The sequence below is a fragment of the Mastomys coucha genome, unplaced genomic scaffold (genome assembly GCF_008632895.1).
Source record: "Mastomys coucha isolate ucsf_1 unplaced genomic scaffold, UCSF_Mcou_1 pScaffold17, whole genome shotgun sequence".
NCBI classification, from domain to species: domain Eukaryota; kingdom Metazoa; phylum Chordata; class Mammalia; order Rodentia; family Muridae; genus Mastomys; species Mastomys coucha.
The window spans coordinates 33,283,571-33,355,659 of NW_022196899.1; the positions used below are offsets into that span (position 1 = coordinate 33,283,571).

Here is a 72,089-nt window from a genome sequence, read left to right on the forward strand (position 1 = left end):
ATGCTTACCCAATTACACAAATTGACTTTTTCATAGCCATATGCTCATATACTCACACATATCATACACTCAGTCTCTTACACACTGACTGAGAGCACTCACACACACTCACATGTACACACATTTTCACACCCACTAATAATTCACATACACATAATCACATACTCTTACACACTCATACTTTTATACCCTCATACACTTACTTCACAGACTTCACACTCCAATGCACACATTCAAATTCACATATACACATACACCTTCTCACAATTCTTTCTCACACTCACATACTCTAGTACACATAGTAACACATACACTCTGACTCAAAATTCATACACTCATACAGATATAGTTACCTATACAGTGTCTCTTCCCATGTAGTACCATGCACGGGATATTAACACACAGAATGGGTTAGGTAGTATTCCCTCTAATTCTGTTTCTTGAAAGTGACTATATACATGTGTTCTTTTTTTTCCCTCTATTGTGACATAAACATCTATTCCTTCATACAGGAAGAAACAATTCCAATTCATGTCTAGTTTGGTGAACCCATGCATTTTTGGGGATTCTGTACAGACATGTGGGCTGCCCAAAAATGCAGTTGTGTCCTGAGCTCACTCTTCTGATCCTGGCAGTATCTGTTCTGCTGAGAGCTCATCACAGGCCCTGGGAGTTTCCAGCCTGGGTTAGGACTCATCAAGGCTGCTGCCCTGATCAGCACGCATGCAGCTCTACCATGGAGTCTCCACTCCTAAGCAACTACCAAGGCCTGGGAGCACAACCTTGGGCAGGGTCTTAGACCATATAACAGGTACAGGACTTCTGCATCTTGTAAGTTTTGTTTGGATTCTGTGTTTTATGAGTCTCCCCTCTCCTTCCAGAGGGAGTGCTTCCGTCTGAGGAAATATCATCACAGCAATAGAACTAGGAAAATATCTTTCCCAAAAGTTTCTCAGAATTCATCAATGGAAACATCTGGCTACCATACACTCTGTTTAGGAGATTTTTATATACTGATTGTCTTAAGTGAGGCTAAAGTGTTTAGAGGGTCCATTCCTTCTTGGCTAATGATTCCTTGACTTGACTAGATGTCTTGGATAGGTTATACATTAAAACAAAATAAAAAGAAAACAAAAACAAACAAATAAACTAACAAAACCCTGGCCCAGTCTATCTAAGTTGCTTATTTTGGAGACATGGTTATTTTTTACAATGTTTCTTTAGTTCCAGCTAGTGTTTATGAGATTGGTAATTATCTCTTTGTCTCTGGTGTTCACTGCCCATACCCCACCCCCTTCTTTCTTGAGTGGCTTAGATAGTAATATGCAAACTTTTATTGATTTTTCTCCCAAAGGTAAAAGTCTTAATTCCATTTATTTTCACTGATTTTCCTGTTTTTAGTTTCATTAGTTTCTTCTCAATTTTTAAAATATTTTTTTTCCGGTTGCTACACAGTGGGAAAGCCCGGTTAAAATACAGGTATCACCATGCTAAGGGGTGGGACCCTGGGCAAATAAATAGTAAGTATTAGTATTTGCCCCTGCCTCAGACTGGGGACAGAAATTGACCTGCTCCCTCATAGGCCTGCAATGGTTCTCACCACCATGGATTGTGCCTGTGAGAGAGAGAGAGAGAGAGAGAGAGAGAGAGAGAGAGAGAGAGAGAAAGAGAGATAGAGAGAGAGAGACAGAGACAGAGACACAGAGAGACAGAGACAGAGACACAGAGACACAGAGAGACAGAGACAGAGAGAGAGAGAGAGAGAGAGAGAGAAGAAAAATTCTTCTTTAAGTTTTCTTGTCAGAGATTTTGTTGAAGCAACAAATTAAGTAATTAATACATTGACAAAAAAAGTCTAAAAAGGAACTGTTTTCTTACTTTTTGTTTTAAAACTATATTGGACACAGGAGATTTAAAAAAAGACAGGAAATTAAGAAGGGGGAATGGTGGAGGGCTGGAAGGAGCTGGAGAGAATGTCGGCTAAAATGATCAAAATATATTGTATATGTCTATGACCTCAATGAATAAAAGTTAACTAAATTGCATAATTCAAAAAGGAAAATAACATATTCGGTGTTGTTGTCTTAGTATTCACTCTGCAGACATAGCTAGCGTCATGCAAAGCTAAATGTACATGCAGAGTGTTTGACCCCAGCTGAGTCTAAGGCTTCTGTTACTTCTTTTCCTGTGACTACAGCTTCAGTTGCCCCTGCTCACTCTTCCAGATGCAAGCTCATAGTCATCATGTCACACTGTTGGCTAGTAGATTAAGAGTAACAACACATCAAGACTTTGAATCTGCCTTCATTGCTTCTTTTCCATGTTGTGTGACACTGTTCCTGGGGAAAGGTTAGGAAACTCACGTCAGATAAGGAACAGAAGTCAGATATCAGTAAGGTCCAGTGTGGTGGGCCAATGAGGTTTATTGAGGTTTTTATGGGAAGGTGGGTAAGGAGTTACTTTTAGGATCAGAAATGAACAAAAGACAACTTCACCACAAAGCCCAAGCCAAGATGTCAAATATATATGGAAGTCTCATTTTAAGTGTTTTCTGTCCTTTTACACTCCTTTTAGGAGCCTTTAGTTTAGATACATGGGACACTTTTAGCTGTTTTTTTGAGGCTTAGCATTTTGAGTCCCTTGTACATTCTAGACACCAAACCCACTGTCAAGTGTGTAGCTATTATTTATTTTAATCAACATTCTGTAGGCTGCCTCTAGATTCAACTAACACTTTTCTTTGCTCTACAAAGAGTTTTAATTTCATGAGTTGCTTGATACTGTGGACCTAGTTAGAAGCCCATTGGGGAGATCCTAGGCCCCAGTGAGAAACTTCCAGTTCCTATTTTGCCAACAGCCATGATATCAAACTGTATTTTAAATATTTACATTTGTACATATAGATTCTGCTGCTCTCGACTGGGGTCAGAGAAGCTTTTTTTAAAATGTGTACTGGTTGATGCAGAGACTCATTACTGTGTAAAATATTGACCATAAATAACCCTGAGAAGCCAGTATGTTATCTGAACAACTTCCTTCCTTCCAAGGTTCAGGAACAAAAGAAAAGGCAGAAAGAACATTGTTCACAAATGGGGAGGGCTGTTGTGAAAAGCTAGTTTCTGTACTCAACAGGACTATTGCTTATAGCAACAAAGAGGAAATGTGGTTGCCTGTAGTAGAACTGGACAAGACCAAGCCATTCAATTTCCAAGAGAGACAAAGAGGAGGGACTCTCAAGGCCCCAGTCCTGTCTGAAGAGCTATGAATGTGTGATTACTGAGGGAGGGAGAATGACTTTTTTGATTACCGAGGGAGAGAGAATGGGGACCTGGCAGCTAGATTGCTCACGTACCAGCAGATGACCACAAAACCATAAGCATATGAGCAGCTCTAATTAAACTCAGGGATTCATCAATGACAAAAAGAGTGGGCAAAGTTGGGACATAGTCAAGAGAGGTGGTGCTAAAGGGAATAGGAGGTAAATAGTGCTGCATGGATGTGATCAATTCATGTTATATAAATGTACTAAACTTTCAAAGAATAAAAATGTTATTAAAAATGTTAGTTCAGACCAGTTATAAGTGGTCTGAACTAGACCACAGGAATATTTCCTGGAGCCTATATCCAGAGCTCACTTTCCTGAACTACCCTTTCTTATTGTTCTCATGTTTCCCTACAAATTCCTCAGAAAATCTACATCATGGGGTATTCCTTGTTATCACACACTAGTGATGCTCTGAAGCCATCAGTGTAGAAGACTCATGTGGGAACAGAACTCTACTCTGCTGTGTTTAGATCTCTGTTGTAGCTGATTGCCTCTTGTGTTGGGAGCCCAAGTCTTTGACCTATGACAGAAGTATCACCTAGCCTTGTCTTCTATCCCCTTATATGAATGGAGTATTGGTGGGGCTGCAATTGACTAAATGACTTGTCGATGTTATATGTTTTTGGCAAATTCGTCTCCTTTGAAGTCTGGGCTTCTCATAGAGGAAAGAATAGATTGTATAATACAACACCAAGTGCTCTGGATATATTTATTTAAGCTTACTTAAATATCTCTAACTCTATGTCAGAAACATGCCAACATATCCTTTAGGACTTCATATTGAAATTTTTTTTCTTAATTTTTTTTATAATTTAAATTCATTTTATATATCAAACATATTAATAATATTGAGTATTTTGAGAATCAAATAATATATAAAAATTTGTTCAACTTTTTTTTTCAAGACAAGGTTTCACTGTGTAGCCCTGGCTGTCCTAGAACTTACTTTGCAGACCAGGCTGGCCTCGAACTCAAAAATCTACCTGTGTCTGCCTCCCAAGTGCTGGGATTAAAGGCATGCACCACCACTGCCTGGTTTGTTCAACTTTTATATTCATATGATTTCATACCTTTAAAATATCATTAATGAACCTTTAATACTATCCATGACCGAGGATCCTATATCTAATGTTGAATACTAAATTGTTTCAAAACATACAAAATATTCTCTGGGAATTAAGCGTAGTAAAAAGAGCATAAAATATTACAAATGAAACACCATGAAACATATTCAAAAGCCCTTATATGATACCACCTGACATAGTGAAAGTATACTTAAAATGCATTATATATCTGTGTATATTGTCTAACAATAAGTTTACTTAAAAAGATTATCAGTGTTTCTAGGAGAGAAATGATTTTATCAGCAAGTATATTTTTAAAATTTCAAAATAGCAAAAATTCTTGAAGTTAAACATTAAGAAAATACTAATTTCAAGCACAGTGAGAAAAGTTATCAATGATATTTCCATGATGTTTTTAGAACATGATTTTAATATTTTAAGCTGTTAATATTCAACAAACAGAATAATTATTTTAAGATATATTTTGTCGTTATGTCTCCTTTTTCATTTATGATTTTATTAATTTGGATACTGTCTCTGTACCCTTTGGTGAGTCTAGCTAAGGGTTTATCAACCTTGTTGATTTTCTCAAAGAACCAGCTCCTGGTTTTGTTGATTCTTTGTATAGTTCTCTTTGTTTCTATTTGGTTGATTTCAGCCCTGAGTTTGATTATTTCCTGCTGTCTACTCCTCTTGGGTGAATTTGCTTCATTTTGTTCTAGAGCTTTCAGGTGTGATGTGAAGCTGCTAGTGTATGCTCTCTCCAGTTTCTTCTTGGAGGCACTCAGAGCTATGAGTTTTCCTCTTAGGACAGCTTTCATTGTGTCTCATAAGTTTTGGTATGATGTGTCTTCATTTTTGTTAAATTCTAAAAAGCCTTTAATTATTTTCTTTATTTCTTCCTTGATCAAGTTATCATTGAGTAGGATGTTGTTCAGCTTCCATTGTTTTTGCTGACATTTCAGATCAGCCTTACTCTGTGGTGATCTGATAGAGTACATGGGATGGTTTCAGTCTTCTTGTATCTGCTGAGGACTGTTTTCTGACTGATTATATGGTCACTTTTGGAGAAGGTACCATGAGGTGCTGAGAAGAAGCCTTTGGATGAAATGTCCTATAAATATCTGTTGGATGCATTTGGTTCATAACTTCTGTTAGTTTCAGTGTGTCACTGTTTAGTTTCTGTTTCCATAATATGTCCACTGCTAAGAGTCGGGTATTGAAGTCTCCCACTACTTTTGTGTGAGGTGCGATATGAGCTTTGAGCTTTAGTTTCTTTTATGAAAGTGGGTGCCCTTGCATTTGGAGCATAGATGTTCAGAACTGAGAGCTCATCTTGGCAGATTATTTTCTTTGATCAGTATGAAGTGTCATTCCTTATCCTTTTTGATAACTTTTAGTTGAAAGTTGATTTTATTTGATATTATAATGGCTACTCCAGGTTGTTTCTTGGGACCATTTGCTTGGAAAATTGTTTTGCAACCTTTTACTCTTAGATGGTGTCTGTCTTTGTCACTGAGGTACATTTCCTACATGTAGCAAAATGCTGGGTCATGTTTACATATTAGTTTGTTAGTTTATGCCTTTTTATTGGGGGACTGAGTCCATTGATGTTAAGACATATTAAGGAAAAATCATTGTTACTTCCTGTTATTTTTGTTGGAATTAGAGATGGAATTATGTTTGTGTAGTTATCTTCTTTGGGTGTGTTGAAAGATAACTTTCTTGCTTTTATCTAGGGTATAGTTTCCCTCCTTGTGTTGGAGTTTTCCATCTATTATCCTTTGTTGGGCTGGATTTATGGAAAGATATTGTGTAAATTTTGTTTTGTCATGGAATATCTTGTTTTCTCCATCTATGGTGATTGAGAGTTTTACTGGGTATAGTAGCCTGGGCTGGCATTTGTGTTCTCTTAGGGTCTGTATGACATCTGCCCAGGATCTTCTAGCTTTCATAGTCTCTGGAGAAAAGTCTGGTGTAATTCTGATAGGCCTGCCTTTATATGTTAGTTGACCTTTTTCCCTTACTGCTTTTAATATTCTTTCCTTGTTTTGTGCATTTGGTGTTTTGATTAGTATGTAATGGGAGGAATTTCTTTTCTGGTCCAGTCTGTTTGGAGGTCTGTAGGCTTCTTGTATGTTCATGGGCATCTCTTTCTTTAGGTTAGGGAAGTTTTCTTCTATAATTTTGTTGAAGATATTTACTGGCTCTTTAAGTCAGGAATCTTCATTCTTTTCTATACCTATTATCCTTAGGTTTCATCTTCTCATTGTGTCCTGGATTTCCTGGATGTTTTGTGTTAGAAGCCTTTTGCTTTTTGCATTTTCTTTGACTGTTGTGTCAATGTTTTCTATGGTATCTTCTGCCTGTGATATTCTCCCTTCTATCTCTTGTATTCTGTTGGTGATGCTTGCATTTATGACTCCAGATCTCTTTCCTAGGTTTTTCAAGTCCAGGGTTGTCTTCCTTTGTGATTTCTTTATTATTTTTCTTTCCATTTTTAGATCTTGCATGATTTTCTTCATTTCCTTCACATTTTTATTGTGTTTTCCTATAATTCTTTAAGGGATTTTTGTGTTTCCTCTTTAAGGGCTTCTAGCCATTTACTTATGTTCTCCTGTATTTTTTTAAGGGACTTATTTATGTCCTTCTAAAATTCTTCTATCATTATCACGAGAAGTGATTTTAGGTCTGAATCTTGCTTTTCCAGTGTGATGGTGTAACCAGGACTTGCTATGTTGGGAGAATTGGGTTCTGATGATGCCAAGTAACCCTGGTTTCTGTTGCTTCTGTTCTTATGGTTGCCTCCTGCCATCTGATTACCTCTTGTGCTACCTGCCCTTGCTATATCTCACTAGAGCCTGTCCTTCCTGTGATCCTTGTTGTGTCAGAACTCCTCAGAGTTTAGCTGTCTCTGTGATCCTGTGATCCTGGGTGTGTTAGAGTGCCTGGGAATGGAGCTTTTTCTGTGTATTGTGGAACTGACTGTAGAGTTAGTACCCAAGGTCTTCTCCGAGCACTATAATCCTGGGCTTGTTAGAGCTCCTGAGAGTAGAATTTTCTCTAGGTTTTGGGGGACTGGCTGCAGAGTTCACACCTAGCATCTGCTCAGGGCACTGGCCAAGATGGGAAGGATTTGGTGCCACTGGTCAGGTAGAGTTCCTGGATGCCTGGGCACCACTGGTCCCAGTTATTCCTTGGTGTTGGGGCAGATGTTGTGTCCTCCTTACCTATGATCCTATCGAAAAATTTTAATGTAATATTTTTATTGATTCTTGGGGTATTTCATATCATACATTCCATCATTTTTCCCAGTCCTTCCATACCCCCTTGTGACTAATCCTGACCCAACTAAACAAGATCTCACTTGTGTTAACTGTATAGTCACTAAAGAGTAGCCAAACTCTCAGTGGCTTGTCCCTTAAATAGAACTATAGCCTTTCTCTCCTGCACCCCCATTAGAAGCAATCAGTTGTAGAGAGCTATACTTTGGTATCCTTATCATACTTTTTATGAGCTCTCTTTAATGGATTAGTCTGTTTAGGTTGTTACTTTTGGGGATGGAGGTAGGATTAAGGTAGGGGTTGTCATTGAAGCATTACATGTCCCTCTTTTTCAACTCTGCACCTCTAGTCATCGATATCACTGCTCAAGTAGCTTCTTTGCACTTTAATTTCAGCAGGAACATGGATAATGGGCTTCTAAGCTTGAAAAAGGTTCATTGACTCAGACATGGCCCTCAGAGGTAGCCCAAACTGCAGCTGTCAATATGCCCTTTGGTACCAGCAAGGCCCCCAGACATCAGCATGGTTTCAGGCTGCAGCACAGGCCACCGGCACTCACATGGCATCATATGGTAACATCAGTTTCTGACCTCCACCATGTCCTAAGCCATACAAGGACCACTGACTCACACATGACCATGAGCAGCATCACAAAAGATAGTGGTCCTTTGAGGAGGTCCAATCCAGGAAGTGAATTATTCCTCATCTCAGTCCTTCATCATTGCCCAGAACCTGCATGATTCCTTACCCAGACAGCATAATCTGCTTCTACATAAGCTCCAGGATGCTGCATATTACTCTTCGGACCCCAATGGGCAATGACTGTGGACCTCAGCCGTCTCTTATACTTGTCATCACCTTCATATCACCAGCTCTGCCTCTCTCCCCAGCCCATGCACTGCTCCACTCTTCCATCTTTCCCACATCTCCACCACACATTCATTTTTCAAAGTGGTGTCAGAGCATGGTGCAGTGCCATTTCCACACAGTGAGAATTTAATATAGGCTTCAAGAGATAAAATGGTGTTGCTGGGGAGACAGCTCAGTGGCTAAGAGCACTGGCTGCTTGTCCAGAGGTCCTGAGCTATTCCCAGCAACCACATAGTGGCTCACAACTATCTGAACTATCTGTAGTGGGATTTGATGCCCTCTTCTGGTGTGTCTGAAGAAAGCTACAGTGTATTCATTCATATATATAAAATAAATAAATAATTCTTTTTAAAAAACTGTCTCTGCACAAGAGAGATAAAATGACAGAATGGGGGGATGCCTAATATTTTCTCTCATTGCTGGGATTTTAACTCACAGGATAGCCCACGCTGAGTGCCCTGCATCTTGTTTGTTATATCTCAGAAATTCTTACTGTTGTCCACTCCTGAGAGGGTTCCTGCCTTTTGCAAGCCTTAATGCTTTGTATAAGCTATGACTCTTTAGGGTTCAGAAAACCAGTTTTCCTTGAAACCTATATTCTGTTAGAAGATCTTATTTTTTCATTCTGTTCAACCTTCTTTCATTTTGTGAGAACACAGATGGTCCCCATGTTTTTAGCCATAAGCATGAAGAATAGAAATTTCCAGATACATTTGTTCTTCTCATAAACTGTCCTCAAATTCAACCCTAATGCACCCCTTTGCTCTCCTACTCACCTGCCTAATTTCCCATAAGCTTATGACAGCTTTTCAGTTACTCCCAAATGGATGCTAAGAATGTCATGCAGAAAAGCTTGGAGAACAACAAGGAAACTTATAGGAATATCCTTTATCTCACAGGGCTGAGGAGATCAAAGATGTAGGTAACAGTTGTATCCACATACCTACTGCAACAGGAGCATATTTAATGTGCCACTGATACGAGCTCATTAAATGGACAGAGACACAGGAGATGAAGCAAGTTCCCCAGCTAACTACTCTTGAAATGACAATGCTGGTGCTCAATTCCAACTAAAACATTACCTAGCCAGGTTGGTTATGTGGCCAGGCTCTGCAGGATATGCTCCTATGGTCTTCAGTATAATAGTTTTCTATGTAAATAAGAAGACGGAGAGCAGAGATGAGACAGTGATATTTCATACAGACAGTTTCTAAGGCTGAACCCACAGGAGGCATGGGAATAGTGACTGTGCTGGTTATTGAGACCTTTAAGAATTCAGCAGAATATTTTGTTTGATATTGTTCATATTGAATTTTCCTAAACACAAATCAATAAAGACTAGCTTTTGATGATTAGTCTCTAAACTCTGAAATTAAAGCCAGCAACTGTGCTGCCCACCTTTAAAGTGCTATTGTGATTTTATATCTTCTTCCAGCAGAAGGTATGCCAAGGATAAGCTTTGTCTTGGAGAGGGGTTCTGAGAGAAGGGGTATCTGGTAGCAGGGAAACAAACATCATGGGTCCAAGCTGATGGCCTAAGTTCTGCACGAGACAGCTTTATAGATTGCCCTTTCTCTCTCCCTCTCTCTTTCTCTCTCTCTCTCTCTCTCTCTCTCTCTCTCTCTCTCTCTCTCTCTCTCTCTCTCTGTCTCTCCCTTTGTGTGTGTGTGTGTGTGTGTGTGTTCTGCCCAAGATGGCTGTTCAATCTGTTATCTGTGTTCTGCTCTGCTTGAGACAGCTTTTTCTTATAATTCCACAAATAAATAAATACATAAATAAATAAATAAATAAATAAATAAATAAATAAATATCTCTGAATAGCTCATCTCTTGCAGATCAAAAGCCCTCTTTTTTATTTATATATCAATTCACTCATTACCCCAGGATTCCTTTTGATGATCTCATGAATCACCATCCCATGATTCCAGCTCCTTGATTCTTAGAAAGAGATATTAAGTACAGGCACAGACAATGAGACTTTTACCTCTGGCTTGAGTGATAGACTGATAGACCGCCTTGATAAGTACCATACTGTAGGACCCAGGCGAGATCTGCATTTGTGACAGCAAGCACCTGCGTCATTGAGGTTGTTATTAGCATTTGGCATGGAATACCCATCATTTACCTGAGATATTTTAAGTCTGGTCTGATTTCTCTTTGAAACCCTCACTACTGCAGTAAGACTGACAGTACAGAGTTGGAGTTTTGTCATCAGCCTATGAACCTCTCTTTAATTATTCCCTACCAGATTAGGCTTACATGTCACAGTCTGGAGTTTCCAAAATACATGATTTCACATGGAAGGTCTATTTTTGTTGTTCCTTTTAAATAAATCCATAAAACAGAGCTTATTGAATGTTAGAAAAAAATGATCAATGGAGTAACAGTTAATTTACCCTAGTAAATATACATAACATGATCACAAACAGAAACTGACCCTCTCCATATTTTGTATTGCTGTAATACCTAATTTGGTGGCTAAGGAAATTCTCACATTGCATTATATATTTAACCGCAGTAAGACTGCTACACCATTGAGAATTATTTTAATTCTGGATTCCAGTCCATACTACCTGATAAGTGGTATCATCTTTAGAAGGAAACGTAGCCATGAAAGTATCTCTAGGAATCCTACACACAGTCAAGTATAACAGAGCATTCAATATGGCTTGTCACTGCAGAACCTAGCGGCTCCCTGCATGTAAAGTGTGTTCTGGAACTTGGCAGATACTGACAAGTAATGTCCCATTTGAAATTAAAAAAAGGGCAGAAAATGATTATTAGAATGCCTGAAGGAAAGGTGAGCCCAGATGATTTAATGTGCCACACCAGAAACTACCTTACATGGCATCCATGACTCACAGCCTAACAGAAGGCACCACACTACTGAAATGTTCCTTACCACTCAGTTATATAAGGTGCATGTACTATTTCTTAAATTAAGAAGCTACAAGGTAACAAATTTCACTTGTATAGAATACTGCTGATCCAAATACAGCTGTGTAAAAACTATTATTTGTTCATCTTTTGCAAAATTATATGCACTTTGCCTTTACTAAAACTCTGGTAATTAACAGTGTCCATGTTGATGTCATCATTTATAGGTGACACTTCAGAATCCAAAATTTCCAGTTACATTAATTTCTTTTTTTTTTTTTATTTTACATGTTCCAATTTGCTCTTGCAAAACAACTAAGCACCATAAAATAAAAATGCTTCCATTTTGTAGGGTGTCCTTACATTGGGTACTTTATTTAATCTGGGGATATTTTGTCTGAATGTTTGGAGCATTTATCTACTAATACAGAGAGCACAGAAAATTCCTTCCAAAAAACCATGGAAAATTCAAGTTTCTACACTGGGCTTCTCAGCTCTATCGATTGGAGAAAGGAGACTAAGCAGGATACTTCCTTTGATTCTACACAGTAGATCACTGCAAGTGAAAGATATGATCAAAAGGTTCTGTTAGAAATAGCATCTGTTATTAGATGTTACCAACGCTTTAGCCTTTGCCAAAGGGATGTTGACGTTTAACTGTGGCGCAGACCACAAGCACTGCACCAAAACAATGGAGTTGTTTAAACCAGTAGATGAGTGAAACTAATTGAACGAGTGTTTTGGATGTATGTAGACATAGCTATGAACACAGCCAAGGGATGAGGTCAATGTGTGCTTACATTGCCTGCACCGTAAAATGTTTAATGTCACTGCACACACTCTACTTCAAAGCAATGTGTGCTCATGCTTTATGCTGGTTATTAAGACAAATAGCAAATGAGGTTCTTGTTGTTTCTCTTTTCCTAATCTAATTTCCAAAACAAAGTTTGATTTTCTTCATTTCCCTGGCTTTAAAGGAACTTATCTTTAAGAGACATAAGCAGAAATGCCTGAAGTAAAACCTTAGACATCTGTGTGGATAAGACAACAGTAATATATATATACATATGAAAGGGTTATCACTCTGGTTTTCATCAAATGGCTTTTAGCAATAAGATACTATTAATATACAGAGATCAAGAATAAATGTGGCCAGTTACCTAGTGCCCTCCCTTGAAAAGAAAATTGGTGAGAAATTAGAATGAGAACTAGCACAGAAGGGACTTTGTCCAGCAAGTGCTTTGAGCCAGTAGCCATTCTTGTCATGAAAGAGCTTTTTATGCTCAGAGGAGACTTTCCTAAGGGTCATTTTCCACTAATTACTCCTTGTGAAAAGGTTATCACAGATACTCTTACTAGACACCAGAGTAGAAAGTTATGGACCAGATTTCCATAGTTCTTTAATGTTTTCCAAGAGAAGGATAAAAGAGTCTGTAATTTTGGAAAAGGATTTCTGTGTTCAAAGGTTAATTTCACTATCCCCTCTATGAAGTTATGAGTCTGCCTGTCTCTGCAGAAATCCTCATGTGTTCTTGGTAGCAACTACTAGTTCATATCTCTGTCTCTCTCTCCTTTCTTCTCTCTCTCTCTCTCTCTCATTATCTATCTATCTATCTATCTATCTATCTATCTATCTATCTATCTATCTATCAATCTATCTATCCACCTTATCTATCTACCTCTATCTTATCTATATCTATAAAATCACTGTCAGGATTCTCAACCACTATTATATAATGATCAAAACTTAAATATTAATACAATTCATCTCTTAACCAGCCTGAAGAAGATATGGTTTGTAATTTTCATGATACATCTAATCTACTTGTTCAACAAGAAACATATATATAATCCTTTTGGAGAGCTAGTCATTCATAGTTAGTGTGAACACATTAACAAAAGATTGGCCTACATCAATTTTATAATTAGAGGGATGTTGTTTGTTTGTTTGTTTGTTTGAGTTGCCAAAACTAGTTCTAACAAAAGTAAAACTGACTCTTTCTAGTGTCTGCTATTACTAAGATATAAGTCACCACCCCTTGATGTTCACTACTCAAACTTTCTAGAGAATTATTCAATCTTCCAGAAGTAAACTGAGTTTTGGGGGGAAACCAAGAGCTAGGTGAAGAAGAAGACTACTATTCTAAGATTCTCTCCTTTGAAAACAATACTTCAGCCCAGAAATGTTAACCAGAAAGGAATCTAGTAAACCATAGGAGCTATAGGCTGTGTGTTTGCATGTGACTGTGTATCCTTCCTTATATGGAGAGGACAGAGGAAACACAGAAAGAAACCTGCAAGCTCAGAGAAACAACCCAGTTGACCTGGTAATAGCCATTTCTTTCCAATTTAATTCCTTTAACTCAAGGGCATAAATCATGAAAATGTCTTTATAAGGCATAGGCAGTTAGATTGTCAATATCTATTAACACTTTGGAGAAGTTTTTACAAATTTGCATGAGTAGTCCCTAAATTAATGCAGAGTATTTGTCATACTCATTTCCAGCCTCCTTCAGTGTCAGTACTCTAGTAAAAATTGTATATCATGCAAAAGCAGGAGATCAGTATTGGGGCAAAATGGTCAGCTGAAATCTTTATATTGGCACACAATTCTATGTCTTTGTTGAATTTTGGCAGTTTATAAAAAAGCCTAGCATCATGTGGATTGATTTTGTGTAGGAAGTTTAAAATTATGGCACAAGTATATGTTTAATTAAGAGAATGTAGAGAATACATCTTAAAAAAGAAACTCAGAGCAATAACTCCTATTGTTGGAAGTTAAAATGATAGTGAACTAGCTCACTGCTATAAATGGAATAAACAACAAAGAAAACCAAAATAAACAGAAACTTCACTTTATACCAAACAATATCAGGGTATGTGGAAATCAGGCAGCCTCAAGTCATGTTATCATACTGGTGGGTTCTGAAGAATGACACTGAACATGGTAAAAAGCCTGTACCTGTCCCAGGATGAGCAGAATGAGGGCAGGACAGAAAAAAAATAAAGGAATTGCCTATTCCCTTATGAAGTGCAAACTGCCCCCAAAATGCATAATTTTATCCCCAGACTTTGACAGGAGAATCAAGAGTTATGCAAAATTATAGCAACAACACGGGACTGTAACATGCCAGTAATTCAATTTATCTCTAAGTGAAATACGACTGCAGCAGCCCTAATGTGGACTCTAAATCTCTTCTTTCAGTCCTGTTGGCTACAGAAATCATCATATCTTAACAGACTATATTGTTTTCTTCTTGAGTAAGATTAGATACTTTGGGATGAAATTCCCAAATTCAGGAAAAACAACACAAACAAACAAACCTCCAAGAATTTAGTACCTACAACAAATTCAGTCATTATTGTAGAGTTTAGCATTTTAGACTTTTTTTGGTGTAATGTAAATCCAAAATAAAAATTCCCTACAGGATTTTTATATTACAGCTCAATCATTTATGGCATATCATACATCTCTGTAGCCCAAGCCAGGCAGATGCAGAATGTGGAAGCCTTGGACAGGCATCTTTTATGTCAGGTTCTCATCAATAACCTCAGCTCTTCAGGGACTTACTTTCTCTCTTGACTTCTGATATCACCATTTGCTTACTTGTGGTGTTAACTAAATTGAAATCACTGGATTGTATTCCCTGATGACTGGGGTCTTCCAGTGGTGGAAATATGATTTCCATCTGGATTGTTAGATGTATAAATCTGCCTTTCTCACTTTTGGTTATTGGTATTTTACAAATGTCCCTCTAGGTAATTTCCTATTTTGCTAGCCTATCTGGGAATTTATCAGCTTGAGCTATTAATATATAATTAAATGGCTTGTGAGATGGCTTAGAAAGTAATGGCACTTGTTGCCAAGCCTGTCCCCACATGGTAGAAAGAAATAACTGACTCCTGGAGGTTCTTCTCTTATCTCTACATATATTCTGTGGCAAGTACACTCACATACACACACACACACTCACACACTCACACACACAGACACACACAAACACAAAAACACACATGTGCATGTATATACATGCACACAAAGGCACATACATACATGCACACACACAGAAAAGAAAGACATCTCTAATATCATTATTCTATTGATGTTTTGTTTCTTTAATTATATTAATTTCTTTGAGCTCACACTTAGTAGAGAGATTGTTCATTTTCTTGTAGGAATCAATCCAGCTGAAGCCAAATATCATTCTGAAAGATATCAGCTCACTCTCAAAGAGTCAACATACAGAAATGCCAGTGTCTACACATTGATGGCCTGTGGATTGCCCCTTTCACTTCTCTTTAGGGATTCTGGTGTTTCTGCATCTCAGCAAAGCTCATGACTCTATGTGCCTGTGCAAATGTTGCTTCCAGTTACTCAGCTGGCTGTGGGTATGCATTCTTCAGTGACCTTCTTCTACATCAGAGCTCCATCTTCACTCACAACATCTCCTGAGGTATTGAATTGTATCCAATTTTCCTTACACTAATGTTCTGTGACTTTATTTTAATAGCTACTTTTCAAACCCTTTTTTTTTTTTCACTTTGCATCCCCATCACTGTCCCCCTCCTGGTGTCCCACTCTCATGGTCCTGCCTTGCTCCCCTTATCCTCTGAGAGAATGGAGCCCCCCTGAATATCCCCCATTGTGGAATGTCAAGTCTCTGCAAGGCTAGTCTCTTCTCCCATGGAGGCCAGACAAGACACCCAAGTTAGGGAATCAGATTCCACAGACAGACAACAGATTTTGGGATAGCCCCTGCTTTAGTTGTTCAGGATTCACATGAAGACCTAGCTGCATGTCCACATACATGATGAGGGGTAGGTCCAGCCCGTGCATGTTCTTTGGTTGATGCTTCATTCTCTGAAAGCCCCCAAGAGTCCAGGTTAGTTGACTTTCTCTATTGGTCTTCCTGTGGAGTTCCTATCCCCTTCAGAGCTCTCTGTCTTTCCCCCAAACTCTTCCATAATCATCCCTAAGCTCATCTAAAGTTTGGCTGTGGGTCTCTGAGTCAGCTGCTAGGTGCAGACTCTCAGAGGACTGCCGTGCTAGGGTCCTGATTGAAAGCACACAAAATATCATTAGTAGAGTCATGAATTGGTAGTTGAACATTGGATGGATCTCTAGTTGTGCTGTTATTGCTTGGCCATTCACTCAGTCTCTGCTCCATCCCCTGTCCCTGCATTACTTGTACACAGGATAAAATTTGGGTTGAAATTGTTGTAGGTATATTGGTGTCCCTATTGCTCCTCTGGGGCTCTTTCCTAGCTACAGAATGTGACCTCTTTAGTTTCCATTATCCCCAGTGCTATGAGTCTTAGCTAAAGTCATCCTCATTAATTCTTGAAGTCTCTCTTATCCCAAGGATCTGGCACATCCTGGAGATGCCCCTTACCAGCACCCTCTGCCTGCTCCAGATTTTTATCTGTTCTCATAGATATTTGATCACCTTTGCTGTTTCTCCCCACACCTGATCCTGAACCTTCCCATTCCATTCCCTATCCCCATCTCATCTACTTCCCTCCCTCCATCAGCCTCCTATGACTATTTCATTTCCCTTCTCAGTGAGATCCAAGCATCCTCACTTGGGCCTTCCTTCTTATTTATCTTCTTTGGGTCTGTGGAGTATAGTATAGGTATCCTGTATTTTCTGGCCAATATCCACTTATAAATGAATATATACCATGCATGTCCTTTAGGATTTGGGTTATCTAATACATAATGATATTCTCAAGTTCCACCCATTTGCCTACAAAACTCATGATGCTTTGTTTTTAACAGCTCAATAGTAATCCATTGTGCAGATGTACCACATGTTCTTTATCCATTCTTCAGTTGAGGGACATCAAGGTTGTTTCCAGTTTCTGGCTGTTATGAATAAAGCTGCTATGAACATAGTTGAGCAAGTGTCTTTGTGGAATAGTGGAGCATCTTTTGGTTATATGCCCAGGAGTGGTATAGTTGGATCTTGAGTCACAAGAACTATTCTCAATATTCTGAAGAAAATGCCAAATTGATTTCTAAAGCAGTTGTACAATTTGCACTCCTACTACCAATGAAGGAATATTCTTCTTCCTCCAACATCCTTGAAACCACGTGCTACCACTTGAGTTTTCAGTCTTAGTCATTCAGATAGGTGAAAGATTGAATCTCAGAGTCATTTTAATTTGTATTTCCCTGATGACTAAGAATTTTGAATATTTCTTTAAGTGTTTCTCAGCATTCAAGATTCCTCTTCTGAGAATTCTCTGTTAAGCTCTGTACCCCACTTTTAATTGACTTATTTGGGTTATTGGTGCTAAGCTTCTTGAATTCTTTTTAATTGTAGATAATAGCGCTCTGTCAGATAAAGGGTTGGTGAAGATGCTTTCCAAATCCGTAAGCCATCATTTTGCTCTATGGACAGTGTCCTTTGCCTTACAGATGCTTTTCAGTTTCATGAGGTCCCATTTATCAATTATTGATCTTAGAGCCCGAGTTACTGGTATTCTGTTCAGGAAGTTGTCTCTTGTTCTAATGAGTTCAATACTATTTCCCACTTTCTGTTCTGTTAGATTTAGGGTACCTGGTTTTACATTGAGATCTTTGATCGACATGGACTTGAGTTATGTACAAGTTGATAGATATGGATTGATTTGGACTCTTCTGCATGCAGAAATCCTGTTAGACCAGCATCACTTATAGAAGATGTTTTTTATTCCATTTTATAGTTTTACTTTCTTTGTCAAAAATCAAGTGTCCATAGGTGTGTGAGCTTATTTCAGTCTTCAATTTGAGTTCACTTATCAACCTAACAGTTCTTATAAAAATACCAGGGAATTTTTTATTATTATTGTTCTGTAGTACAACTTGAGTTCAGGGATGTTGATACCTCTAGAAGTTCTTTTAGTGTTCAAGATTATTTAAGCTATCCTGGAGTTTTTATTTTTCCATATGAGATTGAGGATTGCTCTTTCAAGGTCTGTAAAAATAGTGTTGGAATTTTGTTATGGGTTGCATTGAATTTGTAGATTGCTTCCACTAAGATGTCTATTTTCTCTACATGAATCCTGCTGATCCATGAGCATGGGAGATCCTTCTATCTTCTGATATCTTTCTCAATTTCTTTCTTTATTGACTTGAACTCTTTTCATACAGATCTTTCACTTGCTTATGTAGAGTTATACCAAGGTATTTTATATTATTTAAGCTTTATTGTAAAGGGTGTTCTTTTCCTAATTTTTTTTCTTGGCCCTTTTACCATTTGTATAAAAGAGGGTTACTTGAGTTAATTCTCTATTTAGCCACTTTGCTGAAGATGTTTATCAGCTGTAGGAGTTCTCTTGTAGAATTTTTGGAATTGCTTATGTATAGTGATTTTAATGGAATTGCTTCTAGTTTCCATTGAATTTTAAGGTCACTATTTATTAGCCTGTATATATCTTTTATAGTGTTTAGGTATGCATTTTGTATCCCTCATATCTCTAACACTTTTAATCTGAAGGAGTACTGGATTTTGTCAAAGGCTTTTTCAGTATCTAATATGATGATCATGTAAGTTTTTCTCTTATATTGTTTATATTGTGAATTATGTTTATGGATTTTTATATATTGAACCATCCTTGCATCCATGGAATGAAGCACACATGGTCTTGGTGATAATGTTTATTATGTGTTCCTTGATTTGGTTTGTGAGCATCTTATTGAGTATTTTTGCATCAATATTCAAAAGAGAAATTGGTCTGAAATTCTCTTTGTTGATTCTTTGTGTCGTTTAGGTTCAGAGTTTTAGAATTAGTTTGGCAGTATTTTGTTTCTATTTTATGGAATATTTTGAGAAGTATTGGTGTTAGCTATTGAAAGTCTGGTAGAATTCTGTACTAAAAGTATCTGGCTCTGGGCTCTTTTTTTGTGAGGGGATAGTTGGGAGACATTTAATGACTGCTTCTATTTCCTTAGAGTGGACCCGAATTTATTAATATATCATGATATATTAACATTTACAACCTTTTTAATTTGGTTCTTTATATTTCAAAGTGTCTATACTCCAAGTCATCATTGTTAACAGAATAGTTCATAAACAATAAATACTTGTTATAATATCACATTTGAACTCTAGGTATCAGTATCAAATATTTAAGAAAGTATTTACTCCCAGCATGCACTCATTCATCTAAAAGGCTATACAGTGTTGTTAAATGTAGGCTGAAATATTTTTAAAAATAAGGCTCAAGCTAAGAAAAACAGTGTGACCAAGTTTTCAGATTCAAGAAAACTGACAGGAAGAGGTCAGTTCAAAATCAGGATGGTTATCTGATTTTCTTTTCCTAGTAAAAGAGAAAGAAATTAACACATTAGGGAATTAACATGGTTTCTGCTAAAATAATGATTTTATTGTGTTTAAAATAATGCATTAATGTGAGTTTCAGAACTGTTAATGCTGTTGGGATGTTGCTCTTGAAATTTGAGAGTTCCGAATTCTATCTCAACCTATTTTAAAATTTGCATCCAACAAAATGTGAGTATGACATGCAAGGTGACAATGAAAATTTTGCCAATAAAATGTGGCTTTTGAGCTATTTGAACTAAAGGTTAGGGCATGCAGGACAGAGAAACAAAACAAATGTTGGCTTAAAAAAATTAGTATTTCTCTCCAGCATGAAAGTGCACACAAGGAGACCCAAACATTTCTTATGAACCTAGAGTTTTTCTAATTCAAAGAATATCATCCCTAAGCAAATGCCCCACCACATGCTCAGGACTGCTTACCCTTTTTAACAACCCGTGAAACAGGAAGAACAAAGGGAGTGATAATGGACAAGGTGCTTAAACTGAGCAGGGAGAATGTCTTTACTAGTGATCCTGTGAGGTCATCTTTGTACAGGAGCCACAGAAAAAGCAAAAACAGACGGCGGATCTGCTTCTGAAGGCAGAGGCCATATCAGGACTGCTTACATTCTGTCATACGCAAATTACTGCATACCATACAAGCCATCCCATGAGGCTGCATTTCAGAATGCCACTATCTGACTGTGAAAAAAGTCTTATTTTATTATGATCTCTATTAAGATTTATTTAATGATCTCTATTAAGGTGGGGATCTTCTGTGTTTCAGCAATTAACAGTTGGGTGAAAAATCAAATATTAGGTGCTTATCTATTTAACATCGACTTCTTTGCTTACCATTCATTTATTTTGTGGGGATTGATGCAGAAGACTGCTTAACAAACATTGTTCCTTTGTCCTCCAAGATACTTCTTCATATACAGAAGCTTTGAAGCCTGAGGTGACCAGGAATGACAAAAAATATTCCATTCTGTGCTTCAATTTTACATTTGAGTAGGATATTATTGTCATCTAACCTACTGTTCTTTGGAATTCCTTGTCAGATAGACATCAACAGATGAATACAAAATAATGGATATACAAGGCTGGATTGATGCTTCAGCAATTAGGAGCAATGGCTCTTCTTAACAAGGACCTGGGTTTGGTTTTCAGCTGCCATATGGTGGCTCCCAACTGTTCACAACTCCAGTTCCAGGGGACCCACTGCCTTCTTGCTGCCTTTGATAACACTACATCAACATGCTGTGTAGCCATATATGGCAAATACCCATAAGCATGAAACAAAAATAAATAAGTCCTAAAAAATAGACATAAATTTATAAGTCCGTTACTCTGAAGTTAAGACAGGGTAGGATTTCACCATTTTATTAATACAATCAAGCCTATATGTAGAAATATTATTTATTTTTACCATGAAATTGATGTTCTATGCTATTGTTTCTTGTTAACTACTGACACACATTTAAAAGTCATGAATATATACATTAAATGATACTGTAATCCATAGTATTATGAATAATTTTTTATCCAACACACATATTTCTACTCATACATATCCACATACATACATGCACGCAGATATGCATAAATACATGCACATACACAGACGTCCCCACATATACACTCACACAAACACACACACACATATCAATATACACTGGCTCATATTAGCATAGGCTCCACACACTCATACATGCTAATGCACAGTCACTGGGACAGTCCAGAAGCTGTGTGATTTGTCAACTGAGAATTATCAGTTCAAGGGCTGGTTTGAGTCAGAATCTTAGAGCCTGGACATAAGACTCCAGACACAGAACTGATGAATTCGGTGTCCTTGAAAGTTTCTTTTTTTTTTTTTTTCACATAATTCAAAATTATTTAAGTTCCACAAAACTAAAACTGTTATTTATTTACATCAGTTACAATAGCAGTAAGATTTAAAAATCAATTTATTACATCTCTTGAAAACAATTATGAGTATAGGACAAAACAAAGAGAAATGAAATGGAAACACTAAGCACTCCTAGGTGAACGGTTGTGTGATTGCTTGTGACACAGCCACATACACGTGTAAACAGCAGGCACATTCAAAACAGATTCATTTAATTACACAACTACTCCAGTAAAACCCAGTTTTCAAGTACATGTGCAAGTTTTTGTAGAATCACAAAAGTCAGTCTGTCTGAGTCTACATACCCAGGTTGTGCCAATTCTGAAAGTCCCGCATCTACACAGCAGTTGTGACTGGGTCTGACCTGGAGAAAGCAGGGTCCAGAGCCACAGACCTCTCTAAACTACAGTCTGCCATGCAGTCCTTTTTTGTTTGAAGGAAAGAAAGGAAGAAAGAGAGAAGGAAAGAAAGAAAGAAGGAAAGAAAGGAGAAATTTACTTCAAATTATGTATATACAAGAATAAAATAAATGTATGTTTCATATCCATTTCTGAATTTAAAACCTATATACATAATCCTCCCTTGCTTTTTGACATGTTCTCTCTGTCTAATATCATCTCACAGATAAGTCTGTCAGGTTATAAGCAAACTATAAAGGATAGATGAGAGAGTAACACCTTGAGATTCAAGGCTGTATTCTTTTTCATAGCCATCCCACTTTTTCCAAGAAAACTGCATGTTTATCTCAGCACATGCTCTAAGGCTCAGTATATTGGGAATAACATATATTTACATCAAATGTAGCAATCTGCCATTTTCTCTCAGCTCTTCACATGATAAATATTAACTTTAGTGATGGAGTTGGAAAATGAAAATATTATATAATAAAATATAAATATTTATCTGTGTTTTCTACCTTTATTCCATAATATAATCTTATAGTCTATTTAGGCAATTAGTCTATTTTCTTGGGTAGAGTTAATTAAGTAAATATATAAAGATTAAATCCACAGTGGAAAAATTATCAACTCCTTATCAGCACAAGACTATTTGTTAAAATAATGATTTTTATATTTACATAATATCTGCCCTGTGTACTAATGTTCACTATAAAGCCATTTTCATTCTTCTCATTTTTAACTTATTAAATTAATAAATAAAGTCTTTTATGAGTTCATATAGAATAAGCATTCAAGTATCAAAAGCATCTGATTAATTGGGGGGAGATTCTGGTATTTTTCCTCTATGTTTAATTGAATAAAAGTTTAAAAAGAAATCATATTCACAATAATAAAAGTACTGTTTTCATATAAACTAAAACTTATGTAAAGCATATATAACATATCGTCATAGATCAAATAGCAAATGTTCTAACATACACACACACACACACACACACACACACACACACACACACACACACATACACACACACACACACACACACACATACACACACACACACACACACACACATACACATACACACATACACACACACAATATTGCAATGTGGTGTAATAGGTGATTACCCTAAGGTGGAACGTCTCATTGACTGAAAAGCTTATAAAAGTATTAGTAAATAAATAAGATGAATGGTTGTCCTGAATGCAAAATACAGAGAAGAATTACATAGGGGTACATATATAAGATGTGATTTATATTACAACAAAAGATATCAGAAGCCAATTACAATGCTGGCTGATTTGTGAACTATGTTTACATCATTTAGTCATACTCTGATATGTATGTCAATATTAACCCAAAATTAGAATGAATAAGCTATGTTCTTTAAAATGCACTACATAATCATCTGTTTTATGTGTTCATCTCTAGAAGTCTCTACAACACAGTAATATTATATTACTTCACATTATATTAGATTGTTATTTGTACACAATCCCTGCCTCTGGTCCTGTGGAGAAAAGGAAAACCTGACCCTTAACGAAGTAACTAACGCCTTTCCCAGTGAATGATTGTGTACTAACTGTGTCATGCTTGGATATATTTCTTCATGTTTGAGACTTTACAAAATTGCACAGGTTGGTTGTGAATTCATCCCCAATGCCACATTAATCTCAGCAAAGCCATCAGAGTCAATGTTTTAGGGACACAAGAAACTGACATTTTAAAACCAGAAATGAGAATTTCAGAAAATAAATTTCCATTTGCCAAAAATGACTACTAAGTTAGGCCTGAAGACTTCAATCATGTGGAAGCAATTTTTACAGTAAGCAACACACACTCTGGAATGTCAGACATGCTTCATTCAGACCACAGCCCATTATTGCTTGTAAAAATTTAAAACATTTACTGAGTTACTTTATGATCAAATTAAGGCAATTTGAAATCTTGTTAGTAATGTTAAGGTCATCTTATTATGGGTTAAGTAATAATATGCACAGAAACTTCTGGAAAGAATGTGTTTGTTACCAGAACAGTCATTTCTGTTTAATGAAATGTATGTTTAGGATTCAGGTGACTTCAGTAAAAATTTCAGCAAGGAAGGTCATCACCCACATATGGTTTCAAATTCCCTGTATCATTATACACAGAAATTATCGATGGTATATCCTACCTTTTTATAAGTAGTTGCTCTGAAATGCCTGACATGAAGTTGAATGTTTGTAGTACCCTGGTAGTTTGAATAGGTATGGCCCCCATAGACCCATGTGCTTGAATGCTTGGCCATAAGGAGTGGGACTGTTAGGAGGTGTGGCCTTGTTGGAGTAGTTGTAGCCTTGTTGGAGGAAGTGCATCACTGTGTGAGTGGCCTTTGAAGTCTCCTATGCTCAACAATGCCCAACATGGAACAGAGTCTCTCTGCTGCCTGGGTATTTCAGCTCCATCTGCAGCACTATGCTGACCTGTATTCTGCCATATTTCCCTCCATAACAATATGACAATAATGGACTAAACCTCTGAAACTGTAAGCCAGTCCTGGTTAAATGATGTAAGTCTTATCTTGGTCATGATATCCTTTCACAGCAATACAACTCTAACCAAGAAAAGAGTGATGTGGTTGTTTTGAGACCTATAGACATGTGGCTGTACACCAGTCTCTAGTCAGTGCAGAACAGGAATACATCCCAAAGGAATGCTGACAGGAAATGCTGCTGCTCTGAATACTGAATGGGTTGTCACATAGATCCTCTGGAGCATCTCCTTAGGAATGAAGCAGAGTACATTGTGTGGGTGCTTGATGGCCTTTGCCTGAACAGATCCCTGCCCCACAGGATAGGTTTCATGCAGAAGCTGTAGAGCATAGTGCCAATGTGTACATTGATGGGAAAATTATCACCTATGCTACTGATAGCATCTGTGGCTGTGTTTACTGCCTTTTCCAGAGTGACTTAATAGATTTTTTAAAATGCACTCTGGTTCCTTTGCTCTTGATAAACAGAAAGTGCAATTATAAGGTTCTTCTGGTTGCAGTTAGTAGACACCCTCATGTAATAATCTTACAGATTTCTTGCATTGACACTCTCTTTAGGCAAAACGTATTCCATGAGTCTCTCTGCATTTAGGATTGATGGGAGAAATAAAGATAATGAAAATGTGCATTTAGCTCTTAAGACTTTTGTGTCATTGCTTAGAATGACCTAGTGGTAAGTAGTCCCAGGCCTTCCTAGATTCACTGAAAGAAGAAACTGCATAATAGTATAGAAGGCATATAAAACCATCAAATGATAGACCAACTTTTTTTATTCATTCAGTGTATGGTTATTGAAGGCAGTAGTTTGTTAGGCTAAGGATCAGAGAAGAGAATCCATGGGCCCCTTGAGACCAGTTCTTATAGATTCTATCTGCAGAGACTAATCTACAGTATCTGATTTAAGACAATTTGCATAAAGAAATTACAAGTTTGTTTTCTCAGCTGCTGTAACTTCATTATAATTAACTGATTCTCAAAATAATGGAAAATCAAAAAAATTCTATGCCAGTAAATGTATGTAGCATAAAGCTTTCTGAACCCAAATACTGTATGCTTTATTCTCTATGATGGAACTTGACTCTAATGGCAGAAATGAATGAAAATGGTAATTATAAAAATTACAAGCACAACCTCCCAGAGAACTACAGAGTGGTGTGTGGGAGGCAGGGGCACATCCTTTGGTAATGTGAGAAAAGGCTGGTTTGTACAAATAAGTTTCTATGGGCAGAGCTCTCTGTCCAGGACAGAAGCTTGGCCCTTGTCTATGCTTACAGGATGGCAGTGGCTTCACACCCAATGACTTAATGTCACCTCCCTCTCTTCTATTTTGTTCTCTCACAGCCAAGGACATCTTCTCACAAGTAAAATATTGGGTTTTGTGTCATTGAGCTCAGGCACTAATGTTTTGCTAGTATGATTGATTCCAAGAGCAGAGTCCAAACCCTTCTCTTTGGCCATAAGACATTTTCTCCCAAGACTCAATACCAGGACCAGTTCATTACTCATTGTCTCCATGAGTCTTAAAAATGCATATACACATACTGCACACAGATGCACTTACAAATCACGAATACTGCACACACATACTACAGATATACTGTATAATACACTACATACATAATAAAGATAGTACATATGTATTCATAAACACTACATAAATATACTACATATATAATATATACAATGTACTTACATACTTACATACATATATGCGCTATATAAACAAACACACTTTACACACCACACATACACACTACACATACACACCACACACAACATACAAACACACTATACATACATACTCTATACATATCACAATAGATATATAGTATATACTACATATATAAATATATACATTCACTACACACACATAAATCTGCTTCACACACCACACATACACACCACACACCATAAAACTGCACACACAACATAAAAATATACTCCACAAAACACTCCACACATACCACACCCTATACACTTATGCACACATTAAATATTTGCATACATACATCTATATGTTGATACATATGCACAGATCTTGCACACACAACACACAGACAGTATATACACAAAGAATTCATACTCTACACACATAATCTACAGGCAATAACTTCAGGTCTGCTTCTGAGAGACAGAGTTCTTAGTGTATTGGATGCAGAAGGTCATGCCAGACTTCACCTCTGTAATGATTGCCAACAGTACTGTTCCCATTTAGACAGCCCTGCATGCTCAAAATGGCAGAAGTGTTGGGTTTAGTCTATAGAACTTTGTATTTATCCTTTTACTTAGAGATATAACCTATCTGTTACCAAAAGTTTTGTGTTGTTTTGTACCCTTCAAGATTTATGGTTTCTCTCCATGACTTTAGGCCTTGTATGAAAGGATCATATTTTACCCACTTCTTTATAACATTCACATTGTTCTCAGTCACATATGATTTGTGTGATTTGGTTTCCCTCCTTAAATATCAATCAAATGGTCCAAGCTTGTACTTTATCATAATAATTTGATTACTGCAACTTAAAAAAAAAAACAAACCTACTGCCTAGTGCTTCAGTTTCAATGGCTTTGACATCAGGGCTATTAAAAACCATAGCATTTTATATTTCCATATTAATTTTAAAATTGGCTTCTCAGTTTTCTCAGAAATCAATCTGTGATGTTGTTGGCTGAGACATTATTGTCTTCTCAGACAGACTCAAGCGAGTGGATACCTTTCCTGTGGCATTTCCAAAGGTCTCTACCTTCACTATTAAATGTTGCTGAGTTTATGGAAGACTGGATCAGCTTGATATATTTTTATAGATATTGTATAGTTTCTTTGACACTTTTAGAGTGGTTCATGAAAACGTGGTTAATTTTGTAGATTTTGAGTAAGCAACTTAATTAAATTCACTTGTCAATACCTGTAGTGTTTTTCCCGTATATCCTGATAGATAGATTCTTGAAATTTGTTTTCTTCCTTTGTGTCCATTGCATTGTTTTCTGTCCTTTATTATATTCAGTTGGACCAAAAATAATTCAATGCTGCAAATATCATTCACTCTGTCTACAATATTGTACTGTGATAATTTTCAATCAGAAAAAACATATGTCAATTCACAGTTTACATATATCTGTAAGCAATTTAGTCAAATCTAGTGTTTCTTCTTCAGTCATTCACTGAGTTTGTTTTGCAATTTAAATACAGTAAATAGTAAAGTAGTATGCATATTTCATACACATTATTACAGAAGAACTTTAGAAAACAATAAAATGCCCACAATCACTTCCCCCCATAGGTCTGTTTTCCATTAAACAATTCACGTGTTGACCAGTGCACATACCTGTGGTGTACCTGACATATAGGAAGTTCCCCCTGCCTTTACTATCCAACTCAGATCCTCAACCCTGCCCAATCCTCCACACAGCTCTCTTATTCTCCTTGTGCATTCCATTGTTTGTAAATGCACATAAACACAGCAAAACCTCTGTATTCACACAGTATCCACTGGCCATATTATCTGAGATTAAGTTCTACCATTGATATCTGATTTAATTACTTCTCAGTGAAGATTAACTGTCTTATCATAAAGCTCTTTCAAAGTGTATACACTAATGTACATTGAGACTTGTTTCATGTTTGTTTATTTTAAAATAATCCTGGTTTTGTTTCATTATTTTGTTTTTACTTTCAGACAAAAGCCATAGTATAATTTTGGTTGTCCTGAAACATGCTGTGTGGAATAGACTGACCTCAAACTTGCAGTAATTCTCCCGCCTTGGTGTCCAAGCCTGCCCTGACACACTGGAGTAAACCTCTTGGCACTGTTTGCATGAGTCATTTCCCCAGAGCTACTAGTTCTTCTCAGTAGGTGAGTGAATCTCAAAGGCTGCCTGACCTAGTGCACAGATGCTGCTGTCTGATGAACATGTTTTACAGTGTGCACTTGGTTTATCTCTCTTAATATAATCTGTTGGTCCCAAATTCCCAGTAGACTCTAGACAGATTCTTCACCATCAGCTTTAGCCATCAAGAGGAGTGCATTCTAGCATTGTTATGATAGTCTTGATGCTCATCAGTGGTGGCTTATGAAGGCTATGGTTTGCCCTGTATAAAAGTGATTTGACTTGACAGAGTAATAATGTTGTCTCAGAGGATTACGGCTGAATAAGCTGACCCTTTCTAGCTCTTTCTAAATTCTGTTTGGCTGGTTCATTTTAGCTCTTCTGGCTCAAACTTCTCTCTAAGATGACAGATTCCATCTGGGTTCTCTTGGTTTCTCACTGAATTGTTTTGCTTGGCCTCAAGGTAACACTGGAAATTTGCTCTAATTTTCTTGCTCCTTCTTATGTCCTGTCTTCAACTGCCTCTGGTGACCTACAATGAGTTGTGTGAACCTACAGAATAACTCAAATCCACTGCACTGAACTTACTGCACTGTCTCCCACCTACCTGACTTCCAACTCGCCTTACCAATATCAACTCCACTCAACTGAATTGAATGAATGGACTCTCTTTCACTGTGCTGCTCTTAAATTGGTTTTCTCCTGAAAGTTGGGGATATCCTATCTCTGACTCAATTGGTCAAATCTTTCACTGATTCATCACTTTGTGTGCTTCTCATTTAGATAGCATTATTTGGGATTAAAAGTGTGTACCTAAGGATTCTAGCCAAAAGGATTAATGATGTGTACTAGGGTTTTGTATGCATTATGCATATTGCATTTCTGCTGTTAAAAAACTAGTGCCCTAGACAATGCTCTGTACTAGACACCTGTTTTATGGACTAGTATCTAGTCTTGTCATTTATTTTCTGTTTTTAATGAGAATTTTTATTTTAGTTTGTTTGGATTTGGGACTATGTCTACTTTATGACTACATATGGAAAAATGTCTAATGCATCTTATCTCAGAAGCCTTCACATACTCTTATCTGTAACAGCTAATGTGAAGTGTCTTATTGATTAGACCCAAAACTCTAGGGAAATACTTCTCAATATTCCTATAACAATTATCACATGAGTTAGTAGACCAACTAAAACAGATTTTCCTCCTTAAATAGGAAGGAACATTCCTTAAATGGGAAATGAAGGCAAATGAGACCCAAAGACAGAAAAAATAGTGAGTTTTCCCTCCACTAAGCAACATGAGTCACAGTAATCTTCCCACAGACGGGGCATCTGCTTCCTGATTCTGACTTGAAGACACCATTGAAGTGGAGCTGGGAGCAGTGCCCTGTATCTTCCTAAGCTCCTGCTAAAGGACACAGCTCATGGGACCTCTTAGACTGGAAAATGAGGTGAAACAATTTTATAATAAAACTGTTATATATTATACAATAGTACATAACATACAACTGCCATGTTCTTTATATATGTGGAATTAGCATTTACCTAACATGAGGGAAATTATCTTTATGTCTATGTTATCCTACATGTATATGTATGTGTACATATATATCTTTGATCAAATTATTTAGGGAACAATTCTGTGAAATAAAATTTTAGTTTTAATGGTTTATATATGTGACTGTGTATCTTTGAAATGGATGCAGGTACATGTAAAAGCCTAAGGAGGGTGACCTGACCCATCCTGTAAGATCAAATTATAGGCATTTAGAGTGGTCTGACCTGGATCTTTGGGGCCCCTGTAAAAACAGCACTGGTCCTTCTTAACCATTGAGCCATCCCTTCTGATGCTTGGTTGTGCAAACTGACCTAGGGGATTTTTGTTTTGGTTTTCTTTCCAAAGAAATCCAATATGATTTGAAAAATTATGTATATCATTGGACAACAATTTTTGATGGTGTACTTAAATTTTAAGAAAATGGATGCTGAATTTTGACACATAGTTTTTCAAAAATAACTATATTTTTTCTCTTAATTTTCTGATGTATAATGGTCAGCTCTGAAGTAATATACATACAAGCAACATTTAAAAGAGTCTATAACTTATAGATTAATAGATAGATGATATATTAGATAGATAGGTAAATAGAGAGAGAAAGATAGAGAGATAGATAGTAGATAGATGATAGGTTGCTAGGTAGATAAAAGATAAATAGATGTTAAAAAAAGAAATAAATTGTATTGTCTAAAGTGCCAATAGTGCTAAGCTGTTTTTAATATTTTAAACTACTTCATAGAATGCAAAAAACATGATTAAATGGGTGGTTTCTGAAATATGAACAACACATTCTAGAAATACATCATTTGTCGACACGTAAATATTCATTATCCATGGAGTGCCTGGTCATTGAACATAGAGAGATTTAGCTGATGCTTACAAAGAAATCCTGTGAAGGCATGAGGAATGCCCCAGTGTAGGGTAATTTGAAGGCAAGGAGGCAGGAATGAGTGGATGGGTAGAGGAATACCCTCATAGAAGCAGGGGGAGGGGAGAATGGTATAGGGGTTTCGGGGGACCAAGAAAGGCAAATAACATATGAAATGTAAATAAAGAGAATATCTAATATTTTTTTTAAAAAAAAACCCAAATAATCCAATCAAAACTATCCCCATGTTCTAGTCTTTGGTATGGGAAGGTACTGTGAAGGATACCAAAAGAGAAACACAAATAGCAACTCAGATTGGTTTCCATTGTTGTCCTTTGTTCTCTAGTGCTATCCTGTCTGGAAAATTCTTTTTACATTTTAGTAATAGTTAATGTTTTATTTTACAGCCCTCTTCTTTCCTCTCCTCCCTCCTTTTATTTCTCCCTCCATCCATCCCTCCCTTGTTCCTTCCTTCCCTCCCTTTCCCCCTCCTTCCCTTCTTGTTTTCTCCCTCCCTTTCCCTTCTTCCTTTCCTCCCTCCCTACCTCCCTCCCTTTTTCCTTCCCTCCCTCCTTCCCTCCCTGCATCCCTCCTTCCTTCTTTGCTTCCTTCCTTTCTGTCTTGACATGAAAGATTTTTCTTGATTGGATCTTTCAAAGTTAGAAGATCCATCCTAAATATGGGCCATATTTTCTGGTTGTAACTATATAAATATAAATATGAATATGAATACAAATATAAATATAAATAGACCTGGAGGAAGGAGATTTTTCCTGTTTTTAACTACTTGACCTCACTCTCCCTGGCAAGTCAATTTCTTCACTGGTTGTAGAAACCTGCTTCTTCATAATTCAAACATGTCTTCATGAGTAGCTGAGAAATCCAGTTTTGTGGACTGAACAACTATTGGGTTCTTCGCCTTTCCCTATGGGATCAGCCATTTATTGAAGTAGCCAGACCAAAGCCTTTAAGACATTCAAATAAATCTCCCTTTAATGCATGGAGATTTATTCTTTCAGTTTTTTTCCTCTGGGGAACTCTGGCTTATATAGTTTTATAATTTTTGATTGTAGATTGTTTCACTTATGAATGTCCTTGGTTAAATACACCTTTTACTTAGCATCATGAGATCTTGACATTTGCTCTATTATTTCAATATATAAAAATATAAATATATACATTTGAAATCTCTCTTTCCTATTCTTTATTTACAAATATATTTATAAGAGTCAAAATGTTTGGTATTTGAACACTTAGCATTAAATTTGATTTCTTTTTTTAGTACTTCTTATTTTTTTATTCAGTCTATAGTTATCAGAGAAAAGACTTTTCCCAATGCTTCACTTAGAAGTTTGTTGAGATTTTCTTTCAACCAAAGTATTGAATCTGTTTGGTTAAAGGCTTCATATATGTTTGAAAAGAATGTAAATTCTTTTTGAACACTGGCTTTCCACATCAGTCATTTAGAGTTTGTGATCTTACTTTTCAGACCTCAGAGTGTGAGTAGATAAGCTTTGACCCTACTTTACTTCAACTTTTTCATTGACTTTTTCTCGTCTTTGTTTTCTGTGGTGCTGGGGATGAAACACAGAGCCTCAAGCATGATAGACAAATGTACTTCGCTCCAGCTTTACCCCTCCTACTTGAACAAACACAGAATGAGGTGCTGAGGTTACACACTTTCTCACTCTTTGTTTTTAAGTTGAAATGCATTGTCTTACAGTTGTCTATATTTTCTGTTTATATGCAATGTAATTACTGACATCTGTGGGTTTATAGCTTAAATGTTGTCATTTTTGTCAGCACGGAGATTTATTTAAAGCATAACTGGAGTGCTTTATCCAGCTGTTCTTTGGGGAGAGGATGCAGATGTTTGCCTCACCAGGCAGACCTCCAGAGACATTGCAGTTAGAGTTCTCTGTCTACTAACAATCTAAATTAGAGATCTTTTGGGGGCACAATATTTTTTGAGAAATAGGATGGAGACAACCTATATAACTTATCTAAGAGTAAATAAAGAACATCTAGTCAATTATGGGAATCTCAGGCCTGCTTCAATCTTTGTGTCTATGTGATAATTGTATGAGCTCAGCTTTCATTGCCCTGTCATTTTTAGTTCAATTCAAAATAAAAGTAATTTACAGGTGTGTGTTCTTCTATTTTTCTCAACCTTAAGTTTAATAACATTTTTTAACCTCCCTTCTAGCCCACCACTCACCAGAGATAGTGAAAAAGAAAGACTATTTGGATATGGGTAAGTGAGTCTGTTTAGAAATTGTTTTTTGGAGCAAATCCCACCTGTATGGTCAGGAAATCAGCAGTTCAGTTCAGTACTATTGAGATAGCAAACAGGAATATTGGCAGGGCTGGCAGCATGATCTACCCAGAGCTTAAAAAGGTGAGTAATAAGAAGTACACATTACATGTAATCACTTAGACATTCTTTTCCTTTAAAGTCTCTTGAGTTAATGTAACTAGTAGCTGAAAAAGTTTTCACCACCTACATCTACAGTCATTCTGCTACTGGATTCCACTGAGGCTTCTCTGCTTTGTTTCTACACATGTCTGATACTCTATATTGTGATGTGGTAGTCAGGTCCTCTAGGAACTGATGGTGCTGCATAGGATATGGTCCTAAGCACAGTAATTTTTTAAAACATCTAGATCTTGAAAAATGGGCTTGTAAAGATATCTTGTTATAAACACTCTTTCTTAATCTAGTCTATCACCAAGTCTACTTTTCATGTATTGTGTAGATCTTTGTGGTTTAATTTCCAATAGTTTACTTTGTTCCCCTTGTTGATTGATTCTAAGGAAGTCAGTAGAAATCATTTCAGCTATTTGCTCTCCACATCCAAAGAACAAGTTTAATTTGTACCACTAAATTTCTCAGTGATTTAGTAAAAATTAAGCATGCAACTTCTGTTTCTAGAGATAATGGAGAAAAAGGGTATAGTAGCCAAGACACTATTTCTATTTGTTAAGAAAGGACACTGGAGTGTTGGGCTTGTTAGTTTTCATATGGAGCTTGGATGAAATCTTACAGCACAGATTTTTAAGTGTGATTCTTGTTCATTTTGGTCAAATTCTAAATGTTTGAATACTTAAGATATATCTGGAATGAAAGAATATTGAACGGAGGCAAAGATGCACATGTATTCTGATTGCTGAAACATATTCTATTCCAAATATAATTTTATATGACAAGTTTCCTAAACAGAAAATGCTTGCCAATTTTATTCAGAGACCAAAAGGCAGACACACAAGTCAAACTGTCATTAAATTAAAATCCACATGAAAGTTCTGCAAGCCAGCTACCATGTCAAACACTAAAAATAATAATAATAATAATAATAATAATAATAATAATAATAATAATAATAATAATAAGTGGTTTTTCAGGACCTGAAATTTCACAGATGACATGCTCACCATCTGGAGATTTTCCATCTGCTCCAAGTGACATGATATATTCACCAGGATTGACCTAGGCAGCATCAGCTGCAGATAAATGGCAGTTGATTTTATCACACATTTCAGGCTGGGATGTCTGGGAGGAATTTAAGATAGCCATATTATCTGTATCTTGTGGGATGCCAAAATGTTATAACTATTGCGAGATTTTAATTATTTGTTTAGTTTCTATTTTCCTTATTCAAGAACACAGGTTTCATTATGGTAGAAATCTGTGTATATTTCAAAGCCTGTAATATGGTTCTTAGTATACAGTAGATGTGTTGAAAACATATAGTGAGGATAGAGTTCACAATCACTACCCAAAAAGATCTGCTGTTTGTCAAGCATTTTTATTACTATACATTAACAAAATATTACAGCATCCAAAGAACTGTTTCATCTACCCACATTTTTCAGCCTGTGTGTGTGTGCATGTGTGTGTGTGTGTGTGCATGTGTATGTGTGTGTGTGTGTGTGTGTGTGTGTGTGTGTGTTTGGTGTCGGTCAGTTTACTTTTATCAGTTAATGTGTTTCTATAGTTACAACCTCTTTGACCACAAAGCATCATGCTTTTCTCTGAATTTCAATGGGATCTTTTATTTTCTCACTTATTTTCTCTTGTTTCTACTATTTTTCTCACATGGTTAAGCTTCAGTGATGGCACATTTCCCCCATAGCATGCTTTAATCCCATTGTTTCTATAGGGAAACAGGAGACAGACACAGCCTCCATGTGCATCTGGTATACACTACAATGGAAATAAGGCCTGTCTCCAATAAGACAGAAAGTGATGACCTTTACCTGTAGTAGTTGTTGTCTGACCTCTACATCCATGCCATACCAATATCTTCTCCTACTCATAAAAAGGAGTTCATATGTGCTCTCATGTACAGAACATACACCTCTGTGGTAAGACAACTCTCCCAATGTGTGCTGTAAATTCACCATTATTTCAGATAAAATGTGAGCATTTGCTGAAAGTGAAATTGATTAGAAAGACCTGTGAGACCTATGGTCATGAGAGATGCCCCTCTGCCAATGGTCCCTACATCAAGGTTGTTTTTTTTGCCTTTTTTTTTTTTAAAAAAAATTAGTATCCTTCTCCTCTGTGTATAGCATTATTAATTCTCAATGTTTGCATCTCTCACCATCTCACATCTGTTTTGCCCGTGACCCTTGTTAATTTTCTAAAACCTCAAATTATCATTTTCCTGTTAGCTCCTGCATCTTCCTTGGTCTGTTTTTCAAACAACCTCGGATACATTCTGCCTCTTGTTCCTTTCCATCCTGAACTATGTTCAGCTTCACTGGGAAACAGTCTACTTACGCATTCCTCCGTCTGTTTTTCAGCATCTGCAACTCTGGCTGCCATATTAGGAGCATTTCAAATGAATCTGTTGAGTGTGTGAAATAATAGACAGTTGGCAGTTGCTCGTGGGTAACATCCACACAGATTTCCATGGATGGGAATGGCACTCCATTTTAGTTCTAGTTAAGTGAAATGCAAATGGAACTCCACCAGTGTTGCTTTCATAACACTATGTGGCTGGATATGACATTCCAGTATCCATCGGTGATGAAAATAGATACACATTTTGGTTGTTTTGCTCTAAAATTATAGAAAATGTTTCTAACATATAAAACTGAGACTGTGTGGTTTGTTTTTTCCTTGTTGTACTTTTCCACTTCATGGTATTTATTCACCTCTATGTTGTATTGAGCATCAACATGTAAACAAGTTGAAATACTGTCCCATTTAATTTATTTTAATATGTATATTCATTATTTTATTGTTTATGTGTACGTACTTACATCTGTGAGTATATGAGCACAGGTATGTGGGGATGTATGCAGAGGCCAGAAGAGAGCACTAGATCCCCCAAGAGTTGACATTGTAAGTAATTTTGAGCTGACCGATGACTTGAGTACTGGGAAGTGAACTCAGGTCCTCAGCCAGAACAACAAGCTCTCTTTAGCACCGAGCCATCTTTCCAGCCCCTGTACAACTCTTAACCTGTTGAGATATCTCTTCAGCTACTCTGATCTTCTAAGTACCTGAAGTTTTATCTTTACTATGAGCTTCTATGTGGTAGATCTAATATAAGGATAGGCATATAATTTTGATAGTAAATTAATCAACACTTTTGACATATGCACAAATATGACCACATTTCACGATCCCTTGACTGGGATCTAGAGTTACCTTACCATTTCCTGAAACAAAGGACTAAGCCTATTTCATGTCAATCAGACAAATATAGAGGAAGTTTTCTCCACAGGTAAAGAACCAGGGCACACTCCTACCACAAGCAGCCTTTTTCTCAGCGTGAACTCTGTCATTACGATTTTGTTTATTGAAATTTCATTGAATGGAACTAACTGGTTTTCTTCATAGATAGATTTTTCCCTAATGCTATTAATCTTTGCTCTGTCTTGACTAATTTCTCAACATTACCAAAAATGTCTATGGGTCTTCCCTCTCTGAAAACAGCTTTCTTTGTCTGACTGCTAATAGGTCATAGAAACAAGCTGTCCTTTGTATTCATGTCTAAACTCAAATATGCCATGTCTACAGAGCTCTTTGTGTAGTATTTTTTATGTAAAATTGCTGCACACTCAGCATGTTTATTTATTTTGATAATATGAAACATATTGGGGTTCTTTAACATTTATTGAAGTTGGATATTTATCAGCATTATTTGTCTATGGTTACTTGAGTTCCTTGATGTATGTATATGAAAAGGGGCCTTCCATCCTTCAGCTGTTGTTTAATATTTTTTCTTGTGTTCACATGAGTGTTCTCAGAAAATTATGACAGCAAGGATATCATCTATTTCACCAGCACTGAAAACATACCTCAAACTGCACAAAAGGAGAAACAGTAAATGAGATAAAGAATTCTAATACAATTATTCCCTATCTATAAAACTTAAAAACTAACTCACATAGAACTGCTCCTAGGTCAGGCCCATAGGTATGGCCCTTTTTCTTTGTTTGGACACACTTTAAATTCTCAGGACAGTAGACAAAACCTTGTTAAATATAAATATGTAAGCCATAGCATGAAAACAATTTGAAATGAATTTTATTTATTTTATAATTTAGGGATTCATAGAACTGTTCGTTTCTTTTAATGAGCTAGGGGGAAAACCCTACAATTTCATTAGGCTCAGGATAGACATAAGAACTGAGCAATCTGATAAGGAGAAAAGTCAGAGGTCTTCCTGAGTTGACTCCTAGATCTATGCCATTTAATTCAAACTGATTTAAGGGTCATTTGAACTCAAATCAAGATGAAAAGTAGAATTTATCAAGTACAAGCTTTCTCTTTCTGAGCACAGAGACCTATCAATGTCTGTCTCTTGGCTACCCTCTTTGTAATAAATGTAGGCTTGGTGGATAATGAAAAGCAGCTGAGGAGTTAAGGTACAGAATACTTCTTTTCTTCTTCTTCCAACTGTGATCGCTCTTATTCTTCAAAATCTGCCACAGCTGCCAAAAACTCCATTTCATCTTAGCATGAGGTGAAGTTTCCATTAAAGACTTTTTGAGTAGCAGGGGTCAGTGATCAAGTGTCAACTAGGCTACCAAAGAATGCTGTCCAGCAAAGTCTACCAGAAGGGCAAGCAGCACGTGCAGAGGCAACAGAATATTTACAATGGGCCTCTGCACTGTCTTATCTCCTGTGCCTTTAATGTTGGCAAGATCATGCCAGGAGAGACAGGACAGCAAAATGCATGTGTGATCCCATCAGCTCTGGTGACTGTTGTAAGACGAGCTGAGTTATATTTTATCCCACAAACTTTGCCAGTTAGAACAATGTTGCTATGTTCCCATGACAGACTGCTATGATGTGGTTGTCTCTGGGTACAGACAAGGTTAATAATTTCAATACTTGGTCTTGTTTTACTCATAACACAGATATTAAAAGAGTTCAATAACAACCCTTAATTTATACTGATTGAAAACTAAAATTAGTGGAAAAATAACTCTTAAATATGTATTCTTTTTTTTTCAATCAACACTCACAGTGAGCATCACATCAGCATGGGTGGATTCTTTCCAATTTCATTTGGTCTTCCACACATTCAGCTTTTCCCATTCTATCCATTCACTGGGATTTAATTAGTGTCTACTATAAACCTAATTTACCAAATCAGAATCTGAAGAAGTGCACAGGGTGACATTCCAGGTTAAATTCCAGTTGATGACAGATCTGAGAGAGATTTCCAAAACAATAATAGTCTTGACACATGCTCCAACAGTCTCTATGGAGGGTAAATAATGTATTTTATTATGGGATGAAGAGAAAATAAAGAAGCACATTTGTTTATTTAAGAATTAGTCAGTGGGGCCAGGGGGCATGCAGAAGAGCAGTAACACATTCCGCAGTTATTTTTCACAGTGATTTAAAATTTTGGTGTCTTCATAATTGAAATATTTAATATCATGACAGCAACATATTGCTTCCTGTTGACTTCCTCAGAGAGTCAGTTCATGCTGTGTGGTTAGTGAGAGAGTTTCCCATGTGAGATCAGTAGGGATTACCATGGGAATGTCTCTACCTTCATGGATCCTTCTGGACTTAAAGAACATAATTTAATTTGTCAAGTTAACCTGAGTCAGCAACACTGACTTTTTATTCTCTATATATACAGGACAATGTGAGGAACATTAATTCTCCCCTTTTCTCACTGTGTGAATGACAGTGAGTATACAGGGTCAGTCTGGTATCTCTCTTCTGAGTCTCCTACAGACTCTCAATGCAAGGCACATTAAAAATAGTCATCTACATTCACTCTCTACACTCACTGCTGGATGTCTCATAGCTACCTTTTACTTTCTGATTTGATTTCTTAAAAATGTAACTGAATTTTGAAAACTTTTAAGGTTACCCAAACACTCCAGTGGTTTTATTTGTTGTCCTACTCACCAAAGGAAAAATAATGAAGCCCTCAATTAAATGTGTTTCCAGCTTCACTTCTATAAATAACTCAATATTATGAATCATATCAGGTAACATGAAAGTTCACTTCCTCCCCTTGGGGCACAAAGGACAATTTGCCATCTCATAAGAAAGTATCCCAGCTTTAGGCTCTGGTTGAGCAGGTCAGCCCCTTAATGTGATAATCATGTATGTGGACACAATCACATTGAGTGGATATTGCCAGGATATGCCTTATTTAAGAGTGGCTGTCACCTTGGATGAGTGACATCAAAGACGCAAACATCTCCCCTTACAATAGCCCTCTTCTCCTTCTGCCTAATTGTCATGGACAGGCAAGTCTTAAGTAGTCAGAGAAGTCAGCTCAGTGAAATGGCAAGCAGGAGTTGTAAGAAAGTGAGTCATTCATTTAAAGGCATTGTGTGATCCTGTGCACATGCATACATGTGTAGAGTGTATGTGTATCTGTGTGTGCATGTATGCTTAGGCATGTATATGTGAATGTATATATGTTTGTGTCTATAACTATGTGACTATGTGACATAATGTATATGCTTTCATACCTATGTGTGTGCTAGTGTATTCATACATGTGTGACCATATCTGAGTGTGCATGTGTATGACTGTGTGAATATGTATATGTATGTGAGTGTATATATACATATATGTTTGTGTGTGTGTCTGTGTGTGTCTCTGTCTGTGTTTGTGTCTCTGAATTTGCATGCATGTGTGTGTTATGTATATGTATGTGTATGTATGTATGTGTGTAGGTTTGTGTGAGTGTAGATATATGCATGTGTGTGCATGATTGTGTGTATATATGTGTGCATGCATGTGTCTGTTCAAAGTTGTATGTTTGTCTTAGTATACATAATTGTATGTGTCTATGTATTCATAGTTGTTTCTGAGCATAATTGTTTGCCTGTATATGCATAGCTGTGTATATAATCTATATGTTTATGTGTATATGTGTGTGCAAAATGAGTGTGTTAAAAAAGAGGATCATAATATGAAACCTAATAACACTGGATCATAAGTAGCCAGGAACAGAGTGAATGACCTGAAGGTGACAAGGTAGACCAGACCACAGAAGACCCTTTCTGCCTGAGAGTCAGAAATGGAGCTGTGAAGCACATTTAAGGACTTTGGTGGGTATAGACACAGATATACTTGTGAGTAAAAGGCTTCTAGTCTACATCAAGTTTAGTAAATAAATTGCAGCTTAGAAGAGAGACACATGGCTTATGAGATTGCTCATGCCACATAGCATGAAATTAGAACTGTCTAAAGTGAGACTGTGGCAGATTGTGAGGTTTCAAAAGAAAGGGATACATGTGAGGCATGGCGAAAGATGACATTGATTGAGCTTACTAATAGGAAGTTTTGTGGGAGAAAAATGATTCAAAGAAGAGGGGACAAACAGTGGAAGAATTGGGGCTCTACCTTAGTGAGACTATCATTTGAACCAGGATATGTGCAAGGAGGGGGTGGGCTACTCACTCACTTGGCAATGGAACACCACAGCTAGACAGATTTCCTGGACTTGCTGAAAATAACTGCTCTTTTTCCTTCTAGAAGTAAAGCCCATTCTTTACATCTCAACTTAAATAAGGCCTGCCCATTAGAGCATGCCAGAAGTCTCCCAACTATGTCTCTAACATGACACTTAGTCCTCATCTACCACTTTCCCCTATGGCATGAGTCATGGCCAGTGGCACAGGCTTGTCTGGACCTTAGAACTCTGTTAGGCACAATTCTTTCATAGTTACACTAGGAACCTCTTGCCTAGCCTAGAAATACCCCATTCCACAATAAATGTTCTCTGAATTGAACTAAGTAACAGTATTCTTCACTAAATTCCTTTCAAATGAAAACAATAGATGCTTTTGGTCCCAGCCTTGAGTTGAAGGTAAGGTCATTTCTTGCCAGCAGGCTATGGCTGACTTTAATTAAATGTTTTATGCCATTCATCTGCTCTTGGGTAACTTGTCTTTTAAAACACAGGAAACATTAATCTGCAGATGAAGAATATAAAATCTTTTTACAATATTTTCCTCGGTTACAAGTAGGTTATAGACTAACCACAATATTTCTGTTCCATTCTAGAATCATAGAAGAATGCACACTATCAATAGACACCTACAGCGAGGGTAATAACGCACACATGGTACATTATCACATCCGTATGCTGGTTTCCAGAACTGAGAAAAAATAGCGGGGTGAATGTCATGACTTAAACAATACAAACATGTGCACTGTGAGTTCTTTCAAGGAGAGTTCACATGTGGGAAACATAAGTGAGAGTTTTGTATGTTCTCCTGTGTGGTAAGCTCTTATCCCCCTTCATTCTATATACCTGAACTGTAGCATAGTGTGTGTACAATAAGTCCTCCCTAGACAGAAAGGGTTGGGGAAACTGAAGGGGAGGCAACCTGTAGACCAGGCAGCAGCCCGTGCCAGGGCAGATAGGTCAGCTCTCAAGAGATCTAAATGAAAAGTCCATGTCACTCAGGTGGCTAGATTGCTTCATAGTAAACATCAAGTCTAAGACACATTGAGTTGAATCTAAGAAGAAGTTAGATGATAGCTGAACAGAAAAATAAGCCCAATGAGTGCTTGAAGCTGAAAAATGCTCAGTGGTCATCAATGAGTCTATGACTTGTCATTTTCCTGTGTTCACGAGGTGGTGAGGTATCAGGAAGAGGTACATGTTCTATGCTGCTATCATGGGTTTTCATTTCTCTCACAGTCATGGCCTGCTGGTGGTCTCCTGGGGGGAGAGGCTCCCTGTTTCTTAGGTGAGACAGGCATGTGATGACAGGTTTATGCTTGATGATCTGCCCTTGATTTCACCTACAGGAGATACTGTCCACCCTGTTAAGAATCTCCCATGTCTGTGTTCTGGGAACACAGTACTCAAGGTAATTGACATCTCTCATCCCTAAAAATATTTTTACCTTTTTTTTATATGTAATTCATAAACTTTATTTGAACAGGATTTAGTTAAGACATTTAACCTCTGCCTACTTGTGCATTACCCTTCCATATTTAAACATCTTTGTAAGCTAAATGTTTAACTTTCCTTCTTAAACATTTCTGAAATATAAAACTTAAAATAATTCTACCTCTGTTTTCTCTTCCCTTTCTTCCCTATATATTTTGATGCAACTGACACTGTATAAAATCCCTCCATCTAAGCAAACTCCAGGGTACTCCTTGAATTTATTTCTTTTTGTATCTGAACTGAAATCATGACTCAAATTCTAATAATTATAATTTCTTGTCTGGATAACTTAAATGAGTCTCCAATTTCTTCTCTGGTTGTTTGTTTGATTAGTTGGTTTGGACTTATAACTTATAACTTATAACCATATAATTACCCACATTTTTACCTTAAAACACCAACATGTAAAAATTTTAAAAGATGTATCACAGGTGTTTATTATTCTATTTGAAAAAGTCTTAGCTTCAAAGAATTTGAAGAATTCTTTGTATTTCTTCAGTGCAGGTGGTATTGTTTCATACACCGTTCATTCATTTTTCTGCTTGCTATCTGATTGATAAGAAAGTAAGTTTGTGTAAGATCTCACAAAACCCTGCCCTCTTCCTGGCCTACATTTCTAGCAGGGTGTTTACTGCCTTGCTCTGCCTAGAATGGGCCTTCCCCATATTCACTGTTACACAACTTTCTGTCAGTCTTCCCATGATCACTATTTCCCACCATTATGGAAATCAGCATTGCAGATGATCTGAGAGCATGTGTGTCATTATTTCATTCACTCATGGCATTAATTTAATCTACCTTGAAGCAACCCTCTGTGTTGACTTACTTGAGATTTGTTTAATGAACTGCACGCTTATTTATTATAGTGACATCTTTCATTCAATTTGATTGACATCTTCAAATTTTGTACAGTATTTTGAATTTAACAGGAGATCAAGAATTTCTGGTAGAATAACGAGGCAAATTTGTATCCAATTTTATGCCCAACGTTGTTAGTTTTATTACTTCATTGGATGGTGTTTCAAATAAAATATTCATAAAAAAATAGAAATTAAAGAAAATTTGTTACTTTCATTTAATTATCTGTATTTGACATACTTTGCTCTCTTTTTCTTACTTAATGCTTTACCTGCATAGGTATTCCAAAAAGACATTGAAAGTGAGACCAAGAAAAATATTTTAAGAGCATATTGTCCCTCATCAGATGGTCTGTCAATTAAAAGGACCCAAAACTTAATTTTGTTCTCCTTTGCTTTTAGGTAAAAGGCTGAGAATAGCAGCAATAACAATTCTTCACATTTTTCAGATGCCAGGTACAGAGATCCTGTTTTCACCTTTGAAGACCAAAGGTACACACATCCTATAGTAGCAGCAAAATATATTGGAACCAGAAAGTCTGTGTTGGTCTGTAACAGGATCGCTGTGGTGACAAAGCCAGTGCCCTCTAGACTCAGTTTATCAAAGCCCAATTATCGAGTCCTCCCATTCCTATGATACCATGGGAACCAAGTAATCAAACTTTCTTAAGTGCTAGCTCCATGGTAGATAACAGCATTTACAGAGTAAGCAGTCATCACAGGGGCTCCCCCATGCCCACCACTAACCTTCATGATGCCTCCGGCCAGAGTTTGGGGTATGTGTTGTATTTTTAGAAAATGTTGTATATATTAATGCATTCAAACTTTTTGTTGAACTGGATGAACACGCCACCATCTGCTCAATTTCAGGGATGGCAGAAACTCTCTTTGACACTTTGGAATCTCAGAACCCACAAACAGGAGCCCTAGAATAAAAGATGGACTTTACAAACTTTTCTCTTTTTTTTTTCACAAAACACATGCTAATGCAATCTAGTTTCTCCAGATTTTTCTGAAGAATATTAATAACAATTACTACATTAGCATAATTTACTATTTTCCCTTAGTATATCCTATTGTTCAATTTCAATGTTTTGTCAATTTATTTTGTAACTCTTCAAAATTCTTGAGCCTAAATTTCCAACTCCTTTGTTCACACTTGGATGTGAATAACTAATTACAAGCCATTCGTCTTATGTCTGTCATGCATTACTAACCCTCATAATCCTACATTGTTTTTAACTCCCTTGAAGAACTTTTAAAAAATGTGGAATTACCTTATCTAAGATTTACATCTGGGAGAACACAATACATTTACAGCATATTGTAGAAAAAAACAGGAATGAGATTCAGAACTTGGGAAAATACTTGCAGTGAATGGTTGTGTGTGTTTGCTTGTCTATCTGTTTCTCTGTGTGTATAAGAATCTATGTGTCTGTCTGTGTCTGTTTATGTGTGTGTGTGTCCATATGTCTGTGTTTCTAGCTGTGTGTGTCTGGTTTTGTGTGTGTGTGTCCATATGTCTGTGTTTCTAGCTGTGTGTGTATGTTTATGTGTGTGTGTCCATATGTCTGTGTTTCTAGCTGTGTGTGTCTGCTTTTGTGTGTCTGTCTGTGTTTCTAGCTGTGTGTTTCTGGTTTTGTGTGTCTGTCTGTGTTTATCTCTCTAGCTGTGTGTTTCTGGTTTTGTGTGTCTGTCTGTGTTTATCTCTCTGTCTGTCTATTGTCTCTATATCTGTGTATCCGTGTTTATGCTGCTTTTCTTTTTTCTCATCTTCTGCTCTTAACAGTCACCTCTATAAAGCATTTCAACATCTTTTAATATGGCAATCTTATAGAATTTTTCCTTACTTACACGGAGAAAACCAATAGCAAATATTTGGGTGTAAATCAGTTTGACCATTATCCCTTCTAGAGGCTCACTGAGATAGGAGCATGGAAAGGTTTTTGCTTGTTTGTTAAATTTGAATAGAACATCACACATCATCAGATGGCATGGTCCGTACAGAATTCAGAATAAGAGGCTACGGTTCTGAATACCTTGACTCCTTTATGCATTAACTCATTCATCCCTTCTAATAGCATAATAAATGAAAGACATCCATTTGACAGAATGCACAGAGAGAGGAACTGGCCGCTTCTGTACAAGAGATATACAAACTGAGCCTGCAAGGATGTTCTACTTGGCATCTCTGAGCTTTCTGGGTCAGAGGAGAGTCTCTGTCATTAAGTTCTGGGATATTCTAGGCCATTAGTATTTGGAGAATCCCTTCTGTTTAATTCCCAGTGTGCTTTCTTCTTTTGATATTCGCACCAAATCAGTGTCGCATGGTCAGGACTCAGGGATGGATATTCTAGTTCACGTTTTACATATGGTCACTTTTCAATGTACATTCTTATCATGGTGGCTTCTGGTAACACACTTTCAATATCAATGAGTCACAGCCTTGGCTCAGAAAATATGTCCCTTGGTTTGCTACAAAGTTTTAGTTTCTTCGCATGTCATTCTGATTCTTTTATTAGTTTCCACCCCCGCTGGTTCACTCATCTCTTCTTGATGTTGCCTATTTTCCATGTTATCTTTCTCATCTTTTAAATCACAGCTATTCTCAGAATCCCCACATCCTGCTCCATATAAAACTGTTTCTGGCAGTTGCTCTGCCTCTTCAGCCTACATTGTTTTGCTTTTCATCAGGCTTTGTTTATTATTTATCTTCACTTTTCAGAGGTCAGATACCAAACATACTGAATGTGGGTAAGAACTTGTGTGAACAGCTAACTGCACAGTGGGTTTTTCATTATTTTATTCAACTTTAGACTACTTCTTACTCACTGTGACTAAAGTGTTAAGTGCTCCCCATCCCCTGGTGAGTTTTTGTGGAAAATTTGCCATGCATTTGTTTTGATGTTTCTCATACAGACCAAGAGGCTTCGACACCCATACCTTATACCCCTCACATTACCTGAAGACTATGGCACCCACACTTGTAACCTCACATGGATATAGTAGTGAAGTGTGTGTGTGTGTGTGTGTGTGTGTGTGTGTGTGTGTGTGTGTGTGTAGATGAGTGGTGTCTGGTAATCTCACAGCTATGTCTTGGGCTCTCTATAGACTTGGGATAGAGGAATTTGTAATTTATCCTACTCTCTATATTGGTTAGGGTTTGATAAAAATCTCACTTGCTTAGGCTCTCATAAAATTGTTTTCCTTAAGAAAAGACCTTTTAAAATAATAAGGAAAATTAGATTATTTCAATACTGTTTTTTCTCTCCTGACAAACTAGATACTTTTACCAGTAAAATGACAAAATCAACTTCAGGAAGCCAGGGATGATTCTGGGCCACAGTTCGAAAAGGAACACAGTGCATCACCATGGAGACATGACTGACAGCCAAATTGGAAGCGGTGTCCATGTTTCCTGGAATTCTGGAAGCAACATTCAGTGAACCATTTCCTCCAGTGAGGATCCACATCCTAAAAGGTCTACAGCCTTCTAAACATCTATAGGACTTAGGGACCAAGATTTTAAATACATGATCCTGTGGGGACAATTCACATTCAAATTGAAGCCTGGTAGGAGTCCTAGAGCAGAGGCATGGAGAAGCATAGAGATCTCCTAAGATGCTACAGGCTTAGTACATGCTAAGCCTCCAGCAACCCATTAGGTAAGTCCTGGTAGTCTTACCAAAATTGGCTTCAACTCTTATGCTCTGCCTCATCCATCTATGCCTTACCTCTAAATAGTCATTCTTGATACCCAACTGCTCATTTTACTATTATGAGGAAAGCATTACTCCTTTCAAGATAAATTACTTAATTGTCTAAGGAGGCTTTTTTTTTTTTTACTATCAGTTTGTCCAACTTTTATATTCTCCTGTTGATGGGATGACAACTTTCACACTTGTAGATCAAGAGCCAGAAACTAAACCTTAAGAAATGCTCAAACTTCTACTTAGAATAGTCATCACTGCATCACTGAACACCATCTAGCATAATCAAAATAGCATCCTGGCAAGACTGGCAATCAGTGTGGGGCTGAGAACGAATGAAGTACAAGGTAAATGCTTTTGTCAGTAACAGTGGATTCTTATCAACATCTTAATTTGCCCAGTTTACTTGTGATTATTTCTTTCAAATTTTCATTAGCTTCTACCAAGAGTGTGAGTCTTCTGTGGCCTTTATTTATAGCTGTGTGACCTGCTGTTCTCTTCACGAGACAATTTACATCTTTGGGAGGTAGACAAGGGAGAATTTCACAGTGATTTAAGAACCAGCTGGATATAGAAACTTTTTTCTCTGCCCAGGAAGGAACATCTACTTCAATGTGCTAGGATGTAGGATGCTTTTGTATTCACAGTGACTCAGATAGTTTCCTGGTTTTTCACTCTGAAGAGATGTTGGTGTAGTGCTTTCAAAAAAAAATCCAGCCTGTAAATAATAATTTGCTAAAACATCCTGGCAGAATTATGTTCAATTATGGGCCTGGAAAGGAATGCACAGTTACTACCCAGAGCAGGGAAATTGAAATGAGCTGAGACACGTGTGCCAGGATCTTCTGCAGATTGTAAAATCTCCCACTGAGAATACACGGGAAGTATTAATAATCTGACAGGAGCTGTCAGGGCTCACAGGGTGGTCTTATGCCAAGCAGGATCAGGGATACTTGAAGGGAAATAATACTACCCAAGCTGGAACAAAGCCTGGCCATATACCTGCTGCCATTTCAAATCTATACTTTGAGTCTTGTAAAACAATATACCTGCTAGTGGCTTTGGCAGTAGTTCTCTATCTTTAAGATGTGGCATATTACTGATAAATGAGTATGTCCATTATACCAGATAATATAAAGGACAGGAGGAGAATTTAGTCACATGTGTACAATGCACAATGACCTTTTCTCTTAAAAGTAAATAAAATTGATCTTGTAGGGATTTGCTTTCCTAAGTTTCTTTTGCAAGCTCCTCTCTCCTCATCCTTCCTCAGTATCCTAAAGGACATTGTACTTCCTGATGTAAAAATGTTTGTACACAGTTAGTGTTGGTTATATGTGCAGAATTTTAGTTTTGACCACTTGGCATTTAATAAGGAGTAGGGGCATATCTGTAGGAATTCTCTTTTTCTCAGCTATTACCATTCTGTCAAATTGTCTACATTGTTCTTTGTCTAAAAATGAGCTCCTCTGATATTTCTCTTTCTGTGTTAGATTGTGTATTGATGTTGCCCTTGTTCAGGTCTTGTTTAGGCAACCATATTGTGCTATCATGAGTTTTCTATTCTTTTCTAGGTGGAAAAAAACTCACAGTAGACTTCCCTACCCTCTGGCTCTTACAATCGTTCTTAACACTCTTCTGTGACATTCCTTGAGTTTTAAATGCAGAAGTTGTATTGAAGATAGATTTGTTGGGACTAAGTACCCCATGCTCACATGTTCTCTCTGCATTTTTTCCAGGCATGATTTTGTGTAGAACAATCACATCATAACTTGTAGACTTAGCTCATTTTTAGAAACTTACAAGATACAAACTGCTTCTTGTCTACTCCATGCATGAATATTCTTCTCCAAAGATTTTTTTACTGCAAAAGCTCCCTAGACCTAATTCAAACACTAATATCTAAAGTTAATACATATCAGTTATAACTCTAAATTAATTGAGCCTGCTTATTCCGAGCCTGTGCATCATCAGCTTGCTTTACTTTATTGAGCTTAGACTATTGCTGCCAGAGTGACTCCTGCAAGGTCGTTCCACTCATCCACATCTCTCATTGTTCCCAGGCTTTGTCTGTAGCCAGACACTCCTTACTCCTTCAAAAGTGTTTTCTCAGTTCACCACTTAACACTCTGTATCACATATGATCACTCTGGAAACACTGTCTTCTGCAAATGAGTTACTCCCACAGTGTTCACGGTACCCACCCACACCAACACACCACAGGAAGACATACCAATCAAATGCATCTGGATTTTTGTTTGACATTTAATAGAGGAAGAAGTGAATCCCAGGAGAAATCAATCTTGGGGTTTTTTGTTGTTGTTGCTTTTGTTTTGTTTTTACATGAATAGGTATGCATATTCAGCAAGAAAAAATAAGAAAGCAAAGCTTTTGGAGGCAAAACTAAAACTCACACTTTCCTAATCAATGATATCTTCTCAAGAAATTTAAAGGACATAAGTGTGTTCAGACACCAACTCAGTTTGTGTTTCCATTGTTCATGACAGGAGATATAATATTGTGACTAGGCACCCAGTTATTTTAGCTTATATTGGTTTTTAAAATTGATATGGATAAGCCTCGTTAGCCACAAACCTTGCTATGCTGATTCTATTTTTTAAAGTGTGGGAACAATTTTGTATTTAAATTGAACTTAAAACTTTGAGACTTTATCAGACATGCAATGTTTTCTGTTAACATTATAGGAATTATTATTGAAAATATTAAAATTTAGTGACTAGCTTTTTGTTTATATAGGCATGACTACTTCAAATAGGAACTCAATATACCCTAGATTATGATATAGTTAGAAGCTAAAAATAATAAGAATTTGTAAAAAATCTAAAACTCACTTTCGACCAATGTCTTTCCTATTTTTGTAACACTTGAAATAAGACTTCTTCTGGCATGATTGTATCTTTTTTCTACTCCTAAAATCTTATCTACATGCACAGATACCTTTAGGTTAAGTCAAATTCCCAGAATCTATTACAGGTACTTACAACATAATAACATTTTTTTATGAAGATCAGATACAGTATTGTGTGGTGCTTTATGACAAGATGTGAAGGGGGTTCTCTGTCCTTCTCTCTGTATCAGTACTTCCTACACATAAAACACATTTAATAAGACCCAGTGGCTTTACTACACACCCCAGTGTATGTTGTAGCTTTATTGAAGTCCTTACTAATTTTATTTTCAAACTTGGGTTCTTTTAATGAGGATCTGTGTGACAAAGCACATATGTTTGAGTAGAGGAGAAACATACTGCATGTGTTTTGGGCATCCTCAACTCATACACAGTCTACTGAAAGCCACTGTGGCAATTTGTAGAGGGTGAGTGCAAGGTCAACATATTACATCGTGTTCTAATGAATAAATGAGTCCAACATTTCTGAGAGGGTACATAATTCTAAGAGTGTTTCCAATTCAAAAGGCCCTAGCATTGGAAGAAGTGTGGGGTACCACAGAACCTCGTGATGCACCTCATAACTCACTTTCCGGCACTATTAGCCACACACCAAAATGAAAATGATAATCTGTGAGGGAAGACAAAGACCAAGGAATCCAGGGTTTTGTTTTCTTTTTCCATACAGCCCTTCCTTGTTCAGCAGTGAGACAGAAAGTGGAGCGTACACTGTGTTCTTGGAAATGTGGAATAAATCAATTGAGTAAGATCTATGCAGTATGTCCTGTGCTTCCAGTTGTAGAAACTAGGAACTATAAGCTGTGCATGAGTAAAAGTTATCATTTCAAGTAAGGTAAGAACAATATAGTCTAAAAACTAGTTAAAGAACAACATTAAGAATTTGAAGTTTTGACTTTTATTTACTTATGAGGACATAACAATAAATCTTACCTAGTAGAGCAAAAATCCTCAGAAGACATTTGTTTTTCTATATTTTGATCCTTTCAACTGCATTTTACCCATTGCTGGGTGAAAGAATCAAGTGTCCTGGATGCTCATTTCATGTCATACTCTCCAAATTACTTAACCAGCTCTGCCCCAGGCAATGGCTTCAAACCATTTGGTGTCCATGGATGAAAGGCCTTCTCAGAATGACAAAAAGGATCTTTGGAAATGCGGGTGTTCCACTTGGCTGCCAACACTCATGCAGACCAAGGGCTGTTTGCCATCAGAGTTTTCAGTGAGAAATAATCTCCTGCCACATTTAACCAGCCATTTGGGGAGGACTGTGCTACCCACAGCTCCACCCAAGGTGAAGTCATTTAAGTGTTTCCTGGAACAACAGGAGCTTCTAACTACAGGCCTTCCTTTCTCATTGTGTCACTTCTTATATTGTCCAACTGCCTGGAATACCTTTTTTAGAAGAAAAACTGTACTCAGGGGAGAGTGGCCTGATTTGTATAAGTGGCCATCAGATCAGCCACAATGCATCTGTACCCATTCTACTTTGAGTTCATTTATTTCTTGATTTACAGTGTACCAATGCCCCAGAAGAAAAATGGATCTTTGAATTTTAATAACTCTGCATTGGCTCCAGTGTTTGTCCATTTCCTGTAACTATCAGAAAATACTTGTGAAGCAGAGATTTATAATAAATAAAGGTCTCTTTGGCTCATGATGCTGGGCCTGGGACGATGACAGCAGCAATTTTTCTGCTTCTAGTCAACCCTTCCTGTTTCTTAACCTCAGTAAAAAGGAATAAAGGCAGGCATGTGTATAAAGAGAAAACACAAAGCAAAGATGTGTCTTTGAAGTAGACTGCACTGGAGGATCACCATCCTGTAAAAAAGGCAGAAGTGCATGCTTGAGGACTCAGTCTGGAATGGCTAACACCTCCGCCTGGAGAGCCCATCTACCAGATGTGCACAGCGATTAAATCACATGGTTTCCTTGGGAGGGCACAGGTACATCAGCTCTTTCTATTTGTGACATCTAGCTTATCATTTTCCCTATCATCTATTTATATTTGAAGATCAAGAAAATATAATCATCCAAACAGAGTAACATTAAGATATTGAACTTGTGGGAGGAAAGATGGGTTAGAGACAGGCAGTGTGTGTGTGGGAGAGGTGCTAGTGACTCTGAAAATACCATCAGATACCCAGATATTTATATTAAGATTTATAACAGTAGAAGATTTACAGCTATAAAGTAGTAACAAAATAATTTTACAGTTGGGGATCACCACAGCATGAGAAACTGTATTAAAGGGTCACAGCTCTAAAAAGTGAGTACCAGGACAGCCAGGACTACACAGAGAAAACCTGTCTCAAAAAAACAAACAAAAAAAGGGTCACAGAATTAGGAAGGTTGAGAACCACTGGTTTAAATGCAAGAGATTCTGGAGAAAACGAATGGGCTATTTGCATCAATGCTGAGAATGGCAAAACAGGTATATCCGCAGGAGCAGGGAAGAAGATCCCTGAATTAACATCTGCTCAGCCTCATAGGCCAGGACTCAGAGTGATGAGTGTCTATGCCCTGGTTTATGTGTCCCCAGGTAAATTCTGACTTGGCCTTAGTGTAAAATGTGGGAACATAGAGTTTTTTTTTTTTTTTTTTTGATAGTTTAGAGAAGCCATAGTATCTCATTTGGAATAGGTGTTAAAATAATGAGCTAAATATAGATTTTTGTAGTCATTAGAAAATTCTCCTTTATCATTACAAAGACCAGCACTGAATAAAGTAACTGCTGGTGCATACTTATGATCCTGTAAGGAAGAGCAAGACATGGCCTGTAACCCAGACAAGATGTACTAATGAGTGAGTACTTAGCACCTCACTGAAGAGAGAAAACAGAAGGAATAAAAGTCACCAGAGCAAAAACCAGCAGGATGTGCTTAGAGATGTCCCTGTGTCCCTCCACTCCTAGATCCAAAACGGGTATCTTCCACCCAGTGATCAGAAATGTTCCTTAGCAAAAATTTAGAAAAAATCATCTGTAATGATCAGTTTCACTCTGATCAATTTCTTTCCTCTTGATTAGCTGCTTTTATAGGTATTTATAGTCTTAGCTGAAATCAAGTTATAAGTATCTAAGCCTAAAATGAAAGTTAGGTACAAGTTCATGGGGAGGTCAGAATTTTATTTTGCCATTATTGTTAATTTTTTGACTAAATATAAACCCATCTCTCTCTGATAAAGTTAGTGGATACTTTGAGCTACTCATCTTGGCCATAATGAAGAAAAGAGAGAGGCCACCTGTGTTGAGTGCCTGCTGTGCTTCAGGACTACAGTTAGGCTTTCTATGAACTGCTTTGTCTTTACTGCAATACTGTGGAGATAAACCATACCTTTATTTTACAGAGCAGGAAGCAGTAGCTCTGTAATACAAGCCGAATTTCCAAACTCAAAAAGCAAAGAAACAGACTTGAGTAAGAGTCTGTTAAAATGGTATTAAAAAGGGGAGTGATGCAGGCACACTGATGCAGGCTGAGTGGGCAGCATACACCTTCCTCGGAGGGATCTGCTATGCCTTCGATGGGCCAACTTTGCAGATCCAGAAGGCCTTGTTATTTCATCCACAGCTTTAATCAAGTTCCAGTGTGTATGGCTGATCCCAGCCACCAGCACGTTCCACACAAATCCAGTGGGAATGAGATCTTAAAGACAGCTGGAGCCATTGCTTCCAGGCACAATTATTACCTTGTGTTCTTTTATACAATCCCTGCAAAAGCAGGTGAGCTTAGCTGTCTGACTCACATGAAACCGCAATAAATGTTTACACAATCCCCCACTTAAAGAACCTCCATTCAATTTCCTACTTGGACTTCTGTCTGTAATAAACCAACAGATGAGACAGCTACATGTGTACCACTTAAGAGGAAGCCAAAAAGTTGGGATTTGGAGATAGGAAATTTGATGTTTCTGCAGTACTCTATCCAAATCCCTGTCACTGACACTTTGATCAGCGCAGAATGATGTGACCACAAGGTCATCCTACCTGTCAACTAACTGACTCAAGTTGAAGGTCATCAGAATGATCCCATTCACCCTTATATGACCAGACAGAGGGAGGACTATTCTCTAGTTTTTGAAGTGATAACAAGTAGGCTTTTCAAGAGGAAAGTTGGCAAATTTTAGAAATTGAAGAGTATAATTTTGTTTGCTTGAATGGGAGAAAAGGCTCTACTCAAGAGATTTGTGTTATCTTAACATCTCCTAAAGCACTTTGAGCAACCCTTGGATTTTGTATCTTGGCATTCTTTTAGTCTCTTGCTTTAGAGAAATTTCAGTGTTACATCTCATGCTTTCCTTTGCTAGGATTTGATTATCAAATATGAAATAGTCCTAGAACACAGGGATGGTTCCACCTGAATGTGAGCACCTATATGAAGTTCTTTCCTTCTGAAGTATAATCTAAAGGGTGCCTTTGGCATGAGCAGGTGTGTGGACAAGTGAACTGATCACATAAAAATTTGTCAACAGAGAATGAACATTGACACAAAACAGAAAAGTGGATGGTCTTGTGGTTCCATATTCCACCTCAAGGCAGAACTCTGCACAGCTGACAAACCAAGGAATGTTGGACTGCATCCCCTCTGCCACCATAGGGTTCTGGGTTTTCGGGAAGTGCAGATACACCACTCAGGGGGCTGGGAAAATGCAACCTAAGGTGTAGACTTCAGCCCAACACAGAGAAATAACACAGGCTGAGGCTGAAGGTGGGGTTCCCAGACTCTCAGGTATCCAGACTCCATTGGAAAACACATGGAGAAGTTGGGAATGGAGGAGGCCTGCAGGCCTGTGAGGATGAGCCTGTGTGTGTGTGTGTGTGTGTGTGTGTGTGTGTGTGTGTGTGTGTTGGGTGTTGGGGAGACTTAATTGGCAACTCTCCTTAGCTTAGCAAGGATTGTCTAGGAGAGCAGAGGGGCCTTCTGTGCGAGATTTAGGCTGCAAGGCTCTGTAGAAGAAAGCTTCTTCCATGTTCCCTACTGTGGTTCTTGATGAGAGAGACAGTCCTTGGTTCCAAGCTGTTTAATTGTTCATTGTGGAAAATTGGTGCATACAACTTCCTCCGGGTAGTCCAGAGCTTAAATACCTTTTGCAGGAAGGAATGTCTGGGAAAGGAATCTCATTGGCTAAACTCTCAGAGCCCATCTAGATAGCTCGTTAGCATGGAGAACTCTGTTGTGTGCTACTTGACCATTGGTCATGTCCCTAAGTAGGGAATGTGGTCACGTGTTCCAGGCCAGGAATCTGGTAGGGAGCGGGGAAACTCCTAGTGTCTTCAGATGGACACTGATCTTACCAAGCTGCCTGGCATGTTCCGCTGCCCCACATTGTCTAATGTGAAATTTGTACTTGTCACTCTTTCCAGAATTTTTGTGTACTAAATATCAAATCTTGCCACACATTCAGTTTTTATTTCATATCAGTAATGTGAAGACATGAAACATACAGAAATGAATGAATGTGTGTACACTAATGCATTTGTAATATCTTCCTCACTGAAATATGTTTTCCTTATGTTAAAATAAATTTTATGGTAAATGCATATATTAACAGCTAAGTGCATGCATATGTTTTAAATATTAGCTGAGATTCACTTAAGGCAATGAAGTCAGCTCTGGCTCTACAGTAAATGAGATGAAGAAGGGAACTGTAAAGGTCCTCAGAACTGGGACTTCAGGACAGCTGAAGGTGAAGTCACAATGGTTATGCTGTGTCACAACAAAAACACAAGCCAACAGCACCCCTCAGAAGAGACCCAGACAACCCAACCCCTCTTCTGCATCTTAGTTGTTCACTTTCCATGGAATTTACTCAAGTCACCACCTTCATATATTTATGAGGAAATTCATGTTCAGAATGCATGAAGCAACTTTGAGTATCTCCTCCTCTGATGGTGGAGATGAAACAAGTATATAAATGTGAAATTTTGTTTGGGTATCAATCTTGATCTGTGTCATTCTTTAATTATAAAGAAGAACCAAAGAAGAACCAAGAGCTCCAAACCCTTGATTTCACCAAATTTAAAACCAAGTGGTTTCAAGAGATCATACACTTAAATACCAATAGGACAAGTTGACATCAGAAAGAGGTTAAGACAGTTTGATTTTTTGCCAGGTTAACTGTTCAGTTTTTGGAGAGTTTTCTGAATTGGGGGTAAATGAGTCCTTGGTTCTATTCTTCACTATTATTTATTCATTTGTTTTTATGCTAATTTATTCATATTTTTATGCTAAAGTGTATATGTGGCAAGGTACTGAACACATAACCAATTCAAAGATAATTTATTAAAAATACACAATGAGAGCCTTGCCACCCAGTGTGGATGAGATCAACTTAGGTAGATTCTTACAGTCACTGCCTTGCTTGGGAAAATCCCTCTCTGCCTCTGTCTTACCCACTCTGAAAGCCCATAGCGCCAGAAAAGGTTTCCTTGTGAGAACAAGGCTGAAACTGATATTAGCACTGTATATCCCCAGTAGGACAGCCCACATTGTTGTCTTTCCTTGATGGGTCTTCACTGTGTCCTTATCATAGAGGCAAAATTTGGAAAGTAGGGATTCTATGTCAATTTCATCTGAAATTCTGAAGAATGCTATTTTATCTCCTTGAAAAAATTATTCTGATTATCAGAACACCAAAGAAAGTTATTCATTTTTAATAGATTTCTATAATCTGGCAATTTTCTTTTGCTCTCTTTTTAAATTTATTTTTGAAGTTATAATTTAATTATGGTTTTCCATTCCCTTTCCTCCCTCCAAATCATCCCTTATACTCCTGCCCATTCTCCTTCAAATTTATAGCCTCTTCTTTCTTTTTACTGTTTGTGTGTGTGTTTTCATAAATATGACCTGTTCATCCTTATAATGTTATCTATATGCATATTTTCAGGGCTGACCATTTGGGTCTGAACAACTGACTAGTGTGCTTTTCTTTGGCAAGGTCCTTCTCTCCCACTCTTCACCCTTTCTCAGTTGCTATAGTTATTTGTATAAGATTGAGATCTCCTGAACTTTTTCCCTTGAAGTTTTGCTTGGTCACTGGCATCCTTCCTGTTCAGCTCACATTTGGGTAGACACAATCTCACAGCAAAGTCCCTGATCCTCTCTGGCTCTTAAATTTTTTATGCACCCTCTTCTAAAATACTCCCTGAGACTTAGGTGTGAGATTATTTTACAGATATGTCCATCTGGACTGGTCTCCAAAACTGCATTTTGAATAGCTGTGCGTCTCTTAAGTGATCTCTATCTGTTGCAAAAAGAAATTTTATTGATGAGGAGTAGACTAAACTTATCTTCTTCTATATTTATCTGTTATGCAACATGCCTAATGTTGAGCTTTATTGTTTATCATCACCCTCTATATTGCAGGGACCCTTCCTAATCTCTTCTGCTTTGTATAGTTCCAAAATATTTTGTCTATGTTTATTTAAATTTCTAGGTCTAATTTGTCTATTGCTTTCATTTCTTAAATCACTGTTAATATTTCCGAGGAATTTGGGGTAAATAAAACATCAAATTTAATGTTTATATCATTTTAAGAATTTACCCAAGTACAATTATGAGTGGAGGTAATAAAATTGGCTTCTGGGACTTAGAATTCAAACTTTTTAAACTATACTTTCAATATTCAATAAGTCTTTTAATCTTGAGGACCCCACTTTGCTCATAGGTAAAATGTGTTTGATGATACTATATTTTTTGTAGATTTTCTTGATAGGACAACTGATAGATACATGGACAGATGTCTGATACATATATGTATACAGATGGTACATAAACAATAGATGATAGAGAGATAGGACACAGAAATTTTGACAGATGATAGATATATAAATAGGTGATCAAAAGATAAATGGATATAAATAGGTAGAGAGTTGATAGGTAGATAGATAGATAGATAAAGGTAATACATAAATGATAATGGTAGACAACAGATAACTGATAGATCATAAATATGATGGATTGATAGATTGTTATATAATAGGTCATAGATTATAATAACAGGTGACTAATAGGCATAATAGATGATATATACATGGGTAGATAGGAGATATAATATATAGGGAACATAGGTGATATAGGAATAGAACAAAATAGGAAACATTTCAAAGTTAAACCTCTCACAGAAACATAACAAACTGCAAAGCTACTTATTTTACTTTTAGATATTTCATTATCTTTCCATCTAAGTATTTTATTTCAATAAATTATCTTCTATATTTACTATCAAGAGAATTGATTTTAGATTCTAGAAAGGATGATTCACAAAGAGAAATAAACACAGTATAATATGCATGGTATACACTGTATACACAATGTGTTACCAAGCACCCATCCTTATTAAGTAGTGAGAGCAAACGAAATATTAGTCTCTAATTATAGATCTTTGATGTCTGTATGAGAATTCGCTTTAGCCAAACAGTTTGATAACCTGCTTCCCTTTTTGCTGGGAATATTGACATTCCTCAGAGAACAATAGTGCCCTTACATACTCTGTCTATGGGCTCAGGCCATGTCACCTGGCATAATGAGCCAAAGACATCCGAGGAAGGACAAAAAAGTCAAAACAGTGGTTATTTTTGGCAATGCTTTCTAACTTAGTTCACAATCAGTAGCTAGTAATATTCTATGATCTCAAACAATGGCAAATCATGCAGTATAAAACATGACCATACTTTGCATGCACAGCTCAGAATTGATACTTTCTTCATAGTGGCCATTGCTACCATCTCCAGTGTTTGCAACAGTTAACTATAAATGAAGAAGATATAACTTTCTCATCTTATTTTACTCTTTATTTATATTTTAATCAAATGAAATAACATTTTATGTATTGAAAACAATTTCTGTTACTAACTGCCTGTCTGTTTATAAGAGTAATAGAGAAAATAACAGATAAATTGTGAAATTTTTAAGGAAAATAAAGATTTAGTTTTATTTGGCTTCTAGACATGTGTATGTAATTTATGATTTATATAGGTATATGTACACACATATACCTATATATCATAAATTTCCTGTAAAATTAGAAATAGAGAAAGCTGCTCTATTTAGAATGTAGCTAAATTTCATTCAGGCAGGGCAGAACTGCAGCTAGGCATGAGCTAATCTATCTTGGACAATTTCAGCTTCTTTCAAACATTAACTCCCTAAGTGCTGGATTTAAGTTCATATTCAGGAGAAAGTCCGCACTCTTAGGGAAGAACACAAGTGATGGAGAGCATTTCTCCTGAGTTTCAGCTCGTTTTATTTTAGATCAATCACTATCTTGTTTTCTCTTCTTTGCAGTGCTCTGGATTTTCCTTTTTGCAATCTATGTCAGAAGTCTAAATTGCAATGACTTTAGCTATAGATGTGATTGCTTTCATTTGTTATTCACAAATCAGCTGTTCTCACTCCTCAATGGCAGAAAATGCTTTGGAAAGAATAAGTACAGGGTTAGAAATGAAACGTAATGGGTTCATCTAAAGTTGTTCTGGGCAACTTAACCTAAGGTCTGAAGCAAATGACTTCCTTACTGGCTTAATCAAGGAGACTGGGATTTTCTATTCTCAGGGGAAACAATCTTGTTCTCTTTTGGAGTCTCTTTGCTCGCTAATGTCTCAGTTTGATGACACCCAACCTTGTGAATCTGCATTTGAATTTTGTCTGAATGATTGAGATCAACTGCAGGAAATGGATATCCCTCATAATCACTGTTGCCCATGAGAATAGAAACAAGACAAGATTCAGATCATCTAGACCAGGGGACTGCTCATTGCTGTAGTAAAGGGTTTCATAAAATCTTAGGAACATTTGGAAGAATCCAGGATATCCTAGTAAGAGAAAGAACTTATCAGGAATGGGAGGTTAATACACAGAATGACAGTTGACCAAAATGCAGAGTGTAAAAGACTCTGAGTGTGCAGCTGTGGATGGTCCATTATATCAACCTCCCACTAGTCACAGTTCAGTCAGCTACTTAGAAGAGGATATGAGAACTGTAAGTAGAGAGCTGTAAAATGATAGCTTCTGGATACAAGGTGGCTATTGCATACAACAACTAAGCACAACTGTGGTTGCCTATAGAAGACTGCTCAAGACCAAGCTAGCTAAATTTCCAGTACACTCCCCATGGCCCGATCTGGTAAATATTAGTAGTTGTCACAAGCTCATTGTAAGATGAATTAATGATATCTACATAAGCTAAGATATATTCAACAATTCTATATTAATAAAACAGCTTCACTTTTGACAAGCACCACTGTTCATAAACTCCAAGAGATATGCTTTGCTATGTAATACTCAATGCACCCAAGTACACAGTCATCACAGCAAATGAGCTATGGGCCAGGGAAGCCACTTCTTTCCCCATGATTGTTCACTGTTAATTATCATACACTTTCATCTTGAATTTCAACTACAAACTTAACAGCTAAAGCCATTTGGGTTTAACCTAATACTTGAGACTTTGAGTTCTGGCTCAAAGTTCTCCCAGAATGAGTCACAGTGTTTTGTATTCAGTATTATCCACATGAAATAATAGCTGGGGTTAGCCCTGAGTTTTTTAGCCTTGGATAAATGCAGTACCCAGATCTGAATCTAGTTAGCCCTGGAAGCTGCAGCCCATGGCTAACCCAGGTTCCACATGCACATCATAGCTAAGCAACTATTGATCTAACTGGATCAATAGCTAGTGCTTCACATACACAGAGTGACTATGTAGTCAAGATAAAAAATAAAAATATAACTTTGTCAAATGTGAAGATCTAGCCTCCACAGCTTCTTGACCCTGCCAACTTTTGCTTCTGTGATGGTTTTCCCATGTTGATTTGGCCTTCACTTCATAATTTGAGAAGGTGCTTTGAGGGACGTGTCCCTAATTTAGATTTTCTCACTCAAGTATCAGATGGTTACAAATGGTCTTCCTTGACCTTGTTTTTATAAGAAAAATCAAGCCTCTTTCACTACTGTTCATTTTTTAGAGTGGGCCTATGATAGGATGCTGCCTACATTTTTTAAAGGCTGACATTTTTATTCTACAAACTTTGACTATATGAGCACATTTATGCAAATTAAACAGAGATTTCATTGAAAAAATTCTAATTGTCACCATTCTGAGATGGTACAGATTTCTATAAGCACACATACACACGCACAAATACACACACAGAGACATACATACCCAACTTACAATGGATAGAAATTTATCTTCCTCATGTCCAAAAATACAACATCAAGCCACCTTCAGCACAATGTCATATGAGGAGCAATTTCCTGGTTTCCAGAAGGAACACATTCTTTACCTAATTTTGAGGTGTGTTCTTATATACTGAGAGTCTCTTTTATATTGTCAATAATAATCTTCATGTGACTCATGCTCATGACCTCCAAAAAACATGCCTCTTACTGTGTTACCCTACAAGTGCACTTTAACCTATGAGTTTTAAGACAGATATAATCAAGGAATGTTACAACAGGATGATCTGTTGATAATATTGGTTTTGTGCGGATGAGAATCCCTCAACATCTGTAACAGGAATCAATGATGTGTCCCAATAAAGGCAAAAACTTAGCCAGTTTTACAATGACCAAGACTAGACTTAGACTGGAATGGACCAGGAATGGAATGAACCTCCTAGGCTCTACAAGGGCCTCATTTGAAACGCCCTCCCCCAATGTCTACAAGAGAATGGCTCACTCAGCATGCTCTGCTGATGAGGGATGACTAGAGAAGCAAAGAGTCTGTGGTCCGCGACCTCACACACTCACTTTGAAATACACCAAGTAAACTGATTTCTGTCAGGTTCCCCTTTCTTGTCCCCCACTTCCTGGTGAGAGCTCACCAGTCTTGTTATCATTTGCCCTGGGACTTCTATTTCTTTCCAAACAGTGTTTATTTCCTTAACTGTGGGATTTGTTTAGGTCTGATTCACAGGTCTGTACACAGTGACAGCCTTTCTCCCTTATCCAGCCAGGCAAACAGATGGAATCCATTTTTCAGACATTCCCACTGACCTAGAATTCAAAGTACAGATCCTCTCTCCTAGTAAACCCCCCTGCTGAGCCCTCCTCACCTCCCCTGTGTCCCCATGCTCAGCCACTTTAGCTGAAGCCTCTGGGATCAGCCCTGGTAAATGGAACATATGCAGGGACTCTGGATCTGGACAACAGATGCAGATGATGTCTGCCTCAGATGGGATTGGCACAGGGTAACTTTCCTTCAGCTTTTGCCACTGTTTTAGGATGGAACCCATAGCAGCTATAGACATAGGTTGAAACACATAAGTTTTAAAGCAAATGCACTCAACTGTACCTAAAATCCCACTTTAAGTATTTTCAAAATGATTAATCCATCAAGAAACTCTACCTTTAAGCCAAAACTGAAGGGAACTGCTTGTGTTTGCATGTCTACACGTTCAATATAGTGGAGTTAAGCGTAGACCTTCTTGCCTTCCTGTTGTCCCAAGTTTGTGGTTGTGATCATTTAAAAGATGCTTCATTACAGATGCCATTCATCCATAAATGAGCATGCTGTTTCTACTCTGATGGTTTCTCACATTATCAGAGAAAAATTTAGTCTCCAATGCATAGAGTTTCATCTCTGAAATTAGCAATAATTGCTCACACAGATGGACACTTGATAAAAAGAATAAATTCATTGCCTGTAAAGATTAAATCATTTTATGTCATTCAACAATAAGACACTCTTTTTTTCCAAATTTATTGTACAATATCATGTCTGTAGATAGTGGTCTTCTATGTCCATTTTAATCATGGTTTATTGCTTACTGATTTCAAAATTTGAGGAGAAATTATTTTTAAAATTGTAAAATTTAATATATAAGATTTCACATAATCTTTAAATACTGTTCTTCCCCTCAGCCCACCAATAAGGTGATTATTTATTACCATAATAAATGTCTGCTGCAATTAATAGATGCCCTAGCCGTGACTTTGTCCTCCTGTAATTGTTTGAACACAAGGCAGGAATCTGCTCTTCTGCATTTCTTCTGAGAATAAAGATGATTTTTCAATACTTAATTTTTGACAGGATAAAAAATAAAGATTATTGTTGAGTGGAAAACAATTTTTTATGTACAGATCAGCTTGGTTTTCTGTCTCCATCCATGCTGAAGTCTCTTCAACATCATTAGGAAACCTTCTAATTCAAGAATAGTTCTCAAAGCTTCCATCCTAAAACACTTCCATTAAGAAAACATAAAGAAGAGCTCATGGATTTAAGAAGCAGTGGGGTCATTGCAGGAGTTGGATAAGGAAAACAAGTAGACATTATATCAGAGGAAAATATGTGTGAAAATCTCAAACAAATATAAAACAATACCTCAAGTAACTTTTGAATGCACATGCTTTTAAATGTATAATAAAACTACATTTAAAGAAAAGAAATGGATGGTGTTATTTAATTATTTCTTCTGCAATTTTACATTGTACCCTCATTTCTTCTTCTTTAGCTTCAGGAGAACATCCTTTAGCTTAGGGGACAGTCTGCATCATCCTGGAGCCACAGCTTTTCTGAACTGAGTGTTTGGGTTTGGGTTTTCCTAATAAACCTAGGAGAACAGGGAAGTGAAGAAGGTGACACTGATCTTTCTTCATTCTGCTGCTGAAGTCTCTTTTATTCCTTTTCACAGAGGATTAAGGAAAAGAAGAGGGAGCCTGCCCCTGTCAGCCAATGAGACTGTAGTTTTGAAGAGCCAATAGTTGATACTTTTCCTTTTCTTTTTCTTTTTTTCCACTTAAAGATGATACATCTGCATAGCTATTTCCTGATACATTCTAACAACTTAAACGGAACCACAGCAATTTATAGCCTATTGATTTTCTTTGGTGTTTTGCTTTTTGTTTTGCTTTGGGTTTTGTTTGTTTGTTTGTTTGTTTGTTTGTTTTGTGAATACATATTCAATAAAGGCATTAGAACCATGCTATTACTCAGAGCTTAACATTCACAGCCTATGGTTCTATCTGGTCACTGATATGAGTAAACCATAGCTACACAAAATCCTATAGGAATGATACATTTATCTACTATTTATAAAATGAGTGATATAAGCCCTTGTTTAAGGCATATACATTATAAATACTTTGAACTCTGGGTAAGATTTTTAGGTTTCTGCTTAGCATGCCAAATTCATTTATTAACCTGTCAATGAAAGAGAATAATTGTTGTGTTTAACACAGAAAAGACCTTGGGCACATTAGATTCAAAGTGAAATGTTTACAACTGATACCCCTTAGTAATTCAAATGTTTGGGATGAGACTTGAAAATGTACGTGTGAATTACCTGGGTAAGAGGCATCCACTCTAGGTAGAGTTTGTGTTGAATCCTGAACCTCAATTTTATTGACAAGCCTATTACTGCAGATGACAGAAAACAAGAGAGGGATATAGGACAATGGTGAAGATATTGATAACAGCTGGATCATGCAAGTAGTTTCAGGATTGTTGAAGATGCTTTGGTAGTTTTCCTGAAAGCAATAAGATATCATTGATATGTTGAATCACCAGATATAGTGATTCAGTTTGCCTTTGAGAAATCTGCTCTGTCTGTGCAATGGCCACTGCATGTGACAGATGCTGCCATCATACAGAGACACCTCTGAATAGCATTTGTGGGGATCAAGATGACAACACTGAATGTGAAAATAGCAATGGAGATTTGGATAAGTTTAGAAATTTAAGAGTATCAGAGAGATAAACTAATAGGATTAGGTATGGTAGAGCTAAAGATATCTTGTAGAGTTCAATAGGTGGTAGATTCATTCACTGAGATAGGATTTTGAGTAAGTGTTAAAATTTGGTCGTTGCCCCATTTAGTCTTTAGATTTGCATATATGGTGATTTTTAGAAAATAAGAATGATAAAAAACATTTAAAACTAATGTGTGTATATGTGTATTTCTACTAACATCTGACCAGGAGATATGTGTCTTGTTGTCCGTATGCAGGTGAGGGCAGGCACAAGATAAGACAAGAGCCTGTGATTGGGTAGTGGAAAAGGAAGGGGAGTGAGAATTTTAGAGACTAGTACAGAGAGTACAGGGAAACAGAGGAAGGGAAGGAGAGGGAGAGACAAGATGGAACCTATAGGAGAGGAAGAACCACATAGTCCAGGGAACCATAAGTGCTGAGTATTTCTTAGATTAGATGATTAAATAATAAGTAGGGTGTGTTTGCCCCATCTAGGTATATAGCTTGTGTTTATATCAATTGAGTTTTGAGTTCATTATGCGGGAGTTTTGTGGGTTGAGAATTTACTAATATAAATCTGACTGATAAATTACAAGCCTCTAGTGTTTTGATTTTACTGAGTTATGGGGACTTGTGATACCTAACTACAGTGGGCAGATGGCTGAGAATGTGAGCAGAACTGAGAGATGGCAAGAGAACTGAGAGATGGACAGTCACTGCATGGGGCGGCATAGAGGCAGTGAGACTACCAGAGGCACAGAGTAGCCAGAAATAGCATGGGATGGTGCCTTTTTAAATATTTCCCACTACTGAAATATGATCTGTAAGAGATAAAATTTTGCAACAAAATATGAACATGTGTAAAACCATCTGGGCAAAAAAAAATGTATACAAAGTGAATCAAAGAAAAATGGCAGACATCAAAAATTGCACCCCAATGAGAATGAATTTGGTATGTCCTTTTAGATTGTGGGCATGGGGAAGCAAAGAACTGCTGAGGGGAAGGGTTACACAACAATAGAGTAATTTTCCAAGAAGATGGAGAAACACATAGTGTGTTGACATCTAGAAACAAACCTCAGACTGGATGATGCAAACAGAAACTTGAAAGATATAGAAGTTAAATCTGACTCTACAGAAGGTCATCTAGTTCTATGTAGAAGGAGCTCAGGGCAGGTACTCACTCCCTATATAGCAGAGATGTATAGCTGTTGGGTCTGGTTGTGTCTGGTTGATTTCAGTAAGTGGCTTCATTTTATTAGCATTTTGGTTTTTAATAATAAAGTTTAAAATAAAATTTATAACAGAAAACAATGTTAATTCTCTACTATACATGTAGTCTCTGTCTCTGTCTCTGTCTCTCTCTGTCTCTCTCTCTGTCTCTCTATTTCTCTCTGTCTCTCTCTCTCTGTCTCTCTCTCTGTCTCTCTCTTGCTCGCTCGCTCGCTCACTCACTCTTTCTCTGTGGAAGATGAGGCTAGCAGGCAAAATAGTTCAGCCATAACCAGAGTTTAGCTCTACAACACTGTCCTGGGCCACCTGTAGCCAGAACACTTATCAGCTGCACTCTCCAATGCTGTGACCAAGTTCCTGAAAAGAAGTAACTTAGAAGTAAAAGGATTTCTTTTGGCTCAGTTGGCTGGTAGTGATGTCATGGGGCACCTGTGGGCATGAATCCACAGCCTAGAGTGAACCCATGTGAACTGTGGATTTGGGGTCACATAGGTATCCCAGAGTTATTTATGCTGTAACCAACACAACTCTGAGGAACATCTTGGAAACCCCCATATTAGAGGGTTTGGGCCCCATGGGAGCTTGTTGTACTTTCTGCTCAATTCTGTTACAAGCTTATAACTTACAAGTTCCCTTAAAATGAATTCTACTTATAATGATATTATACAATAACAACCCTAAACATCTAGATATTTATAATATAGGTCATATATTTAACAGATAAATATCTTGTTTAATGAGATAGTGCCCTTTGTTTGATGGCACTAGCCATTTATTTAACACCAATTTGCATATGGAGGCAACTAGGACAACAGTTATTTCAAGGATCTGAAAGCCTGTGATTCTTATAACCCATCATAAACACACGCACGCGCACACACACACACACACACACACACACACACACACACAGTGATAGAGGGAGAAAAAGAGAGAGTACTTCCTTCTATGTTGGCAGCAAGGCAATTAGTTGGTCTCTGCCTCCAGTTATATTCTGAATTCCTAAATTACAAGGTGCTGCCATCCTGATAATCTAACCTTATGTAAGTTCAAGTCCTCCATGTACCTATGAGCTGACACCAACTTATTTTGACTTGACCTCCTGGCACCTGTTTCCAAGGTGGATTGAGTCCCTGGTACCTCAACTGATCCTGTGTGTTTATTCCTCCTGTGGAAATTTTCCTGATGACTTCAGCTATGTACTTGGATTTGATGACCCATTTGTTCCTCTCTTTTCTCCAAAAATTCATCAGACATGACCATCCCCATCTCCCTTTGTATCTGCCATATTTGTCTTTCCTCCTTCTGAGCTTTGGTCTGTGCCTGCCTGGTGGGCTTCTGGTTTTGGCTCTCCTGGTTTGCCTTAGATGGCTCCTTGACAGTTGTTCAAAGTGAAGACTCCCATTTCTCACTACAGTGCAGTGTAGATCAGAGGCAATATTTTCTTCAGACCCTCATCTACCTTTAGTGTAGTGAAGTTGTATTTTCAACTGGCCCTTTCTTATTGAGGTTCTTCAACAACTACCTATAAATCTCTTTCTGTGTTCTATTTATGTGCTGACTCTCAACCAAGTGGACAAAGCCTTCCCTCTTATTGAATGTTTTGTTTAGCCACTTCTTCACCTCTGGACACTAATCCCATTAAGTCAAAATTCTGTCAGCATCTCATCAACCTAGAAGAATGTTCCAGAGCAGACACACAACAACATATGATGTGCAAAAGAATAAACAGATACAGGTGGCTAAGGCCTTGCTGAGCATCTCTGGCATGGCTCTGGGATTCCTAGCAGTGTCTGTCCATCATGGAAAATGACTAGCATTCTGTAACCAAGTTTGCCCCATTTTAACCCAAAAGTTTGCATAGCAAGTGCTTCGTCCAAAAAGTATAGACACTTTCCATCCTTACTTAGTTCCTGAACAGATCATAGCACTTTCTCCTTGTAAACTGCATTTCATCTGAAAAGGAAATCCTTTCCTATCTATATTTAAATCCTGCTTCTGGAAATGAGTTTTGTCCTCAGTTAAATGATGAAGTTTGGCCTCCAAGGTTTGAGGAAAGTCCATCCTCCATCCCTCTTCATTGTCGGTTGTAGAGGATGTCTCCCATGATAAGAAACATTGATCTGTGGAATACACAGGGATAGGTTCCTAGACTCTCACGTCCTTCCAAGTCACTGTACAGAAGCTATATCATACAGCTTTCAAGTGGACAGATCCATGCTTTGAGACATTTTCTTCTGGCACATGATTAGGAAACACTAAAAGCAAATATTTTAATTCCAGTTGAATTTAAGTTTTCTACTAGAACACCAAGAAGCTACTATATTTTCTTCATGTTTTAGTTATTGGCATATTTGCTTGATTTAGGTTACAAAAATCTCAAACTATTATATTTACAGACACTTATACACACATTCATGTATTCACACACATATGTATTCATTAGGACAGAATCAACTAAGTAGGCTTAAATGTCAGCTCACTATATAATAAGACAGAGCCAAACATCATGAAGAACAAGTGGTGTGTGTGTGTGTGTGTGTGTGTGTGTGTGTGTGTGTGTGTGTAGAAGGGGAGTCTCAGGACATAAAATGGCTGTTTGTTTTTCTCACTGTCTTTCAAATTTTATACTGAAACTGTATTTTCCCTTTGAAACTAGGGACATATAATGTTCCACTGAGCCATGAGACTTGGACCCCAGCTTCTCCCATCTCGTGTTCTGTTTTGAGGTTAGGATCCACCATAAATATTAGCACCATCTGGATCCCATTAAATGTAATGGAGCCATAGTTTGGGAAACTAACCTACTTTTTGCCTATTAGTAAATAATATACATTCTTTTTTACACAAATCACTAAAATTCTGAAACACCCAATTTTTTTTTTTTTAAAAAAAAGGTGTTTAAAACCGTGCCCAGTCTGGTGTGTAAAGTTTTACTTTAATAATTTAATACACTGCTTATTTCCATTGTTTTGTTGTAACAGTTATGAGAGTACCTTTAGACTTGAAATATTTTAAGCATCCATAATTAAAACCTAGTGGGAAAAAGACAATAAAACTTCAAACTAGTTTAGAGCTTCGCAGTGCCGCTTCAGTGCCAAAGCAAGCAGAGAAGAAGTTTGCACTGTTGTGGACACTGCAGGTGATTAATTCCCAAGGTCCTAGGCTGAAGCAAAGAACATTCCAGGCTTTCAGGGCACCAGCGAAAAGGGATTTTCAGTTGTGGGGGGCTGACGAAGTTGCGGAAGTCCAGATTTGGAAATGGAGACAATTCTGAAACCTAGCCTCAAGAAAGTCATAGCAGAAGAGACGGAGGTAGGAGCTGCAGATTCCACCGGTCTTGCTGGAGCCCAAGGGGACCCTAGCTTTCCCATGCAGCTCTTTGAAGTGGAACACTTCTGATTTGTTCCTTCGGATTCTGTCTCTGCTTTCGGGAGGTAGTGCCGAGTTCAGTGCCAATACAGGGGAAAAGTGTTACCTAGGGGATCCAGGAAACTGAGAAATGGAGTCTAGGGAGGTGTTGAGCATGCGGGAGACAGAGGTCTGCACACCATTAGGGAAGGAAACCTGGAATTTCCCTGGGTTTTGCCAACATTTCAACTTCAAGTTCTGAAGTATCAACAGAGACAGAGGCTAGGAGTAGGAGGCACCATGGAAGCCTGAGTAGAACCAAAACATTTACTGTAGGCCATCTTTCCTCAAATTCTCAAAATGAGCCCTGAAGTGGACAATGTTGGAATATACTCTACTACTCTGTATAGAAAAATGCAAATATGTCTGCTATTGAATATACATAAATTAAAATTTAATATTGCCCAAGGACGTCTTGTTCAAGGTGTGGCTTCAGATATAAAAACTCAGTAGATGAAAATGTGTGATGTAGCTGATTCTTCTCCAGGGCAAAATCCACAAAAGATTTACGACATCAGAGCAAACGTCCCCGAGAACGACAGCCGAGGAGCAGAAAAAGATGTGGTCTCATAAGAATGCTGACTTTCTCTGCCCTTCTGACACTTTTAATATTTCAGGAACTCAGGAGCCAAGGATGAGTTACAAAGGTTTCACAGCTTCAGGTCCCTGTGCACGTTGGAGGCCCTGAGATTGCCCTCATGCCTACAGACTCCACAGTCACAAGCACAAGGGGAAGTGGAAGGGGGATGATGGCATGTCATTATCCAGGTAAATGATACAGAAGCAGCTTCAGGATTCTATCCCATTGCGTTGGGGACCAGATAAAACAAGACAGCAAGTACTGCTTGGAGGGCCTCGGGTGTGGGTCTGTGAAAGCTTGTTTCTGCTTTGTTGCTGCTGCAAACTTCTCTAGCTACAGAACCTACTGTACATTTTATTTTCCTTTCTACATGTATATTTTCCCATTCTCCTTCTAAACTATTGAATCCAAAGTAAGGATTACTATTGCGAGCTCTTTTGGCTTTTGTGTGTGGTTTTTGTTTTTTGTTTTGTTGTTTTGTTGTTTTGTTTTGTTTTTTGTTTGTTGTTTGTTTGTTTTGCATTTTTTTAAGACACCACCAGTCAAAAGCCTTATGGATAATACACCCTTTCCCCCTGAATCTGTTCGTGAAAATTCATATTGTGTCGTGCAGTAATGACAGAATACAGAAGTCATTTCTTAATCACCAGAAAGAGATTCATTATGTTACAATGTTTGGAGATTCTGCTTCTGCTTTAGTTGTTGTTTTAATCTGTGTTGACAACCATAGCATGTACCACATGTCACACAATCATGCAATAACACATGTGACATTTACAGGGCTTAGACGATCCAAACATGGACATGTTTGTCACTCTGGTAGGCAAACACCAATTTATAGACAATATAGAAAATTAGCTGCCTCTATTTACATGATTAGGTACACATCATACAAAGCTTTTTCCAAACAAAATGTTTCCCATGAATCATTACACCTTTTTTTCTTTCCTTATTTGTTTTTGTTTTTTCCTTTGTTTTGTTTATTTTGTTCATTTTGGTTTTTTGTTTGTTTGGTTTGGTTCCAGAAACAGGGTCTCTCTACACAACCCTGGTTGTCCTGGAACTCAAGACATAGATCAGGCTAGCCTTAAACTCACAGACTTTTACCTGACTCTGCCTCCCAAGTGCTGGGATTAAAGTGTGTGCTCTTAATTAAACCATGTTGTGTACAGCAGTGTTGAGTCCCAATTTTCACAGAAAATACACAGCAGGGGGAGGGGAACTGATTAGTTCTGGTGCCTTACAGAAGACAGTCTAATTCCAAACATTTCAAAGAAGCTCTTTAGCTAATGAACAAAAATTACATTTGTAATGAGATTTTGTTGTGTTATGATAAGGAATGCCTTGAGAATCATTGTGTGTTGTCTGAATCTTTCTAGCCTCATGTGAAGAAAAATAATAATGAACACATTTTAGGCACACTGCAAGTCTGTGCCCTGTAGGTTTGAGGTTTGAAACACGACAGGGTGGTGACACAAACTCTTCCCGTGAGCCATTCACAGCATGCACCCTTGGTGATGTGCATGTAGTGTGGTGTGGCAGGGCAGTCTCCCTCATAGGATAGCTTTGAAAGGGATACACTGGCCCAGCCTTTAGACATGATAGGCTGCAGAGCTGAAAAGCAGCTAAAATCATAAGAAAAGAAAACAGGAGAAATGCTGAATTTGGAAGATCTGAGTTTCATTAAGTCTTATGTTGGGCTGGAGAGATGGGTCAGCAGTTAAGAGCACTGACTGCTCTTCCAGACGTCCTGAGTTCAATTCCCAGCAACCACATGGTGGTTCACAGCTATCTGTAAGGGGCTATCTGTAATGGGCTATCTGTAGTGGGTTATCTGTAATGGGCTATCTGTGCCCTTTTCTGGTGTGTCTGAAGACAGCAAGAGTGTACCCACATACATGAAATACATAAAAATAAATCTAAAAAAAGATGTTTTAGGTTAATTTGTGATTAGAAGAGAAAATATCTGAGTTATTTTCCTTCAGCTGACTAAATTTCTGGAAAATGTACAAGAAAGTAATGACTACATTGTGCTTTCTTAATCAGCACACTTTTTCTTAATCAGCATATTCAGTTATCTTTGTGTGTGCACGTGTTCTTGCCATGGCCTTTGTGTGGAGATCAAAGGACAAGTTGGAGTGTTTCCTTCAATCATGCTTGCAGGGAGGTGCATCTTGGGTTGTCAGGCTTGGCCATGCATCCTATCCTGTGGAGCCATTTCCTAGCTCTATGCCCACGCAGTAACATAGCAACTCCTATTTGAGTCAACATCGACAGTGGCCCTCAGTTTGGGTATTAGTTCACTCCCAAATGCTCATCAAGGGATAAAGTTCTGAAAATTCCCAATGAAGCACCAATTTGATTCTTTACTTTAAAGATAGAAGAAATTGTCTAAACTGACTGTTGCCTCTAACACACACACACACACACACACACACACACACACACTCACGCA

At 37.5% G+C, this 72,089-nt stretch overlaps 1 long non-coding RNA gene across 1 annotated transcript; it reads left to right on the forward strand.

Annotated features, from left to right (window-relative positions):
* The first annotated feature begins 42,135 nt into the window (after positions 1-42,135).
* Positions 42,136-46,578, forward strand: LOC116094813. Its single transcript, XR_004120329.1, has 3 exons — positions 42,136-42,147; positions 43,490-43,579; positions 46,371-46,578. It is a non-coding gene; the product is annotated as an uncharacterized LOC116094813 (long non-coding RNA).
* The last annotated feature ends 25,511 nt before the right edge of the window (positions 46,579-72,089 follow it).